This window comes from Leucopleurus acutus, assembly GCF_964270905.1.
Source record: "Leucopleurus acutus genome assembly, chromosome: 18".
Lineage (NCBI taxonomy): Eukaryota > Metazoa > Chordata > Mammalia > Artiodactyla > Delphinidae > Leucopleurus > Leucopleurus acutus.
In genome coordinates this window covers 58,738,934-58,811,022 of record NC_139160.1, presented here as the reverse complement: position 1 = coordinate 58,811,022, position 72,089 = coordinate 58,738,934, and the positions used below count along the sequence as shown (strand labels likewise).

Genomic DNA, 72,089 nt, shown 5'->3' with positions numbered 1-72,089 from the left:
TGTGAGGCATATGCTTTTATTGAAACTGCCAGTTAAGGTGATTTTCCTTTTTGGCTGTCAGGTCTCCTACCTTGGCCTTACCTTTCTGGGTTAAACGATTATCAGTTCTTTGGAAACAACCTGTCACTAATGTCAGGTTATGAAGTGAACTACTAACTCAGGCAGCTTGCTGGTGGAAGTCTCCTACTACTAGACTCATTTAGAGGAGAAATTAACAGCATTCCTTAATGTAAAGGAAGAAGTGTTACAGAAAAAGAAAAAATATACTGAAATACAGTAAAACAACTTATAAATTAGAAAATACGTTAGATATTATAGCCTATCTCCCACTTTTCAGTTTTGGATGAGATGATTGAAACGTTAATTGGTAAATGACTTTCTTTAGGTCACATTGCTAGATAAGTAGAATATCAACTAAATTTTCTTGATTTTTTTTAATGAAGTGATTTTTCAGAAAATTAATATTTTGGTACTGGAGGAAAGAACTCACCTCTACCCAAACATGTGAAGGCTGGGGTTATACTAACAGTAATATTAATTAAGTACTCTGTGCCAGGCTTTGTGCTACACACTCTCTTTGATCTCATTTAGTTCTTGTAAAACAAAATAAATAGATACATTCATATTATTCTATCAGAGATGAGAAAAAAGAGACACTAAGAAATGAAATAACTTTTTAACTATTGTACAACAGTTAATGACTGAGACATATCCTGGAAGTAGGGAGACAGTCTCAAAATGGGCAGGTCACATGAGCACTATGGTCAGTGGGGCTGTCCTGTTGGTTACTGGGATTCCAAGGGGAGATGCAGACACTTTAATACCTTCACCCTATAAAGTGAATCATAAACATCTACAACCCAGACATTTCCTTTAAGGATAATTAAGGGTTGTATCAACCCATACTGTCTGCCCGAGACTATAAGCAATACTTCCAGAAGGGAAATGACAGGTTTAGAAGAAATATGTGTGTGTGTATGTGTGTGTGTCTTGGACCTAGCAGGAAATACTCATCTTTGGTGAGTGAGTTTTTCTTTTTCCATATTAATAGATGTCTGGAAGTACTGCCGTGTTTCCTCTTTACTCTCCTTGACCCAACATGTCAGGCCATGTAGAGCCTATAAAACAGAACCAATCTCCTTCTACTCCAAGGTGAGTCAGGAGAAGCAGTCATTAAAATAACACCTCTGTCTCCTCATTTTAAATCCCCTTAACTGAAGCCTGACCACTGAAAAGTAAAAATCTGAGATTGAAATTTTGAACCAGATCCTAGATAATACCAACTGAGACATGTACTGTAACCAAGTGTAATCAGAAGATTGTAAAATCTGTTCAAGGTGATAGTGAAACATTGTTTATCATATTGTGATTCACAAAATGTTACTGAGTGGTAAAGAGATATGGTGCTGGAGTCAGAATGTAAATAAACATATTGTTTTATTTTTAATATGTTGGTCAAAGGAAGATATTAAAATGATAAAAATTAGTATAAGACATTAATAATAAGATAAAGAGTTATGCTCATACTTCTGCATACACAGAACTCTCCAGAGGCCATTGAGTACACTGGTTTATCCTCTGCAATGCTGGTGGTTACTTTAATGCTTTTACACATAATGTATGTGTGTTTGCATGTACAATATATGTGTATATTTATACATATGTGTGCATCTGTGTGTTTGTTTGTGTAATGTGTCAGCACCTTTAATGAAAAGATATATACATTTTAATGGGAGCCACAGTGTAGGAGACAAGCAACTTTAAAATATTAAAATACTGTTTATGTATGTCTTGATTTATTTTCATTTTGAAACTCCTGGATTGAGTCTCTGTCTCTTAATTTTTACACATATTTTAAGTTATTTTATTATTTTTAAATATTTTAACAAATCTGTTTTCCAACATATCTATTATTTATATTTTAATCTGGGAAATCATGTTTTAATATTTCCAAAGCCATCTCTTCTTACACTATTCCGCCTTCATATAATTATTTTCACTATGAATATAAGATTATTTTGAATTCTTTCTAATATTTGAAGTTTTCTAATTAAAAAAACTATTTGTCTTGTTACTCATCACATATCTACTTTTTATTTTAATTCAATATTTTTGCTTTTATAATACTGGTATTTTGCCTTTAATTTCTGGATTTTTCAAATAGTTGATAAATGTTTTGTCTTTCCATGGCTCTTACTTTAGATAAGTACTAGCACCTAACAAGTAGTAAATAAAGAGTCCTTTAACATAATTTTTTTCTTCTAATAGTAAGAAAAGCTTGGTTACATGAAGACTTTTCTCTACAGTGAGAATGAGAGGGACTAACCCATGTATTAGGGGTTATCCAAATGTCAGAATAAGCAATCCTATTCTTAAGTCAGCTTCATCTATACTAACTGCTCATTCTTCTGCTGGAGAGATTATATAACACCATCAGAAAAGAAGCCTACTGTTTTTTTCCTTGTGGTAGGCAAATTCCTAGCTGCCCTGCAATCTCTAAATAAAGGCAGGGGTGGGAAGTGTGAATGCATAATATACCGTTATGTAAATGACATTAAAGTCTTCAGTTAAAGCTTCTGATCGCTGCTTCCACCTCTCACTCCTTCCCTCTGATATACCTGCTGCCTCCAAGTCCAGGGTCCCTTTGCTTCCAAAAGCAGCTCAGCTTCTTTGTTCTTCTCTGCATCCTCCTCCATATGTATATAGGCTGTGACTCTCTCTGGTTTGCTTCATCAATAAATAGTCTACCATCCATTTTTCAAATTCTAGAAGTTGATTAAAATTTCTCATACATTGAGATGCTCCTTTAACTACAAAATCATGCTTATTAATTACTGTTCAATATGATTGGGAAATAAGAATGATATGAAAGCATGAGCTTAAACTTTCATTTTACTCTGAAAGTCACTCTAAGGATATTCATGCCTCTAAACTTCTATCTTTAAATTTCTATCTATTGCAGTTTCCAACCCCAGACTGTAGAGTCCCGGAAAGGGCATCTCCCTAAATCTCACAAAAAAAGAATAGGAGTAGTAGTAGCAGTAGTAGTAGTAGTAGTTAGATGGGCTAACTTCAAAATTACAACATTTTTGAACCCACTGAAGTAAAAAGGTCACAGAACAACCAACTAGCACGAGATCTTTGAGAGACGATGTATGCATTGAAAGGAGAAAGGTAGGGACTCAGTCATTTGGGGAAGATGCAAAGCTAAGAGTTTAGTTAGAATAGTTGTAAATTGATGAAAGCTGAGCATGCTCATAGAACAGACTGGAAAAAATCCCAAGAGGCATTCATGTGATAGATCCAGACCTGGGCCAGGAGAAAGCGGCTGTGCAGGAAGGGCAAGAAACTCCACTCAGATCCTCTTTCCTATTCACTACTGAACAAAACCTTTACTACTCTCAGGGAATGAAAGGTAACTAAGAACTGCAGTCCCTAGGGCATTGGTGAAGTCATTACAACTGATGGCATATATCAGGATTAAAAAACAAACAAAAACTATTTCTTAGAAAGTAGATGGATTATGCATTGAGCCCACAACTACAGTCAGACAAGGCGCAGCAGGACTAAAGTAGCTATAATCTCAGACCCAGGGACATGATACCAGGTTAATACTGAGACTTAATTAGAACATCAGAGAATGCACCTCTAAGACCACACCCACACCATTAAGTACAGAAGCTTCAAGTAACAAGTAAGCAGAATGCTGTCAGGAGAAGAAAAAGAGCATGCAGAGATTCTGAGGCACGCCACAAGGGGAAGACCTAAAACTCAGCAATGGAGAGACATTGCTCTAGAAAACCAACCTCACTCCTTGCCCCAAATACAAAGTACTTCTATAGGAATTTGAAGCCTGTAGTACAATGATGATAACTAAAGCAACAACACTACAAAAGCAGCACAACTCAACTATATTGACTCACACCTTTGCATTAAAGGCCTAGTGGAGAGGTGTGCCCACTTCCAAGCATACATGTTATTTACTTCAGTCTCTTCTTTCCTACATATGATGTCAGCATTAAAATACAATATAATATATACGTGAAGGCAAGAATAAAGGCACTAAGAACAGACAAAGCAATAATCTGAGCCAGACTCAGACATGACACAGATGTTAGAATGGTCTGACAAGGAATTTTAAATCACTATAATAAATTATGTTAATAAGTATGCCATGTGGAAGGGGAGAACTGGCAGGGAGAGATGACATGGCAAAACCAGGAGTGAGACATTCTTGACCCCTCTCTTCCCTGGTATGTCATGATTCATGGAATGAAAAGAAATATGACCCTGGATTAGCTCCCTCCTTGGATTTTCCTTCCACCAAGTTCTCCCAACCTAGCACCAGCTTCCCATTCTGAGCCCAGGGCAGCCTCTTTAAGCATTATTAGCCTAACCTGGCTTGTCAGGAAACCAACCCCATCCCTTCAGATCAGGCCTGGCTGCTCTATTTTGTACCAAGTACTGAAGTATACTGTCAAGTTCTTGGTAGCCTTAATAGCCCCTACTCTAAGTTCCCATCCTTTCCCTGCAGAGGCCAAACCACCTCTTTGTAGCTACAGTGCACAACTTACAGTGGCGCGGGAAGATGCACTTGAGAGCTTTGAACCTAGCTGGCTCAGGAAAGCGGTAGGGGTGGACAGAGCTGTCTTATGTGCTACCTCTATCTGTCCCTATTCCTTCCATACCTCACCCTACTCCCATCAGAAAGTAAAAATCATCAGAATGTTCTTTACTGTCCATTGCTTTGTGTTTTAATGAGCAATTTGCAGTTAAAAAAAGACTCAAGTTAAAAAGATGAACATGTGAGATCAAATGGGTGATTTCAGCAGAGGGATGGAAACTGTAAGAAAGAATAAAACAGAAATGGTAGAAATAAAACCACAGTAACTGAGATGAAGAATGTCTTTGATAAGCTCATCAAAAATCTGATGCAGCCAAGGAAAGATTCAGTGAATTAAAGAGAGGTAAATAGAAATTATACAGAAAAAAAAAAAAACAGCTATAATCAAGAAAATTCAAGAGCTGTAGAATGGTATTAAATGTTCTAACTTAAGTGTAACTGGGATCCTAGAAAGAGAAAAAAAACTAAACGAGAATAAATATTTATTTTTTAAATCACAGAGAATTTTCCAAGATTAACAACAGACAATATAGCACATATCCAAGAAGCTCGGAGAAACAAAGCAGAAACAAACAAACAAATATCTTAAGCATACCCTATTCAAATGTTGAAATACAAAGACAATGAGAAAAACTTAAAGGTAGGCAGAGAAAAATAAATACAAACAGAGTAAGAAAGATAAAAATGTCAAAAATTATGCAAGCCAGAGATAATAAAGGGACATTTCTAAATGCTTAAAGAAAACAATTCAATGTTCCTACCTAGAAATGTATACTCAGAGAAAGTATCTTTTCAAGATGAAACAGCAATAAGCCTTCCTCAGAGAAACAAAAACTCAGAGAATTCACTGTTAACAGACTTTCTCCACAAAACTGTTAAAAATGTTCCTCTAGCAAAAATAATGTGATGTCAGACTGATATGTGAATCTACAAAAAATGAAGAGCTCTGGAATGGAATAAATGATGGACAGAAAATTACTTGTCTTCCTATTAAATATTATTAAATATAACTGTATGTTTATAGGATAGGTAAAAGGGCCATGACAAAAACATCAAAGGGATGGGAAAAAGGATTAGTAATATACTACAGTAGATTTTTTTCACTAAATATGAAGCAGTAAAATATTAATTAAGGGTAGATTCTGATTATATGAAGATGCATATTATAAGTGCTCATTCCTTTCCGTGACTGGCTTATTTCACTTAGCATACTGTTCTCAAGGTCCATCCATGTTGTCACATATCGCAGAATCTCTTTCTTCATTAAAGTTGAGAGGTATTGCATTGTGTATATATGTCACATTTTCCTTATCCTTTTATCTACTGATGGGCATTGAGGTTGTTTGCAAATCTTGATTTTTCTGAATAATGCTGCAATGAACATGGGAGTACAAATATTTCTGTGAGACCCTAATTCCAATTACGTGAGTTATCTAAAAAAGTCCAGTTCATAGAATCAAACAGTGGAATGGTAGTTGCCAGGGGCTGAGGAGAGGAGGAAATGATGAGTAACTAGTCACCAGGCATAAAGTTTTAGTTAATCAAGAGAAATAAGCTCTAGAGATCTGCTGTGCAACACTGTACCCGGAGTACAACAATAATGTACTGTGCACTTAAAATGGTGTTAAGAGGTTTGACCTTATGTTAACTGTTCTTAACACAATAAAACAAAGTGTAAAAAAGTAAATGAGTCCAACACTTCATATAAAACACTGAGATGACCAGATGTGATCAAAGAAAACCCATCTAAAAAAAACTTACTTTAAATTTGAAATTAAAGATAAAAGATGGAAAAGATATACCATGCAAACAAAATTTAAAAAACTGTAATAGCAATATTAATATCAAAAATTGGAATTCATAACAAGTGATATTATCAGGGATAAAGAGAGATATTACACAATGATAAAGGAAATTACATCTCTAAGAGAACATGTAAATACTAAATATGTATACATCTGAAAACTGAGTATCAAAATTCATGAAGTAAGAGGCTGTTAGAAATGAGAGGAGAAATAGTCAAATCCACAATCACTTGTGGAAATGTTAACATCATCCTTTCAGGAATCAATAGAATAGGCAGAAAATCAGAAACAATAGAGAAAAACTGAATACCATCACCAAGTAAGCAGTCCCAATAGGCTGTTACAAAATATTTCTTCCCCAAGCAGCATAATATACTTTCTTTTAAAGTGAACATAGGGGCTTCCCTGGTGGCGTAGTGGTTGAGAGTCCGCCTGCCAATGCAGGGGACATGGGTTCGTGCCCCGGTCCGGGAAGATCCCACATCCCGCAGAGCGGCTGGGCCCATGAGCCATGGCCACTGAGCCTGCGCGTCCAGAGCCTGTGCTCCGCAATGGGAGAGGCCACAACGGTGAGAGGCCCGCGTACCGCAAAAAAAAAAAAAAAAACCAATAAAGTGAACATAAAACACAGAACATTCACTAAGAAACATCATATTCTAGGCCATTAAAAAAAAACAAACTGAAATTTAAAATAAATCAAGCAAAGTGTATTTTGACACATAACAGAATTAAGCAAGAAATTAATAATAAATACATATCTGGAAATGTATCTAAATATCCAAAAATTACCAACATACTTCCAAACAACCCTTAGTACAAAGAGCAATTTCAAGGGACATTTCAAGACATATTTAAACTGAAGGAAAATGAAAATACAACATATTAAAATTTGTGGGATGCTGCTAAATCCTTGTTTTGTGTGTGTGTATGGCACATGCACGTGCAGGGTTTAATAATACAAAGACAAATACTTACTGTTCACTACTTTAAGAATTATTTGATCTTTTATTTTAATAGTTTAGCATTAATAGATGGTTGATACTCAAGATAAAACACAAATGCACATGTGTGTGTGCTCTGAGGACTAAATTATGACTGATAAAGGCCTCTCAATTTTTTCTATGCATTTATAAGATAAAACCTTGATAGCATTAATTTGGCACTTCTCTGGACCATATATATAATCTCTTACTCTTCAATTACTAGAGTAAATCACGTATATGATATATAATTGTACATAAATTATTTATATGTGATTACAAATAAAATTTTGTATTTGTATATATATTCAAGACGAACATGAAAATTTGCCTTGATACATATTAAGTACAGAGAAATAGGATTCTTGAAGCATTTAGTATTTAATCCATTCATCCAACAAATATTTCTTAACCACACAATTTCCAAGCAATTCTCTAAGCCCCGAAGATACAGCAGTAAACAGAGCAGTAATTTTTTTTTTAATTTCATAAGGGTCTACATTTTAAAGAGAGAGAGTAAAAATAAAAATTAAAAAGGATTTGATATAGTAAATTTAAAAGTGATAAATACTTACAAAAGTATGAAAAGGGTATAAGGATTACAGCAGTGCGCCAGAGATTGTTTTTGTAATTTTATTTAGAGTGGTTAGAAAAAGCCTCACTGAGAAAGGGACTTTTGAACAAAGACAAGGAAAGTCAGGGACCAAGCTGTATGGACATTTGAAGGCAAGCACTGCCTACAACCAGAGGAACTGCCCGTTTAAAGGCCCGGAGCCAGGAGTGTGTGGAGCATTTCCTAGGAAGATCTGGGATGTTCCAGGAGAGTAGAAAGTAGGGAAGTGCTGAGTGAGGACACATGATACTGCAGAGTTAAGGGTTTCAGGGGAGGGAGCTAATCATATAAGGCCTTTAGGCTTCATAGGTTCTCAAAAAATCTGGAACATTCTCTTCAGCCCTAAAAAAGTAAGATCAAGAAGAAATATACAGATGCCAAAAATGCTCTTTCAAAGGCAATGTTATATAACCAGGCTTCATTTACATAGTAATGCTAAGGAGTAGTTGCTGAGTGGTTACTGATAAATTATACTCAAAGGGGTAGAACAAAAGCAGGTAGATTTGAATTAAGTTTGACAGCAAAAGCATAGATATGTCTGTTGACAGTGAGGGCTATTACAATTAAAATGGGAAAAAAAAGGAGATTTTTAAATTTCCCTCTTTAGAAGTACTATGGCAATCTTTAAATAAGACAAAAGGACACATTTGTAAAGTTGTTTTCATGAAACTCAAGGATTCTATAATTAATTTTATTAAAAATATTTGTTTTCATCCTTGAAATTCTCATGATGAATTAATAATGGATAGAGTATTTTTTCTCCAGTATGGAATAAACTGTGATTAGAATTTATCAGGCATGGACTTTGATATGGAAACTCTGGAACAAGTATGAACTAGGAATTAATGAGGTTAGAAAAAACTGGTTTAATTATCCCTCAAATATCATGCAAAGATATTTCATTTTTATGGTAGAATTACAATATATCTTATAAAATGAATAGCAGGTGGAAAGATTACTAGTCCAATAAAAGCTCAGGGAAAAAAGAAGCATTTAGTAGTGAGAGGTGTGAGGATTTTCCCTCTGGCTTGAAACCAGAGTGAGACTTCTAAAATGCAAATCAACCCTGTCTTTGCTTTAAACATTTTCAAAACTTCCCTCTGCCCTTAACATAAAATTAAAATTGCTTAATATGGTTGTATAAAAGTTCTAGAGCCTGTTTATCTTGCCCGTCTTATTTTTTCTCCATCCCTCTCACCTCCTCTCATATTCTAAGCTACAGATATATTGAAAACCTCTCAACAGCAAGCATAAAATGTCTTCTCTACCCTGTGGATTCTCAAACAAGCATCCTTCCCCTGTTTCAAACAATCTTGGCCTTTCTACTTCAGTTATCAGATTAAATATAATCTTTCCTGACCATCTCTTGACTGGTGTCGCTAGAGAATATTTTTAGATATAATCTGGGAAGCTTTTTTTCTTCCTGTCTAACCACATTTTCTTTTTTCTCTTTCTCCATAATTCTTGGAATAGCAGGTCTCATGCCTTTCTGCCTCAGGGGAGTTGTCTGCCAGGGGAAAAAATAAGTAGTACAAGTCAGCAGGACTTGCAAGCTTTTGTCTTCAAAATCTTAAAATCATTGAGGAAGGATGGGTTTTTAGTAAAAAGGTCTATATGAGAAAGTATAGAAGGAGGAGAGTAAGCCCTGTCAATAATTATGTAAAAAATTACACCAGGAAGGGAGAAGCACGAAAGTAGTGTTGGATCCCTAGCCCTCAGCACTGAGACACTGTTCTCTGCCACTGCCCGAGTAAGACCAACACTGGAGGTGGCTTATGCCCTGCAATATCTTTGGGCTTCAGAACATTCAAGAACTGTAATAGTGCTCATTACAGATACTCAAGACATGTTCTTTGGGGGAATGACTCTACCAGAGTATAAACCCAGAGCAGAATACCCATAGAATTAATGAAACAACATTTCCTAAGGGCCTGGAAGTACTGAGGGCTTGTAGGAAAACTTTAATTATAGAAAATAGTGACATTTCTTACACACGTGCATTTGGAGACAGAGCAATACTGCTATAGTAGTATATTGTCTCATAACAACCTATTATTATTATGATAGAATTCACCACATTTTATGTCTATTGCTTAACTGTGTTTGTTTTCTACTAGAAAGGGGACTGTTCCCAAGTCTATGTCGCTTTATATTTTATTCCCAAATGTCCAACATTAAATGGCAATTAAAGATATTACGCTTAGAGAACTGGATAAGAGACTATGAATTATAAGTTTTGCCTCCTGGAATGATTTCCATTCAAATAACATTATTGTTACTAGAGATTGTAAAAACCATCTGATTCAGAGTTTTTTATCTTCCATCTAATAACCTCTTCATCTCTGTAGCCCATTTTCCTCCTTTTCAAAACTGCAGCCACATTGATGGCAATGGCCTTGTAAAACACTTCAAGTAGTACATACATATTATTTACTCTCATCTAAAGGAAAATACTCTCTCTGATCAGATTTTAAACCTATTAGGAAATAAACAGGCATATGAAGATCAATTTACGAAGATGACACAAATCTGTGGGTAAGTGGGCTTAATAAAACACTAACTCCACTGTGGGATTCCCACTTCTACCCTATACAACTTTAAAATGAGAAGTGGAGAGATATCTGTGTTGCCTGCAATCAGATAACTAAGAGAAAGAGAAAGTTATTGAGCCAGGAATTTCTAGTTCATTATTCCCCAATTTACCAGTCAAATATATTGGACAACAGGCTCATCTTATAGGCAGCAGGTGGAATTTGTCCTCACTGTGTGTACATAAGAATGACACTTTTAAGATACGTGTTAGCAACTCTGGAGAAAATCCCAGAGACAACAGTGGTGTGCTATCTTAAATGTGGCAAGCCAATTCTCTTGATATTCCAGAATATGACATTTTATGGAGACAGATGAATACCAATGGCTCTGAGTGAGAAGAAAGTTTGGACATACCTTAATCCATTTACTTCATTTATATTTTACTTCCTTATGTATACAAAAGAATGGTACATAATAAACATCTGGGTCTAAATAAACTTGAATGCGTCCTTCCCATAAGCGTAAAACAAAATGCAATGTGGTCAGATTTTTTTTCCGTAACTGCATCTGTAATGTGTTCTATTAATTAGAGTCTCATAAAATAATGGAATACCTTTAGCTAATAGCATCTTGTGTTAGAGGAAATAGGACAGTTCATTAAAATATACTTGTAATTAACTAGTCAATATCAAGTGGGAATAGTACTTATTTAGTATTTCAGAGATAACCTAACTCCAGACTCTTTTGAACAATTGACTATGGATAGTAATTTAATTCAGATCATTGAAGTTAACAAGACAATAAAAAAATTCTATTTCAACCAAGATTCATAAGAAACATGTTGGACATTTGGCTGTTAACAACGTAATAGTTATTAATTTCCTTCTAAATAAATTCTGGCTTCCAAAACTTAGTTCTGTCTTCCAGAAAGAGAAAGTGTCAGGATCCATTTTATTTTCATTGCCTTTTTGCTGTGAAAAAATAAGCTTTTATTAGAGTAGGCAGGCTTGCAGCAGTAATCTTGGCTATTGCATCCAAATTCTCTTATAGATCCTTTTTTTACCATAAAAGATTTACATGTTCTCTTTCCTGACTAATCTGATTTCAGACCCTGGCTGCATTTTCCTTAATTCTTGATCTTCGATGTACACATCTTGACCTTAAGCTGTCTCCTGTGGCTCCCAGCTCTCTTTCTCTCACATTTCAATTTTACTTTTATGTGCATGTAATAGATTCTCTATTTTCTACCAAAGATCCTCCTTTTTATTACGACTCAGCCCTACACTTGGATAAAAGTCTTTCACTGAGATCCTGGAGCCCACAGCTCTAGGAGAGAGTCCTCTGTCCTGGCAGACAGTACAGTTCACAGGGCATGACCCAGCGGTGCTTTTGCTTTAATAAATCTCCTCCAATTTCCTAGTAGTATGAACACTACCTCAACAAACTTGCCTAGTTTCCAGCTAGCTTAATTTTTACAAGTAGAATAAAGCTTTTAAAATCTGTTAGAGGACATTCCTAGTTGTGCTCACTGTATCTTCTGAAGCTCCAGAATAACAGTATCAATTCATGTCAGCTCTTCAGTATTTTTAGTTTAATATATATTTGTCTTAAAAAAACAAACAAACCTGAATCTCCTTTTGTATAAGTATTTGACTTACTGGAATAGAAATAACTGCTTCACTTTATGGATATAGAATCTCAGTTACATCTGCTATCTCTTTCACTCCTTCTTCTGCAATTTCTCATATTAACTCAGACACCAATAATGCACAGATTAGCAACACACAGTCATGCAGTTTCTACTGTACCTCTTAATTTGTGACAAGTTAATTTTCGGTATCACAGAACATACTTTCAATTTTCTTTACTCCCCACTGCAAATCTGTAGGAATTTCTTTAAAGATAAGTTATTATAAAACATTTTTGTTTTCCTAAACCCATATCTCCAGAAATTTTATGCTAGATTGCCTTATATACTAAAATCCTCCTTTGTGAATCTCCTAAACAGAGCATATGATAACAGCAGATACTGAAATATAATTTTAAGGAGCTTCCTCATATAAAACTAAGTGTATTTTATAAAAGGGAAATGCTTGCTTACAAAAGAACAAATCATTTTTAGGGAGATCAAACATCCATCTTTCTCTCTGATCATAGTTACAGCAGCATTGTTCTTATTTTCTTACTATGTATTTAAATCGTATCAGTCAACCACATAAAAACTAACGCATGCTGTCCCTCTGCTTTACCTCTAACTTCAAAATTGTACACAGTTCCTTTCTAAACCAACCTATAACCTATAGGGAAAGGAGTTATACAAAAAAAAAATATATTCCACAGCTTTAACCTGGAATAGTAGCACCAAAATGACATCAGGCATTTTCCAGAAGCATTTATCTAGTAGTTCAAAACTTACCCACTGCTCTTCAGTGTGACCACTTATGTGTTACAACAAATTCCTATAGATGTATATATGGTTTCTGGGCTTTCACTCCCTTATAATACTGTGTCTTCTCTTGTATAATATCACAGTCTTAATTATCCTATCTTTATAATAAGGCTTGAAATATAGAATGACTTGCTCATTCATAATGTTTAAGGACCTTTTCTGGTTTTCCCCATAAAACTGCAAAACCATTTTGTTAAATCTCGTTAAAAAAAAAAACAAAAAACCTGTTTGTATTTTGAAGATAACTGCATTTTATTTGTACATTAATTTGGGTACAAATTTCTCTGTCAAACAGCTGTCCTGTATTTCCCTTTACCTCCTTAAATCTTAATTCAGAAATACTTCATGTACTAGCAGTCCAAGACTCTTGCCCTATCTGAGGGACTGAGCACCAATATAATGACTAGCCTACATGAAGCCCTGACTGAAGAATGTCAGTTTTCTGGACATACAGGGCCATGTATAACGTCCCAGGGAGCTAGAAGGCTTACATATTTGCAGCCAGTTTTCTCGGCTGGGAAAACTGCCTCGCAGGTTCTGACTTTAAGAAATGAACATAGATCTGATCACATCCTCGTGTAGGATACTTTAAACTCTCTTACTCCACACAAGCCAAATTCAGGTAACTTTTTACTGCTTTCTAACCTGGAACAAGATCAATCATGCTAAACCACTTTAGTCTTGGTTATGCTTCTATTATTTTTAAAAATTCATTTTCTCTCAGTTTTTTCTTATTTTGTATTTAATATTCACTGTTATAGTCATGTAATAAAGGGGATGGCTCACAGTGAGAACTTAATGGGAATTAGCTTCTTCTCAGTCTTCTAAAGCTAAACTTTTAAAATTTTGTTTTAAAATTTTTATTATTTTTAATTGTAGTAAAAATCGTAAAGTTTACCATCTTAACCATTTTTCAGTGTATGGTTCAGTAATGTTAAGTTTATTTTCATTGTGAAACAAAGATCTCCAGAACAAAATGAAACTCTAAACCCATTAAGGAACAACTCCTCTTTTTCCCCTCCTACCAGCTCATGGTGACCACCATTGTACTTTCTATTTCTTTGCTTTGACTTCTTCAGATACCTCATTAAAGAGGAATCACGCAGTATTTATCTTTTGTGACTAGCTTACTTCACTAAGCAAAATGTCCTCAAGGTTCATCCATGTTTTAGCATGTCATAGAATTTCCTTAAGATTGCACAATATTTCATCATTCTCTCTCTCTCTCTCTCTCTCTCTCTCTCTCTCTCTCTCTCTCACACACACACACACACACACACACACACACCACATTTTGTTCATCCATTCATCAATGGACCATTAGCCAAGCCCATGAATAAGTATAGAATCACACATCTGGCCATTTCTACATACAAGTGAAGTGAACAACCAACTGCACTGCTCAACATCCTGACCACTGGGAGGATATCCCTTCACCACTGTCCTTCAGGGGTGTCTCAGAAAGGGGTTGTAATGCTACACCATTACATTTTTGGATGGTGCCTGCATACTGTGCATAATCATCTGTAAACCAGGCCTGAGTCTTCTCTTCCTCAGTTACCTGACCATAGGAAACTCCCCATAGGTTATAGGTTCAGGCTTAGAGAGAGAAGGCAGTGTAGCAAGAATGGTGACCATGGACATTTGGGCCCATTCTACATGTACTTTACTTGTGACTGCAGGGTCTGCTCAAACCCAATCTCATATATATACCACCTCCACTGAATGAGGGAGTGCTGCTGTACACAACCAAATGTATGTCTTGGTGGGTCTGATAATACCCAGAACATAATGGACAACTCAGGTTCCATGGCAACTTGGTAGTCCATGGTTAAACATTCAATCTATACTAAGGCCCAGTAGCGGGCTAAGCAATGTTCCTCAAAAAGGAAATAGTTAAAACAATTAAAAAATGGGCAAAGGATCTGAATAGACATTTTTCCAAAAAAGACATACGGATGGCCAACAGGTACATAAAAAGATGCTCAACATCATTAATCATCAGGGAAATACAAGTTAAAACCACAATGAGATGTCACCTCATACCTGTCAGAATGGCTGTTATCAAAAGGAAATGAAATAATGTGTCAGTGAGAATGTGGAAAAAAGGGTACCCTTGTGCACTGTTGGTAGGAATGTAAATTGGTGCAGCTGCTACTGAAAACAGTATGAAAGTTCCTCAAAAGATTAAAATTAGAACTACCATATGATCCAGCAATTCTACTTTTATCTGAAGAAAACAAAAACAGTAATTCAAAAAGATACATGTACCCCATATGCATTGCAGCATTATTTACAATAGTCAAGACATGGAAACAACCTAAGTGTCCATCAATGGATGAATGGATAAAGAACATGTTATATATACCTAATGTAACACTACTCAGCCATAAAAAAAAGAATGAAATCTTGCCATTTGCAACCACATGGATGAGTCTTGAGAGCATTATGCTAAGCGAAATAAGTCAGACAGAGAAAGACAAATACCATAAGATATCACTTATATGTGGAATCTAAAAAAACAAATAACAATAACAAAAAATAAGTTCATAGATAGAAAAGATTGTTGGTTGCCAGAGGCATGGACTGGAGGGTGGACAAAATGTGTTAAGGAAGTCAAAAGGTACAAACTTCCAGTTATAAAGTAAATAAGTCATGGAGATGTACAGCATGGTGACTACAGTTAATAATGCTATACTTGCTAAGACAGTAAATCTTAAAAGACCTCATCACAAGGAAAAAAAACTGAAACTATGTATGGTGATGGATGTTAACTAGACTTGTGACCATTTCGCGAGGTATACGAATACTGAATCATTAAATTATACACCTGACATTAATATAATGTTATATGTCAATTAAACCTCAATTTAAAAATGGGCTGCAGTAACATTCCCAAATGAGGAATACATTTCCTCCAAAATCCATATAGATACACTAAATGTTGTATCTCTTTCTTCGCTGTAGGTGGGGCCACATGCAACCACATATCCTTCACCTTAGATATATCGATATGTTCCGCATCACTGAATCCCTGGAAATTTCACTGAGATAAAAGGCTGTTGAATTTCTTTCAGATTTATTTTCCTTTGACACACAAATACCTTACCAATAATTCTAGAGTATTTGTCACTTTTCACTATATTGTTGTTTAAGTCCTTCATTTCCTTGCTAATCTTCTGTTTCTTATATCCACTATTGAAAATGGAGTATCAAAGTCTCCTAATATTATTTATTTATTGCTATTTTTCCCTTCAATTCTGTCAAGTTTATTTTATGTATTTAGGAGCTTTGATGTTTGGTGCATAAATATTTATAACTGATACATCTTCGTGGTGAATTGATCCTTTTATCTTTACGTAATGTCCTTCTTTATCTCTTGTAACAACAGCTTTTATACTTAAAAATATGATATTAGTATAGCCACCCCTGCTATCTTTGGGTTACCATTTGTATGGAATATTTTTTTCCATCCTTTCACTTCAGCCTCTATCATTAGTTCTAAGGTGAGTTTCTTGAAGATAACATACACTTCCTGGCTTTTTTCATCCATTCACCTGAACAACGTCTTTTGATTGGAAAGTTTAATCAATCTACATTTAAACTAATTACTGATATTAAAGGATTTACTATTTCCATTTTATTCATTGTTTTTCGTACATCTTGTACCTTACCTTTCTGTCCTTCCTTTTCTCTCAATGCCTTCCTGTTTTTTTAATGTTTTTCCAGTAGTGACGTGATTTGATTGCCTCCTCATTCCCTTCTGTGTAAGCTCTATAGATATTTTCTTTTTGGTTACCCCTGTAGTTATTTAAAAATAAAGCTTCCTATATAGCTACACCTATCACTTTATGGTATTAATGTCACAAATTCCATCTTTATATACTATATACCAATTAACATAGGATATTTTTATGTTTTACTCATTTAAATTCTACACAAGAATTAAAAGTGAATTTATGCAACAAATTTACATTAATGTAGGTTACTATATTTGTCCATGAATTTATTTTTATGAAAGAACTTTATATTTTCATGTGGTTTCACATTGCTCCCTATCATCTTTGCTTTTGCCTTGAAGGACTCCTTTATGTTTCTTACAGAGCAGCTCTAGTGTTAATGAACACCCTCAGCTTTTGTTTATCTTGGAAAGTCTTAATTTCTCCCTCATTTTTGAAGGACATTTTCGCCAGATACAATATTCTTGGTTGATAGTTTTGTTTTGTTTTTTTTCCAGTACTTTGAATACATCATTCCTTTCCACCCTGCAAGATTTTTGCTGAGAAATCCGTTGGGGATCATATGGAAGCTTCCTTCCATGTGATACATCACCTTTCTCTTGCTGCTTTCAATGTTGTCTCTTCATCTTTGTCTTTTAAAGTTTGATTATAATATGTCTCAATGTGAGTCTCTTTGGATGTATATAAGTGGAGTTCCTTGAGCTTCTTGAATTTGTATGACCACTTCTTTCCTCAGATTTGAGAAGTCTTCAGCCATTATTTCTTCAAATAAATTCTGCCCCCTTCTCTCTCTTCTCCTGCTGGGACTCCAGTAAAGCATATAGTGGTCCACTTAACAATGTCCCATGAGTCTCAAGTTCTCTTTACTCTGATTCATTGTTTTCTTTTTACTTCTGTGACTTAATGATTTCAAAAGACCTATTTTTCAAATTAACTGATTGTTTCTTCGTGCTGATCAATCTGCTGTTAAACCCACTGACTGAATTTTCCCATTCATTGTATCTTTCAGCTCCAGAATTTCTGTTTGGTTCTTTTTTATAGCTCCTACCACTTTGTTGACATTCTCATTTTGTTCATGCATCATTTGCCTCATTTTGTTTGGTCGGCTATTTGTGTTCTCTTTCCACTTATTGAGCATCTTTAAGATAGTTATTTTAAATTTTTGTAAGGCAGCTTTTACATTTGCATTTTTTTAGAGTTGGTTTCTGGAGTTTCATTTTGTTTTCCTTGATTGAGTTATGTTTCCCTGTTTATTTTTATGCTTTGTGATGCTTTGTTGAGACGTCAGCATTTGAAAACCACCACCTCTCCTGATATTTATGGGGTGTCTTAGAACAAAGGGGATGACCATCACTGATCAGCCCTGATAGAGACCTAGGTCCTCTCAAACCTTTTCTGATAATGTATCATCTCTGAGTGTGTGCATGTGATTTTAATTATCTCAACTCACCTAAACAATTTATCAATGCTTATTTTCAGAAGTTCATAATCTCTTGCTCCACCTAGCATCTGCCTGCAGAACTGAAGCTCTAATAGGCTACAGTGATAGACTCTGTTTTCAGGGGCTTCCAAAAAATAGCACCACTCCTGTCAGTGTTCTGAGTCAGGCAAGACAGATTCCAGTCCTTCAAGCAGCCCCTCCAGACTAGCCAGAACATTGACTCTTGATCCTCTCTTTTGACTCTGTCCCAAAGGAGGATGGCCAATGTGTGAGGTTTCTTCCTAGTTTCACCACAGTAAGTCAGGCAGGAAGATGGGCATGGAAGGGTGTGCAAAATGCCACAATTTTTTCTACTCCTACTGCTGGAACACTTTGTTGACTTTACATTGGTCTGACTGCTGTAGCTTCTCAACTGTTCTCTACACTTCTCACCAAGGCATTCTGAACAATATATTGTTGCTAATTTGGTTCCTATGAGCAATAAGGAGGGCCTGAAGCTTCCTAGGAGACTATCTTAGTGAAGGCACTATCTTAAGCTGAACTTTTACATGCCTTGAAGTCTGTTGTCATGACTTAATAATTCACATAACACAGACACGCACGATCCCATTTTCACAGATCACTATCCTAATGGGAATACTTTAAGTGGTTCTGCCTCACAAACCACGAATATTACCCTTCTGTTTTAATTTAATCTTTGAGGTATACTTGACATACTTATTAGAAAATACTACCAACAACTTACATTCACCTTAAATATAAATCAAAACCAGACAAAGAATATTTTGTAGCCTGGCCCTGGAAAATCATCCTGTGCTTTTATTTCAATAATTATTATTAGAATGGTTAAAACACTGTGCTATCCCACCTTGACAAATATGAGAAAGGTACAAATTTAAATTAAAATCTTCATGTTAAATAGGCTAAACAATGATTTAATTAAAGTCAAATAGGTAGAATTGCTTTCCTTTCAAGAACATGAACACATTTGGACAAATGAAGGGGAAAATTCAAACACTAGAGATCCTTCAACATTACCTATGTTATATATCTGGGTGAAAATTCATTTGAAACAATGAACTAAATCATTTTGTTCAGCTGTGCATTTTATCTGGAAAACAGAATTATTTTATAATTCATAAAATAAAGATGATTAAATTTTACATAGTACTATGTGCACAACGGTTTATCTATTATTTTTATGATAAAAAGCACATCATTAAATTCACCATTTTAAACATTTTAAAGTGTACAATTCAGTAGCATCTAGTACATTCACAACCATCACTGTTATCTAGTTCCAGAATTTTTCTTCATCCCAAATGAAAATTCATACCAATGAAGTTGTTATAGCCATTCTCCCCTCCTCCCAAACCCTGGCAATAACTAATCTGTTTTTTGTTTCTATGTATTTGCCTATTGTGGATATTACATATAAATGAAATAATATGCAGCCTTTTGTCTGGCTTCTTTTACATAGCATAATGTTTTCAAGGATCGTCCACGCTGTTGCATATATCACTACTTCATTTGTTATTTGTGGATGCATAATATCCCACTGTATAGGTATACCATATTTTGTCCATTCATCAGGCAACAGACGCTTGGGCTGTTTCTAAGTTTTGACTACTGTAAATAGAATAATTCTGCTATGAAAATGTGCAAGTTTTTGTTTGAATACCTGTCTTCAATTGTTATGGCTATTTATGTGGGAGTGCAATAGTGGAGTCATATGGTAATTTTATATTTAACTCATTGAGAAACTGTCAAATTCTGTTCCCTAGCAGCTGTACCATTCTACATTCCCATCAGCAACATACGAGAGTACTAATTAATCCACGTTCTTCCCATACCTTATTTTAACCTTTCTGATTTTTGTTATACTTGGTGTGAAAGTAGTTTTTCACTGAGTTGATTTGCACTTCCATGAATGTGAATGATGCTTAGCATTTTTTAATGTGCTTGTTTGCCATTTGTGTATTATCTTTAAAAATATCAATTTGAGTCCATTGCCTACTAAAAAAAGTAAACAGCTTATTGAAATACAATTAACAAATTACCCAGCTCACCCACTTAAGGTATAGTACATATAATACGTTTCCCAGATCATTAGTCACTAATGATGTTGAGCAACTTTTTACCTGCTTATTGGGCATCTGCATACCTTATTCAGAGAAGTGTCTATTCAGATCCATTGCCCATTTTAAAAACTGGGTTGGCTTTTAATAAAAGAGTTGTAATAAGTTTTTATATACTCCAGATACAAGTTCTTTATCATACATCTGAGTTTGCAAACATTTTAGCTCATCCTATGGGTTGTCTTTTCACTTCACTGATTGTGTTTTTTGAAACAGAAAGGTTTTCCCTTTTCTGGGCCCCCCTGCATTTTCATATACATTTTAGAATCAGCTTACCAATTTCTATAAATAAGTCACTGGGAATCAAATAGAGATTGCACTGAATCTGTAGATTCCTTTTGGGAGGATTCTAATCCATGAACATGAGATGTTTTTCCATTAAAATCGTCTTTGGTTTCTTTTGACAATGTTTTATAGTTTTCAAAGTATAAATTTGGAGCTACTTCTGTTTGTCTTAAATATTTTTTTCGGTGCTTTATTATTCTTTTTTGAATGGAATTTATTTCTGAGGTTTAGTATATTACCAGAATAAATTTTGATTTGATTTGACTCTTAAATTTTCCTGAAACACAGTGATACATATAAATCTATAGACTCATCCCTTCCCTCTTTATACTTTTGAATGGTTTTCTCTCTAATTTGAGGATATCAGCTATCCATGTTTGATTTTATTGACTGTCCTTTTCTATAACCTTTATTATTTTATTGCATTTATTTTTCTTGTTCCTCTAAATTCTATGCAGTCTTTTTTAAGCTCCACATGTTTCCAGTTTTCCTTTGAGTAAATTCCATACATTGTTAGGGGTAATAAGCACTTATAATATTTATACTTGTAATATTGTAATAATAGTTCTGCTTTTATTTCAGATACACAGAAGAGAGGAAAAAGCAGATCCCTCACATCACAGAACACTGTTACCTGATGACCTTGCAACAAATTTCTCTTCATTTAATTTTAACCTTTTTCTTCAGAGCTCCTATTTTCATCCTATTGCACTCATTAAAATATAAAATGTGTCCTTAAATATATAATATTATTTGATGTATCTGTTTTTAATTTTCATCAATGATATTATGCTATAAATTACCATCTATTTTGCACCATTTCACATAACACACTTCTTTTTTGTCCCCTTTAAAACACTTACCAATGGATCCATTTTCCTAGTAATGGACATTTAGATTACATCCAAGTATCTTCTACCACAAACAACACTATTATATAAATCTTGTTCTTTGATCATTATCAAATTTGTGAAAATTTGCTTGGGATATAAGTCAAGGAAAGGAATTTCAGCTTTAGAGTATTAGTTTAGTTTAATTAGTTTAATTAATACCATATTAGTTTAATTAATACCAGATTCTTTTCCATAATATATGTGCCAGTTTAAATGCTTACCAGCAGTGGGTAACAGCACCAGTCTCCCAATATCATCACCAATAAGTGTATTCTACTACAAAGTTTAAAAATTGGTTTTTGAGGCACTATCTTGCTTTAATTTGCATTTATCAACTTAGTAGTAGTGACACAGAGAATCTTCATAAACAGCGTTGAGTCATTTTCCCCCCACCTATTCCTAATTATAATTTCTGCCCATTTCCATAGTGTATTTCATGTACACTCTTGTGACATGCCATCTGAAACATTTTGTCCTATTTCCTATATATTTGTTTGCCTTCTTCCTTATTAATTTAAAGGATTTTAAAATGATGAATTTTTAAAACACTATATTCTGTTATATACATACACATATAAAATAAGTGACTTGCAACGGGTTTAATTATTTGATAAGAATTTGAATCACACTGTAGTCTCTTTTACAACATTTCTGCTTCTCTTTCATAGTTAATTTAACATGGGGGCTTATTTGGTGGTTCAGAAAAAGGATCCTTAGTCATCCTTAGTTTTTTGTGGTTAACTACTGACAAACAACATTATGATGACAATAACAAAGAATGAAACCATTTAAAGTCTAAGAAAATCTTCAAACTGTATTACCCACTCATGGATAATCATGAATTAACTATACATATTATGGTGTTGATATACAAAGTTCCCCACTGAACCATTATTTCACTCAGTACTGCAAAGTTACTTTCAAAGTAGTATGAATTACATTCTACAGAGAGTTTCTAAAATAACAAGATTAACTTAGGAGTAACAAGGTTTTAAATCTTGGTTGGAACCATGAAATCCCTGTAGCACACTAAAAATGTAGTTTCATAGTCAATGGTGTACAACTACATAAATCATGAAGGTTTATGTAAGCAAAATAATATACATGGAATAGATAGATTTTCTATGTCTAAGATAAGTTACTTCTTGTGTCTGGACTGTAACCTTCTTATTAAAACTTGTAACCTAATATATTGGTGCATAAAACCATTCTGAAATGATACACTTTCAGTCATACATTGAATTTATAAATGAAAACTTGTGACTAAAAAAATTCTATTGTACACTCTGTTGATATTCTTCCAGTCATATTCCTCGCCTTGTTCAGGAGGATTAGTATAGCTAACCACCCGTAGTTGAGTGGGGGTATTCTGAGATGAGATCAATCTTTAAAGTTTAATATCTTACAAATCCTAAGGCGGTTAATTCTATATATAATATTTTACCAATATTCGGGTATGTAGCATTTAAACTATTTTTTGTTTAGCAACCCATTCTTTGGACTCCAGAAATACTTACTGATTATTTATATATACGTCTGAAACTTGGGTGTGACTTAACAACCCACTTTCCTTGCTGCTTGTCACTGAATTGACACTTTCAGACATTCTTGCCTTCTTGTTTCTCTCAAACAAGTCTGAAATCATTTGTAATATACTTGATACTCTGTCTTTTTTGTAGTGCTTCACATATGCTATAAACATTTTGATACAGTTATAATTTAGCTTTGTTTGATGCTGAGATCATTCAACAAATTTAATTAAAAATAACTTGCATCTATTGACCATCTATTACACGATAAGAACTGGGCTTATCTGCTGAAGTTACAAAGTTGAATAAGGAAGTCACTACTGATAAACATATAACCTTTTAACCAAATTAGATAACTAAATTGTAACTGTGGGGACTTCCCTGGTAACGCAGTGGTTAAGAATCCACCTGCCAATGCAGGGGACACGGGTTCGAGCCCTGGTCCAGGAAGATCTCAGATGCCGCAGAGCAACTAAGCCCATGCGCCACTACTACTGAGCCTGCGCTCTAGAGCCCATGAGCCACAACCACTGAGTCTCTGTGCTGCAACTACTGAAGCCCACGCACCTAGAGCGTGTGCCCTACAACAAGAGAAGCCACTGCAACGAGAAGCCTGCGCACCACAATGAAGAGGAGCTCCTGCTCATTGCAACCAGAGAAAGCCCACGCGCAGCAACGAAGACCCAACGCAGCCAAAAATAAATAAATAAATAAATTTATATTAAAAAATAGTAACTGGATAATGCACATATTACAAGTGCCAAGCCTAGGCAAAAATATCACATTTAGTTGAGTATGGATGGCTTAGACATATTTATATGTTGTCATAACAAAAATATCTGAGGCCTTCTACTTATAGCCAGAAACATGGAAGAGACAATCCAAAATTAGACTGACCCCAATAAAAATTGATCAACAGGATTATTTGACTATAATATAATTTATCAATTGCCCACATGATGTCAAGTTGAAACACGGCAATAAATAAATAAATAAGTTTCTATCTCAAGCTTTCTAGGAAATGCACTCCATTACATCCAATCTAAAACAACACATCTGTGTCACTGAAAAAAAGTTAATATATTCATATTTTAAGAGATTTTGGTGACATTATGATAATATGAACAGCAAACTGTTAATTGAATTTCCTAGAGAATGTAAAATGATCCGAAGTGAAAGAAATCACATTGTGCTGTAAAATGCAGAAGTAAAATCTGTTTTTCAAAAACAGAATTGCATAAGTAACAGGGTATCATGAAAATAAAAGCAGTACCTAAGGCAAAGACAATGTAATATATCAGTATAAAACAGCGTTGTAGGTAATGAAATCTAGACACAGGACTCATGGTATACCACATCAGTGAAGATAGGATTAGTGATGGCAACTCCATAAAGATGAAACCTACACTATTGAATTTACATTCAATATGATTCCGTTTTCAGTTTTTTGCTTGTTTATTTTGTTATAAATAACTAAGAAGGGAACACATTCAGCTGTAATCTGACATCTCAGACTCCAGCAGTACAGATGTATTAAGTGGTTCTTTGTTTTGTTTTGCTTTTAGCTGTAAAATATTTTACAAATTAAGGGAATGATTGCTCAATTACATCATTTTATGTATATGAAAATCTATATAAATACACATATATGAAAATATTTGTAAGGAACAAACCCAATTTAGTTGTTACTGATGTTATTACTTTCTTACAAAAATTTTGTTTTGACCTATATCAAATTTGTGTGAACTCACCCATGTACTATAGCATATAACTTAATATTTCTTGGAGAACATACACCTTTCTCACACACACACATGAAATCTCTAAATTAATTTTTACATTAATTTAATAATTAGAAGACCTAAGTAAAGCAATGAGAACTAGAGAGAACTTGAGTCTGAAGTGACAAAGGGTACCATTTTATATATGGACTAAAGCAGAGAATAACAATGAATGTAGTTTAAAAAGTGAAGATTGTCTACCTCTTGGCATATAACGACAATTTTGAACTATAATATATAGTAATTCCATTAGTTACAGCATCAAAGTTATACTGATTTATGTTTGATGAGAGAAAGAAGGAAAACCTTTCATTTTTTTTTCATCTGCTCATTTAACAAATGATATGCTCCCTAGAGAATAATAATGGGATAAAGGATGAGTTTACTTAGTGAAGTATGTTTGAGGAATTACAGTCCTCTCACAGCAGAAAGAATAACTGGAGCAAAGGAACAGAAGCAGAAAACCAAAAGGTATATTTGACTCTCATAATCAGACGTTTAGAAGCTGCGTTCCCTGATGTAGACTTATTGACATTCACATGGTAGCAAAACCTATGACCAGCTCAATTATAAAAATTACACAACAACAATAACAGATTCCTGTCCTCAGCAAGCCATTTCAAGAGATTGTTATCTGGTTCAATTACATACCGTTGTAAACAACTTACAGATGATAAAGCAAGAGCTGTGATTAAGGTCACACTACAAAATATTGTGAAAGCAAAATGCTCCATAAAAATAGTCACAACATTCTTGCTAGTATGAGAGGAACAACATGCCTAGCTTATATACTAACTTTCCAATTTAATCCAGTTACGAAAATTTCCCACAGCCATTCTAATTCAAGAAAGTTGTAGTCCGTTCACGTTATGAGGAATCGAAATGCCCAGTGAGAGGTATGAGACACTAGGTATAGTTAAAGCACCCATTCTCCTGAGATGTTGTCTCAAGAAGTGATGTCTGGGAATAAATGCAGCGGCGGCCAGATAATTCATGTGTGGCACACTGGTGAAGTTTTCAAAACCATGCAATTTTCTTGTTGAAAAACATTCTTGGACTAATCATTCCTACAGAACTTACTAATTAGATCTTAGAATGTTTACATTATGTTAAAACTCTACAGTATAAAATAAGAAAATTTATCATGAAATCAAGTCACAATATGGATTCACCAACATGATTGTTGTGATGAAATGTTTTATAATTATGAGTATGTTAATTAGCAGATGATTTTCTCTCCTTTTCCCTCTGGTCCTATTACTACATTAGCAACCAAATTAATAAACATATATTTAGTGAACCATGTAAACCAAAAGAAACTAGAGATGAAAACTATGCCAAGTTAAATCAAAGGAACAATCCGTAAGTCTTTCAATATACTTGAATTTGACACACAGTCTGCTCATACACCCATAACTTGCCACTCCAAGTTTAATGATTTATTCAGATCTGTTGAATAAATCCATCCTCCTTGTAACAGAGAAGAACAAACCTAAGTCCATATCAAGTCTATTTCTTTAGCTCTAACCTTTGTGTTCTGTTTCCTGTGCTTAGTCATGCTGACTTTGCACGTCTGTAAAAGAACATTACCTATAGCCTCCAATATACATGACAGCCCTCTGCAGCTTGGTATCCGGGATGCCAAGGAAAACACAAAGCAGTTAAGCACTGGATTGAACAATGCTTTAGTTACATAGAGAAGAGACAGCTTCAAAGGTCCCCCCCATGACCAGGGGGTCTGTTTTGGTGATTCACCTATGAGTACCCCTTTCATGCCCCAGTGGAAGGAACCCTATCCTTCCCCATGGAACACAGATTTAACAGTGGGGTTGGTCAGGTGCCATAAAACATACATGCTTTAAGCAAAGACAAAATAGTACTCATTGAGCATGAAACAATAACAGATATTCCCATATGAAGCAATAAGGCTGGCATGGGCTATGTGGGTGTTTTATCTCTTGGTAAGGAAGTGTTCCAGGCCCAAGCCCCATTCTTTTTTTTTTTTTTTTCTGTACGCGGGCCTCTCGCTGCCGTGGCCTCTCCCGCTGCGGAGCACAGGCTCCGGACGCGCAGGCTCAGCGGCCATGGCTCACGGGCCCAGCCGCTCTGCGGCACGTGGGATCCTCCCGGATCGGGGCACGAACCCGCGTCCCCTGCATCGGCAGGCGGACCCCCAACCACTGCACCACTAGGGAAGCCTCCAAGCCCCATTCTTAAGAGGCTGAGTGGGAGTCAAGACTATGCACGTGAGACAGGCATTTGGATACGAAGATTATGAGGGATAGTTTTTTTTCCCCCTTCAAGGATGTTATGTTCCAGGTTAATTACAATAATGCAACTTTAAAAATAAGGTACAACCTGGTAACAAACCTGAAAGTTATATAAATTGTTACAGTAATTTATAAAATGAAGGGGTCACAGCTGGTAGAATTGCAGAAGAGTTTTCTTTTCTTTTTTTTTTTTCGGTACTCAGGCCTCTCACTGTTGTGGCCTCTCCCGTTGCGGAGCACAGGCTCCGGACGCGTAGGCTCAGCGGCCATGGCTCACGGACCCAGCCGCTCCGTGGCATGTGGGATCTTTCCCAGACCGGGGCACAAACCCGCGTCCCCTGCATTGGCAGGCGGACTCTCAGCCACTGTGCCACCAGGGAAGTCCCCGAAGAGTCTTCTTGAAGATGACGTTCAACTTGAGCAAGAAAGGAGGAAAGGAGCAAACGGAGATGTGAGGTTAAGACTGGAAACCCTATGAAGGACACTCTCTTCATCAGCTTTTAGTAATGCTGTGAAAAGATACATTCCCTGAGAAAAAAAGTTTTCACTACTGTGTATGACAATTTCAGAGGCAGAATCAAGTTGTCATTTTTATTCTGTATTTTTATACTAATTGTAATAACAAATATTCCAAGCTGAAAATGTTATGTCGTCTGTCAGACTTGCATTCATTTTCTCCTTAATGTCTGATTCCAGAATGGCACTATCAGGTGTCTCTTTTTAAATGCAAATAATGTCACCATCTGAAGGTGAATATGAGGTCAAAAAATTTAAAAACACAACTAAAGTTAATTAAAGGTTAAAAACAAAGCATAGTGCAAAGCAATTATACCTTAATCATCTTTCACATCAACATAAAAATTAGACTGCTTTTCAAGTTCTTCTATTGTGCCTAGATATATATTTTAAGTTTACACGTGCAGAATGATTTCAATAGTCACTGCTTCAATCATTTTGGGGTTTTGGCAAGCTACTACATCATATTTCATCAAGGAAATATTTTACTGGAGATTGTTTCCAATCTCATACCCTCCTTCTATGACTCTTCATTATTTTTTTCTAGTTTTACTGAGATATGCTTGACATAGCACTTTATAACTTTAAGTTGTACAGCATAATGACCTGACTTACATATATCTTAAGATGATTACTACAATAAGTTAACATCCATCATCTCACATAGATACAAAAAAAATAAAAGATAATATTTTTCCTTGTCATGAGAACGTTTAGGATTTACTCTTTTTTTTTAAAGGACTTTTTTAAAATAAATTTATTTATTTATTTATATTTGGCTGTGTTGGGTCTTCGTTGCTGTGCGTGGGCTTTCTTTAGTTGTGGCAAGCAGGGTCTACTCTTTATTGCGGTGTGCAGGCTTATTGTGGTGGCTTCTCTTGTTGCGGAGCACAGGCTCTAGGCACGTGGGCTTCAGTAGTTGTGGCATGTAGGCTCAGTAGTTGCGGCTCACGGGCTCTAGAGCGCAGGCTCAGTAGTTGTGGTGCACGGGCTTAGCTGCTCTACGCCATGTAGGATCTTCCTGGACTAGGGCTCGAACCCATGTCCCCTGCATTGGCAGGCGGATTCTTAACCACTGGGCCACCAGGGAAATAACTGGATTTACTCTTAACAACTCTCATATATATCATACAGTGTAACTATACTCATTATGTTGTACTTTACATCACTGCTACTTATTTTATCTTATCATTGGCAGTTTCTACTTTTTGACCACCTTCATCCAATTCCCTCTTTCTCTACCCCTCTCCTCCACTTTTGGTAATCATAAATCTGACCTCTTCTTTTCTATGACTTAGTTTGTTTTAGATTCCGCATATAAATGAGATTATATAGTATTTGTCTTTCTCTATTTTACTTCATTTAGCATAATGCCCTCAAGGTACATCCGTATTGTCTTGAATGGCAGGATTTTCTCATTTTTTGACGGCCGAATAATACTGTATGTGTGTGTGTATATGTGTGTGTATATATATATATATATATATACCACAATTTCTTTATCCATTTATCTGTCAGTGGACACTTAGGTTGTTTCCATGTCTTCGCTATTATAAATAATGCTGTTGTGAACATAGGGGTGCAAATATCTCTTCAACATAGAGTTTTCATTTCTTTAGGATATATTCACAGAAGTGGGACTGTTGGATCATATGGTCGCTCTAGTTTTAATTTTAGAGGGAACCTCCATACAGTTTTCCATAATTGCACCAATTTACCATCCTGCCAACAGTGCACCAGGGTTCCCTTTTCTCCACATCCTCTCCAGCATGCTCTGTCTTTTTGATGCTCGTCATTCTAACAGGCTTGAGGTAATATCTCATTGAGATTTTGATTTGCATTTCCCTAATGATAACTGATGTTAAGCATCTTGTCACATACATGTTGGCCATTCATATATCTTCTTTGGAAACTGTCTATTCAGGTCCTTTGCCAATTTTTAAATTCAATTGTTTTCTTGATATTGAGTTGTATGAGTTTTGTTTTTGTTTTTTTTTTTTGCGGTATGCGGGCCTCTCACTGTTGTGGCCTCTCCCGTTGCGGAGCACAGGCTCCGGACGCTTAGGCTCAGCGGCCATGGCTCACGGGCCCAGCCGCTCCGCGGCATGTGGGATCTTCCCGGACCGGGGCACGAACCCGTGTCCCCTGCATCGGCAGGTGGACTCTCAACCACTGCGCCACCAGGGAAGCCCTGTATGAGTTTTTTTTAATAGTTTGGATATTAACCCCTTATCAGATATATTGTTGGCAAATATTTTGTTCCCAAACCATAGTTTGGCTTTTCATTTGGCTGACTCTTTTGCTGTGCAGAAGCTTTTAAGTTTGTATAGTCTCACTTGTTTATTTTTTATTTTCTTGCCTGTGCTTTAGGTATCATATCCAAAAACCACTGCCAAGACCCATGTCAAAGGGCTTTTTTCTATGTTCTCTTCTAGTAGTTTTATTTTGCCTGGTCTTACATTTAAGTCTTTGAGTTAATTTTTGTGAGTGATGTAAGATAGAGGTCTAGTTTCATTTTCTCACCTGTGAATATACAGTTTTCCCAGTAGCATTTATTGAAGAGACTGTCTTTTCTCCATTGATTGCTCTTTGCTCCACTGTCAAATATTAGTTGATCACATATGTATGGGTTTATTTCCTGGGCTCTTGACTCTGTTCCATTGTTCTACTTCTGTTTTTATGCCAATATGATATTGTTTTAATTACCATAGCTTTATAATACAGCTTGAAATTAGAAAGCGCGATGGTCTTCATTATTACTTTACATTGTTTCAACATACAAGTAAAATTACCATGATTTTTGTAAATGATCTCCCAACCTCTAGGTTATTCTTTATTCTCTTTTAAAGTTTAAAATATTCATTTAAAATAATTCTTGGAATTACGAGTCAATGTTCAAAATGTGAGCAGGCATATAGTTTTGTACTCTTTGTGAAAAGTATACAACTAAAGAGAAATGATAAAAAAAAATAAAAACACTGGAGAGAAGGGGAACTTCATAAAACTCACATATTAAAATGACTATATTTTTCATCAAAGTTTCACAGGCCTTTTAACACCTTCTTCTTATGAAGAGTAAGACTTATGTAAGACTCTGATGAAGAGTCTTACTCTGTAAAATATACACGTATCATGCATATACATTTCTTCTATGTTTGAAAAGTCTGTATCTGACTGTAGAGTTAATTCAATATCTAAATATACATTTCCTGTTTCTTATCTCTCTATATAAAACTGTAAGACTATATATAGATTCCCCCCTTTCTTTTTCAAACATGGACCATCACACGATTCAACAATAAGATGAAATCATCATTATTAGAAATCAGTAAGAGCTTGACTCTACAATATGAACTTAATACACATGTATTTAAGCACAACTGTTCCAATCTCAAACTATTCCCCTGAGATTTAGTCATATAATCTGCATTTGGAATCTAATACTCTCTGAAACCACCAAACATTAAAATGTCCTACTGAAAATACTCTTGGTTTCCCAAAAGTATCACGCATTTAAGATATCATAGCACAGTCGCCTCAAAAGAACATCACCCGCTTCAACATCTAAAAACTGCCATCTAATCCTCATTTATACAAAGATTAAATGATCACAAATGAATATTTTAGGAAATATTTATCAGGTTCTGCTGATCCTCAGGTCGTCAAGCAGGACTTGCCCCATATTCATATTTAACTATGAAGTAGTTCCATCTGCTGTTGTTGTCGCACAGTAGTTCAGATTCAGATGTTTCATGTTATTCATTAACTAATACTTGCCTGAGCTTTTTTATCCCCCAATATTTGCTTAGCTAAGCAACTTCCATACATATCCAGACCAGACCATTTCAAAGTGAAGCAAAACCTTCATCAGCAAAACCCATGATGAATGACTGAACAATGATTCTACTGTTTTCTAAACTAATTTTATGAAATTCAGAAAGATCAAGATACTTTAGAGAAAAAGCCCAGGATCTAATGTGGTATAAACAATCCATGTAGCTCTTTAAAGAGTAGTATACTACAAGCATTGTCAAATAGTCTCAATCAGGCCAGTGCTCTGGAAGTCTAATTTGTTTATACATATTAAGAAAACCACCTTGCTAAATAAAAAAAATATACAGGCTAAGGAGTCCATGTTAGGCCAGGACCAGATACCAGTTTTTTGGATTTTATTTTCCCTTTTTTTTTTTTTTTTCTGATGTGGACCATTTTTGAAGTCTTTATTGAATTTGTTACAATATTGCTTGCTTTACATTTTGGTTTTTGGCCGCGAGGCATGTAGGATCTTAGCTCCCCAACCAGGGATGGAACCCTCACCCCCTGCATTGGAAGGCGAAGTTTTAACCACTGGACCACCAGGGAAGTCCCTATTTTCCCTATGTTTTGTTTTTAGCAAAGGACTTCAGTAACAGACCTTGAAATAAACACTTTAAACTTCAACACAAGAGTGAACACTTTAAACTACAATATAAGAATAAACAAAATCCACTGGCCTTCTTGTACTCAACATTTCCTCTTTCCAGAAGGCTCTTTCATTCACTTTCTACTCATGGCTTTTAGTGATCCAGTATTAAACTCCTGTCCCTTTCAATACCAACTGCTTTTCAGCTAAGACTCTTAAGTCTCATTTCAGTCATTTTAAATTAAATTATTTAAAGGAAACTTGATTTAGGTATAACCGTATTAACCTAGGCAAAAAACAGTTACCACATCACTGCCGCTTCCTATTTTAAAGACTATCCAATTACTCCTATATCACAAATTGCTTCCAAAAGTGGTATTTTACTTTCCTTTTTCCTTTCTAAGAAACTTGAGAAAACTATTCTTTTTTATCAAAAACTTCCTTTCTTCCCACTCAGTTCGCCCCTCTATAAAACAGTTTTCATCTACTGTGTTGTGCTGAAACATCTTTAACTGCTGTTCTGTTCCCCGCTTCCTCTTCCAAGTTTGCTTCTGCTGTTGACATAATCAGTCACACCCTCCTGCTCTACCTCCCGCAGCTCCATCACCGCCTTGTTCTTTTCTCATCTCCTACTGAACTTGAGTACCCCTTAGACACAGAGAAGAAAAATAAAACAGGCTTAAGCAACAGCTTTTCATTGTAGTTAAGTATGATAGAACGACTCACACTTTACTTTTATAAAAACCTGTGTGAACTCAAAATAACAAGCACAATAATACTTACAAAGAGATACAAAGTATTTCACTGAAATAACATAGGCATCGCCTTTCTGATCAATATTATTTGAATTAAACTAAGAAGGCTATATAGCTGGGAAAATTAACCATGTTTTTTTCTTTCTTGATTTTACTTTTAATTGGAAAAGTACCTCATATGCATTAATTGGGATTTAACTGCATAAGCCAAAATCCTGTAAAAATCAAGTCAGAGTTTTAAAGCACCTAATAATAAAATATTCATATACAAATATTAAATATATGGCAGGGGAAAACTACTCTCCATTTTCAGACATAACCACGAAAATTTTACTAAGTGGTTAATACTGAACATTTATTGGTAGGCAGTCTCTCTAAAATTAAGAGTTTATTAATCAGAGACTATACATGTATAATGTTATATATTATATATGTATAATATTATAACTAATATAAACATCAGTTATAATAAACACTACATTTCATTATAACTGAACCCAGATGACTCATAGTCATACATTGCAGCAGGAATCTATTTAGGTGTTAATTCTCAATATGTCTGGAACCATTTGGGTTATTAAATGTGTCCTTTAACTCATACATACTCAGAGTTAAGGGTTGAACTGTGTTTATAATTTGATGTCCTAACCCCCAGTGCCTCAGAATGTGACATTATTTGAAAATAGGACTGTGGCAGATATCATTAGTCAAGATGAGGTCACGCTGGAGGAGGGTGGACACCAAATCCAATTAAGTCCAGTGTCCTTGTTAAAAGGGGATATTTGGACATAGGCACAGGGGAAGAACACCACGTGAAGATGAAGGCAGAGATCAGGATAATGCAGCAGAAGCCAAAAAACACCAAAGATTGCCAGCGAACCACCTAAGAGAAAGGCCTGGAATAGATTCTCCTTCACAGCCCTAAGAAGGAACCAATGCTACTAACACCTTGATCTCACACTTCTAGCCTCCAGAACTGTGAGATGAGAAACGTCTGTTGTTTAAGCTGAACGACAGGTCCTTAAGGTTCTCCTCCGCTTGACTAAATTTTAAACAGGTTTCTTCCTGACTACAGGCCCCTGAGCTTCCTTATCTTAGCACATTTATTTTAGAAAACTGGCAATTAGGAATTCCTTCCCTACCCCTTTGAGACGTAAATCTTCTCCCTTCTTCTTGCCACTTTCACAAGCCAGGAGTATCTTTCTCAGGGACCTGGGAGCCACCCTTCTGAAGTGTAAGCGCCAAGAATAAAGATAGGTTCTAACATCCCCAGCCTCTTTTGGGGAGCAGGGGCCAGACTTTAGAAAGCACCAACTGGCAAACACTGATGATCAAATCACATTCACCAACCTACCCTCTACTGTCTTCTAGTACTTTTCCACTAGCTACTCTGGTGTGGAAAACTCTCCTGCTTTTTGTTTCAACAGAGTTGAGTTCAATCCCTCATCCTTATTGTAACAGTCCTGAATAAAGTCCCACTTGCCTATTTAACTCTGTCTCTGAACGTTTCATTGAAGCAACCACCCAGTTTGTGGTACATCAGCTCTCGCAAACTAATACACTAAGTACTGCTATTGAATGTCTGGTAAATTAAGAAGCCATAGCAAATCTAAATCTAGCAAATGCTAGATTTAGAGTGAACTCAGCATGAGCAGGAATCCTATCTCTAGAATTTTGTAGCTAATCCCCTTTAACTATAGTTTACACATATTTAAGAAACAGCTTTGGCAGCTATGAATAGTGTAAAAAGATCATCAACTACAATGTTATATGGAGACATAAAAAAGTTATGTAAAGAATTCGGGGCAGAGTTCAGCATCTATTTCTAATCTCAAAAAATGTATGTATATGCATATGCATGTTTATAAATTTTTATACACGTGTGTATATAACTATATATGCATACGCATATATACATTTCAGTCATTATTATTAAATATACATGTTCCAAGCTTTTGTGTAGATTTGGCCATGATTAATATAGTGTAAATTATATGTAAAAGCACTGCTTAACGATAATATGATTTTTAATTTTCTCTATGGGGGGATATTAATATATCCTTGAAACTTCACCTGCATGTAACTCTTCAGAGAATCCCTATCACAGACAGAATGAAGTCAATGAATACAAATTCCTCCTCAGATACTTTTACAGCATCAAATCTCACTGCTCCTAAGCATTCTCTGATACTACGTAATTATCTGTCATTTTATTTTCCACAACGTACTTTTCAGGTCACCCTTCTTTTACTTATGCTGCCCCCTGTCAGGGAAGCCCTTACCACTTTTTCTCACCTGCTACTCTTACTCGTTTCTTTAGTCAACTCAGGCACCATCTCTTCTACCAAGTCCTCCCTGAAAGTAGAGGTTGGAACAATTGTTTTCATCGCTGTGCCCTGGGGTACTCTTTTGTCTTCCTTTATTTTTTTAATCCCTTTCCACATTATATTCAAATGATCAGGTTACATACCTATAGCCCCTCAAAGAACTGTAAAATCCTTGATGGCCCTGTCTAGCACTGATATTTAATAAATGCTCAATAAATATCTGTGGAAACAAACAGAACATTCACCTCCTGTTTTTCCTAGGAAATGTATAGGTGAATGAATATTTTTATTCACTTACAATACTATCAATCATCGTTATTAAAGTTATATCCAAATCAATATTACCTACAAGATTTTAATACCCATCACTTGGAAACTTGTAATTTAATGATCAGTAACCAAACGACTGTTCTTATAAGAAGTGACTATTTTCTTCCCCTACAACCTTATAACGTTGTGAGAATACTCAAAACATTTCAGTTTATTTTCCAAAGTTCTGCTTTTCCATTCCTCCCAGGATTGCTGAAACTTTCAAACTGGTTGCAACTGCCACTATGTGTTTCAGGGTGAAAATAAACCATTCTGTTTGTGGAAGAAAACAGAATGAGGAAAAAAATATAAAATCCTGTATATTATGCCATTCAAATCTTAGATATGTGACATGATGTCATATAGCCACAGTCTGATATACTAATACCAGTTGTCAAAGGCTGTGTTGAACCCTGCTCACCCTTCTAACCTCTCACCCTGTGCAGCAGGACCACGGTGTAATGCATTAATTAGCATCATACACTAATTAAATTACTAAGTCTGAGATTTTCTCCGGGAGAAATGTTCCCAAGTAAATTGATGTTGCCAAATATATCCTCCGACTTTCTAACCAAGACACCACTCCCTCACATCAGGATAGCTGGAACTGCTTCTTAATGCTCGTCTTTGCCTTCTCATTTCCACTCCTATAATCCATTCTCCACACAGCAGTCAGTGTGAGATTTTACCACACACATCAGATTGCTCCTTCCTCTCTTGAAAACCCTCCGGCTGCATTCCATTGCCTTGAAATAAATCCACACTTCTTCCCACAGCTAGAAGAGAGAACAGAGAAGACCCATGCTTCATTCACCCACCTCACCTCCTAGCCCTCTGCCCCTCACACACCAAACTGCAGTCTATGAACCTCTTTCTGATACTCATATACACCTAGGTTATTTCCTTTCCGTGGCCTTTGCATGTGTTGTGGTTTCCTCCTTCTAGAAAAACCTGATACTAAATCTCCTCATGACTGTCTCCTCCTCATTATTCAAAATTCTAATCAGAGTGGGTGACTCCCAGTCTATAGCACATTTATGGTCACTTTTTATCCCGTTGACCGTGTGACCGTGTTCCCAGTGAATGCAGGCAGTTGGACTTCAGAGATGGATCAAGAGTTCAACTGCAACACTACCCCGCTGTGAAAAAAAAGAAAAAGAAAACGGGAATGTTTGTGTTTTAGAGCTTCTACTTCATCCCTTTGTTAGGTACGGTGGGCATTCATAGTAAGGGTAAAATTAGGCAATGAATTTCACCGGGTCAATAATAAAAGATAAGAAAATAAAAGGGGAATATGAGTGTACGTCTTCCACTAAAGGTGAATGGTATCTTAAGTTGGCAGTCTTCAGCTACACACAATTACATGTATAAGTATGAATTAGAAACACAGTACAAACAGGCAGCACTAATGACAGTTTTAATGCCATTAGACATTAGGTAATAAAAACTCCTTCATCTGTTGATTATCATTTACATATACTCTTACTACAGCTACATCCTTAAAACTAAATAAAAATAAACAAAGAATAAATATTAAGGGAGAAGGGTTGATTCATATAATATATAGTACATATTATATATATTATATAATACATACTAGTATGTATACACATATATACACAGAGAGACATATATGCGTGCATATATATCTATTGCAATCCAACAAGCTGGAGAGGTACATGTTCATTACACTTTTCAATTATAGCTACTAAAGTGGCATATGGGTGACAATTCAGCAGAGAACAGACAATTGCCTTGCTTTCTAGATCTGTAACTCAGAATATATATTAACTATCTTTAGATTAATGTCTATAATAAGGAGGATGGACATTCAACAGCAGCTCTGACCAGATGATAATCTAATTGACATGAAGAATGTAGAGGAGGAGGCATGCATCAAGGGAAAAATGCCCAACACTCTGAGATGTACAACGATAGACCAAGTGGCCTTGGGATGCACTGGACCAGGAAAAGCAGGTTGACCTCTGATGTAAATATGATAGAGACAACTGAAGCCCTAGTATGTAATGGGATTAAATACATTTACTTTAAAAGGCATTAAAGACATTTACTTTTCCAACTCTGAAATACTGAGATCCAGAGTTGAAAACCAAAATTGTTTCTAAAGGATGTATCTTCTGGTATAAAAATAAAAGAATCTCTGTAAGGCAAATACTACTCTTTACTAATTAAAACTCTCCAAGATTATCCTTAAGATGTGTGTTTCTCACATATATACATATATGTTTATGTATGTGTATGTATCTGTTTATGTGTGCATGAGTATTTGGTATATTTAAAATTATTCTAAATATTTTACCTTGATAGGACTATTGACTATTTTAAACTATAATGATTTGCAGGTGGCAGCCTTATTTATCTTCTGTGTTATAATACGTATTGTTGGAAATATGAAAGCTTAGTTTAGGTTGAAATAAAATATCAGGCCATCATTTAATTATCACATCAATAGATTTTACTGAAGTGGAAACAAAGCATATACTTATATTTGTTTTGTTAAATTGGTAAATAGATAGCCTGCGAAATTTAATCCATTTTTTAATTTACAGTTATTCGTATTCCTAAGTGGGTATCTATTTTTCCAGAGGAAATCATTTTTAATATAGCTTGTGGAAAATTTAAGACTTTGTTCATATCCTCTGTTTAATGTGTGTACTTCCATCTCTCCATAAAGAGAATAAAACTCTAATGGTTTTATTATCATATGAATTTAAAAATCCTGAAAACATTTGACATAAAGGTAAAAGAGAAAAATATTGGAAATATGACAGCTGTATAGCTGTAATAAGTTCTCCTTTCTCAGAAAACAACCTGGGATTTATTATACAAGGTCATGTCTAGAAGAAAAGATTAAATATTGCAGCACCATTAAAGTCTACAATAACTGCTCTCTTCCACTTTTATTTAAAGCCTCCATGACGGACACATTTTATTAGCTAGCTCCATGCCCTTAGATTTGTCATAGCAATTGCTAAATTAATTTACAAATTTCAGTCGACTTGTGTTTTTATAGGTGTCTCCCTGAATATCTTTCATAAGCAATACTAGAATTCCCCCCAGACAGAGCACTGCTGTTCAAACTTTAATTCTTCCCTTGTTAAACAGTTGTGTTCTTTTGATTGTACCAAAGGGCTAAAGGGTAAGTAAGCTTCCTTTCATACGTGCTATTTTGTCAACAACTGCTTCAGGAAGTTGTCAAATTGCAACGTGAATGGGATGGAACACTTACCTTCTATTGTGACACAAGCCATTATAATACTGTACTCTATAATACTTACGTTATAATGTATTCATTGGCAAATTACTTAGACTCTAGGTAGGACAACAGTGATTCAGAGCAAACTGAAGATAGTTTGGTGTTTTACAAAGAAATGTTTATAAAAGAAATGTGATTTCTGAGTAAATCTAATAATTTTAGAAGAATATTTATCAGGGGAAGTCTGAAAAATTGGGTAGGTACAATAAGATACTTTTACTTTCTTACTAATATTATTTACTATGCCAAACCAATTTTCTCTTAAAATAATCCAGTTTCTTAAATCATTTATTCTGCTTCAGATGAAACCTGATTTCTTTGAGATCTACGACAGGAGTATTTTTTCTGAACAGAGGGAGGTGAATGAAGGAGAGTGGTTCAGCTCTAATGAGAGAACTTTAATGTCAAAACAGGTTCTTCTGACGGGGAAGGAAAACTCTCCCCAATATGACCATGTGATTTTCCTTGTTGATTTTCCTTGTTGATTCCAAGGAGGCAAAAATGGACTTCAGTCCTTCATTTAGACACAAAACCACCACAACAAGTGAAACAAACCTGGTCTCATAAAACTATTTACACGATACCTTTTCCCCCCTTATAAGTTAGATCACATATTTCTTAGGCTCATGTTTCTCGGGCTCTGGTGGAAGATTTTCTATATAGTCCTCAAAATCAGATTTGCGGTTTGATATATTCATTTCTTGCTTTTAAGATTTCTTAAAACATAAATTCAGTGAACACTGAAAAAGCTATTTCACATATACTATTTTCTCAACAAACCTATGTGTAACTCAGTCCTCAAAAATCCTACGTGTAAATAATAGATAAATTGGGCGGCGGCTCGGGGGACCGGGGCCTTCTGTTTGGAGCGGCGGCGGTGGCGGCGGGGGCCCCCTCCCCGCTTCCCCTGCTCGCTCGGTCTGGGCCGCCCCTCGTGGGCGTAGGGGGGCCGCCCCCTGGGCCGGGCCTCATCTCAGGTGCCCCCGCCCCGCCCGGCCCCAGGGGAGGGCCCGAGGCTGCCTCTGGCCGCTCAGGCCGACTCCATGAAGATCAAGGATGCCAAGAAACCCTCTTTCCCATGGTTTGGCATGGACATCGGAGGAATTCTAGTAAAGCTCTCATATTTTGAACCTATCGATATCACAGCAAAGGAAGAACAAGAAGAAGTTGAGAGCTTAAAAAGTATCTGAAAATATCTGACTTCTAATGTAGCCTGTGGATCCACTGGTATTCGGGCTGCACGCCTTGAACTAAAAGATTTAACACTTTTTGGCCGGAGAGGGAACCTGCACTTTATCAGATTTCCAACCCAGGACCTGCCTGCTTTTATCCAAAGGGGAAGAGCGAAAAACTTCTCAACACTACACACAGTGCTACGTGCTACAGGAGGTGGTGCTGACAAGTTTGAAAACGGTTTTCGCACAGTTGGAAACCTCCACCTGCACAAACTGGATGAACCTGACTGCCTTGTAAAGGGCTTGCTGTACATAGATTCTGTCAGTTTCAATGGACAAGCAGAGTGCTATTATTTTGCTAAGGCCTCAGAACCTGAGAGATGCCAAAAGATGCCTTTCAATCTGGCTGATCCCTAACCACTGCTGGTAGTGATCATTGGTTCCGGGGTCAGTATTTTAGCAGTGCATTCCAAAGACAACTATAAACGAACTGGAACAAGCCTTGGAGGGGGTACCTTTCTGGGTTTATGTAGTTTATTGACTGGCTGTGAAAGTTTTGAAGAGGCTCTTGAAATGGCATCCAAAGGTGAGAGCACCCAAGCTGACAAGCTGGTCCGTGATATTTACAGAGGAGATTTTGAGAGATTTGGTCTGTCTGGCTGGGCTGTAGCATCTAGTTTTGGGAATATGATTTATAAGAAGCAGCGAGAATCTGTTGGTAAAGAAGATCTAGCAAGAGCTACGTTAGTTACTATCACCAACAACATTGGTTCTGTGGCACGAATGTGTGCTGTTAATGAGAAAATAAAGAGTTGTCTTCGTTGGAACTTTACGTATCAATTCTCTCTCGATGAAACTTTTGGCATATGTCCTGGATTACTGGTCAAAAGGTCAACTGAAAGCACTGTTTCTAGACCATGAGGGATGTTCTGGAGCAGTTAGTGCACTTCTTGGGCTGCCAAATTTCAGCTAAAGCATCGGGTTTCTCTCTGTTAATAAATGTCATTCGAGAGGAACTGAAAACCAGAGGTGTAATTACTGCATTATTTGTCACTGGGAACCGAAGGATAAAAGAGTAGCACTATTCCTCTTGATTTTTAAGTGTGAGAATGGTAAGCTGCTATATGTTGCCATATTAAAATGAGAGCTCCAGTAATGTAAAGAATTTCAAAGTGAAATGCTTTCCCTTCTGTATATAGCCAGTGTTAAATCCTTAAATGCAATACAGCCTCTGATGATTGAACTTCCTCTGAAAAAGATCTTCTATTTATTGTATTTTATGTAGCCAACATTGCAGTACTGTATGTTCAAACATGAATCTTAAAGTCTCAGAAATGTTTAGCTCATGAAAATAATAGATTCTGAATATTTGTTACAAGTCTTCTATGTGTGTTTTGGTTACTAGTAAGTGGACAGTAACATACCCTGTATCGAAACTTACTGAAATGGCAATCAAAGATGATCATTTTTATGTGATTTTAGAAATGTTAAAGCAATATTAATTATTCATTACTGTTGTTTTCCAAACATATCTTCTCCCAAAAAGCATGTTTATGTGATCCCTCCTCAGAAGTATAACCTTTTCCAATGCCATAATTTAACTGAAATGCTATTGTTAAACATTAGCCTGAATTTTAAAACGAATCCTAGAAAATGCACATAATTGGTGATACTGCATTTTTTGTATTTTGAGTTTATCAGACAGTACATTTTAAAATGTTTTTTAATGGGAGGCTTACTTATTTGAAAGTCCGTTCAGTAAGGTCCCAGGACTATTTGAATGGAGTATGGTTTATGTGTATTGGTAGGGATCTGTGCTCTTCTTTCTATACCACATTTATCTTAGGCCCAAAGTTAGCCATTTCTGTTTAATTAGGTCTGAACCATCAAAGCTAAAGACTGTCTTCTACTGTGAACAGCAACAAAATCATTTATGCTAAACGGATGTTATGGAAATTTAAAAGACAAGTTGTTTGAAACTGTGGGAATCTGAGGCAGTATTGCAGAATTATAAAGGGACCAATGTTTTGTACATTCTGGTAATAAAAGCACTATAGTTCCAAAAATAATAATAATAATAAATAAATAAATTGAAGCTCATAGATATTAAGCCACATAGCAAGGTAGTATACTGTATAAGCAGCAAAACCAGAATCAACACCGAACCTGGCTAATTCAAGACTTCACATTTTACTCAAAATACCATAAACTTTCTGTTAAGCTTCTGTATAAGAATCACCATACAGAAGCATGATATGAGTTTCACCTTTATTTAGGTCTTATTAGTTTTTGTATGACTTCTTATGCTATCAGCTAGGCCAGCTAACCATGATTCAATCGATGAACTTTAGGCAATGAATTAGGGAAAAAAACTCCTAGTTTAATGCTTATATTGGAAATTCATTATATAAGAAAATCCAACACAACAGAACATTGTATTCACCAAGATATGCAGCTACATTCTCAGAGTGCCTACTTTAGTACTTTTAAATAGTCAAGTACCTTGGGAAAAAAGAAAACTATGTAAGAACTGCATATATATCCTCTATGTTCTATAGTAAGAGATATATAAAACTTAACTATACAAAGATTCTGTAATTTGAAATCTAGGTATAGATATAAAAATAGAAATAACTACATTATGAATTGCAATAAAAACCACAAATGATGCCTAAATCCTACAGAAATTTAGAAGGTAGAGGATTCCCTTCTATCTGAATTTATCTGAGAAGGTACTGAAAATGTACCTTAGAAACAATACGTTATTTTTTTTTTTTTTTTTTTTTGCGGTACGCGGGCCTCTCACTGTTGTGGCCTCTCCCGTTGCGGAGCACAGGCTCCAGACGCGCAGGCTCAGCGGCTATGGCTCATGGGCCCAGCCGCTCCACGGCATGTGGGATCTTCCCCGACCGGGGCACAAACCTGTGTCCCCTGCATCGGCAGGCGGACTCTCAACCACTGCGCCACCAGGGAAGCCCACAATACGTTATTTTTAGCAAAAATAAGCAGGATTGTGGAGATAGGAAGGCCTTATACTCATTCGATAAAATCCAAATTTCTGGATAATAGAATTCTATATTAAAAATATTTTTTAAAGTAAATGTAGTGTTGGAGTAGTTGCCTACAATGAGTTGGCTTAGTATATCAATCCAAGGATGCTGGATTTTAGGTTTATTTTTAGTGTTTGCTAAAAATAGCTTTACTTTGGGAATATTATTCTTAGAGATATATGTAGTATGACTTGGGGAAAAAAAACCAAAACTGATGATTGGAGGATATAACACTAAGAATAAAATGAGCTTAAACCATATTGGTAATGGTGGGAACAGGTATAAAGAAAGCACTGTTATTAGTTGGTGTCTCTCTCCTACTTACACAGAATAATATTGGAAAAGGAACCTAAAAAACAGTAGGGAAATTGGTCTCCTAGTATTATTGAGGTTCCCATCAAGAAATAAATCACACTCAAAATTAGAGAATTTGAGAACTGATTTACAAAGGAACTTGAGATAGGCAGAAAAATGCACCCCCCCCCCAAGATCTCCATGTCCCAATCCTTAGAACCAGTGAATACGTTACCTTAAATGGCCAAAAGTACTTTGCAGATGTGATTAAATCAAGGATTATGAAACGGGGAAATTATTTTGGAGTGTCCAGATGGCGTAAATGTAATCACACAAGCCTTTATAAGTGACAGAGGGAGACAGGAGGGTCAGAGATGAGATGTGATGAGAGAAGCCCATGTCAAAGTAACAGGGAGCCAAGGGCCAAGGAGTGCAGGTAGCCTCTAGAAGCTGGAAAAGAAAACAAAAGAGACTTTCCCCTAAAACATCTGGTAGGAAAGCAACCTTCCGACTCCCAGATTTTAGGACTTCTGACCTCGACCTCTAGAACTTTAAAATAAAAACTTGTATTGTTTAAATCACTAAGTTTGTGGTGTTTTGTAAAGCAGCAATAGGAAATGATTAAAGGATTCTATATAAGGTGTGTGTAGGGGAACTCCAAAGGCTAAGGAGGTAACAACCCAGAGTCGGAAAGACAAGAGAAGAGTGAAATTACCAGAACCCAAAGGTACTGAGTGGCACAGTGTCAGCCAGCTTGTAAAAGAGTAGTGAACCTCTCTTGAAGGGTCAAACTACCTAAAGGTGAATTTGCAAGTTGGGAGCTAGGGGTATAAATGTACTACCAATGTCACTCTCCTTCTGTATTTGATCTCCTACAAGGGCTCCCTGTGGGATGACACAAACTGGAACCAAGAAGGCAGGGGAACCTGCTGAATGTTATGAACTGCTGGGACTGAACACATGGTAGAGAAGAACGAAAAGATGCCTGGCACATCTCCCTCTGGCACTTCTGCACGCACCCCCCCCCCCACCATGTGTAGTTACTAGTGATAGGTCCGCAAGTAAAGAATTCATCACTTCTAACTGCTCAAGCATGTATCGTCCAAAAACACATTTTCTGACCTTGCTCTTGAATCCTTTTCATTATTATTAGAAAAGGAAAGAAGCTATTGAGAACCTAAGAAAATATATTCTTGGAAATTTTCTAAATAGAGTGAAGGAACTGAAATAATAGCAATAAGACAGTATTACAAATAAAATAAATAAGTAACATTTGGGGACTTCCCTGGTGGTCCAGTGGGTAAGACTGCGCTCCCAATGCACGGAGCCTGGGTTCAATCCCCAGTCAGGGAACTAGATCCCACATGCATGCCTCAACTAAGAGTTCACATGCTGCAACTAAGATGCCCATGCACTGCAACTAAACATGCTGCAACAAAGATCCCGAGTGCCACAACTAAGATTCAGCGCAGCCAAAATAAATAATAAAATAAATAAATATTAAAAAGATAAGTAACATTCGTTGTGAGCTAAGATCTCCTAGGAATTGTGCTAGGCACTGTATACAACCTGTATTTATGCCTCTAAATTAACCTGTGATTTAGATAATGTCCCATTTTACAGTGTTTTCAAAAGAGATTCAAATATTTATGTACCTTGTCCCAAATCACAGAGAGCACATGGAACAGGGGGAACACAAAGCCCATTTGCCTATTCCTCTCCTTGAAGTACGAGTTTATTTTCTACTTCATGAACTTGAGTTTTATATATACTCAATGGGTCTATTATACAAAGTTGCTTTAAATATTTGGTACTTAAGTTTCCATTTAATCATCTGATATGTTAACAATGTGTCAAGTGAGCTGAACTACAGTGAAGGATGTAGGATTTCAAGGACACTTATTTTGCTTGCCAATGAACATAATTCACCTATTTGAATGCTTATAGACAGAGTTTGGAAGAAGGATAAGGCATTTGATATGTTCCTCTGCCATAATTAACACTCTTTTGCATCATTCCAGAATGTAACTGATTCTAATATGTTAATTAATTGTAATCAAGTAAAACAACTTTCACTGTTAGAAAATTTATTTTTAATATACAACTAATACTATATGTACCACTTAACTCTCTTTGCTTTAATTTTCCAAGTATTTTGTAAAAGTATCTAAGTTGGAATAAAAATTTGGACACTAACAAAAAAGTTAATAGGAGATGTGCAGAATACTGGCATTTATTTGAAATAAATATTGTATGAAATGAATCACATGAATTGCTTTAGTAATGAAACAGTGTGAAGAAATAAATAATATTCATATAGCAAGTAAAATTATGATAATAGTCAAACGATGACTGAACATCCTCTTCAAAATACCTATAATCTTTTACTGATATTTGCCTGTTGAGGGTGTAAGAGTGGTAAATGCATGGACATGGATAAGTGTTTAAGACAAATTAATTTAAATATATTAAAAACCAAAAAAGTTCATTTGTAAATGAATTTATCCCATTCAAGTGCAAAAGCATATCATGTTGATTATTATTTCCACACTCTGGAGGAAGAGGCAGTTTTAGGTATACATATATGGACTGAAATACAAGAGAGGCATTTTTAGCTATTATTTTTCTTCCATGACTTATGAATAATCAATAGGAAACCAACAATCTGAGTTCGGTCAATATGAACTTTTATTTTGAAGTATACTGGAGTATTCCAGATACTAATGCTTATAGCAGTAACTAATTTTAATCAGACATTTTATGGAAGTGGTGATAAAAAAAGGAGTAGATAATTTAAAAAATCTCAGTGTGAAGTACTACTTTAAATAGAACACTGCATAAACAGTAAAGTCAGGAGCATTTCTGAGTCTAAGGGCAAAAGCAGCAAAATAGAACACCGTACACAGTGTAGTGTTTGTAACTGTAACCGATATGAAATACATACAAGGGCCATATACATGGAGTTATATTTTAAAATTTTCTGCAAAGACTCTTTTGCCTCAAGCCATTAAGTGGAGACCTGTATCAATATATTCTTGCAAGGCGGAAGTAATTCTACCGTAAGCACAAAGGAACAAATATACTTAAATAAATCCTCAATATTGGAGTGGAAGGCTGTGTAAAGTATTGCCCTGGTTCAGTTGCAAAAGGAAAACATTTATCATAATATGTCATTGTGAAGCCTAGGTAAAATTGTGGCATGGTGTGAAAAGCTGTGTCGGCCAAACTACACCCATTTTTATAATTTATATCTATGATCAAGATACCAATGTCTAGTAGTCCTCAAAAGTTCTGATTAGTTCCTTTCCTCCAATACACCTTGGTGAAAGGCTGCAGGTTCTTTGAGGAAGGCAAGGAGAAAGATTAACAGTACAAATTTATGGCAGAGTAGCAGGGTCCTTCCTCAAAAGGACCTCTAGGTCAGTAAAGTGGCTCAAATCTGAGAGTTGATTAAGGAATCTTGACTGTTTGACTGTTCTTGTGATTCAGGGTGAGACTTTTATTTGACCTAGAAATTTTCCTTACACAGATCAAGTAAGAGTTTAATAGGCTTCTTATCTATTTCACCTCTAGGAACACCATGATTGACTAGGTAATAGGTCTATGTGAGTCAGACTATTCTGCTCTTTGCTTTGACTCTGCTGTCATTAGTTAACTATGCCCACCTTGTCTTTAGCAGTTGAGTGCTGCCACTTGGCTCCTGTCACCCTGAGATGCAATTACTCCCATTGCATTTCATCTTCCCAATTTGGTGACTCCAGTTCCCACTGTAAAGCCTGGACTACAGAAGAGAGAGAGCTGAGCTCTTGAAGGATGATGGGGCTCCCCTCACAAATTTATTTCTCATAGTATTGGAGGAAGTTTTATTTGTGTGTCTCTCCCAGTGTGGGTGAGTAAATCTTAAATGACAAATCCACTCTACCATTCCAGTCTCCCTAAGCTTTGGAATCCCTCCCTCTACATTAAAGCAAGGCAGGTCTGGCATTTCCAACTCGCTAACTCTGAGCCACCTTTTGGTCCTGTTTCAGCCAACCAACCAAAAAACTGAGCCCTTTCACCTCCCTGAGCTCCATCAATAACACAGAATCTTTGCTTAGTGAGCCCATCAATAAATTTGGCCTAACCCAGTTTTATATTCCTTCCATCATTATCCCACATCCTTAAAGCCATCTTCACACAAGCTCCCTGGATTTTTTTCTGTATAAATTAGGAAACTCAAGAAGTTCTTTAGGAGTGCAGAACACCTTCTGGGTCACACTTTGTACCTCACCAACTTGAGTCTAGTTATAGGCCTAGAAGGAAAAAAGGGTGGTAGGGTGGGTGCTGAGGACATCAGCATTGTCTTACATGGCAATGGCCTCAAAGCTAGGGGCCATTCTAGTTTCCTTAGTTAATGTAGGGTTAACCCCCTCAGAAGGGGTGGAGAGGCCACTTCCAGTAGAAGTCAAAGCTACTTCCAGTGTCAGAAAAGACTTAGCAAAATCAGGGGAGCTCAATGTCACCAGCTTGATCAAGGTCTTCCCACGTGTGCACATTCCACCTTTCAAGAACCCATTCCTTATAACAGACACCCTGAGAAGCTGCAAGTTCAACATGCATTGTGTATCAACCAGTTGTAGGATGAGTGTGATTTTCAGCCACCTTGGTCCTACAGCTACAAGAATTAAGGTTCTCCTTCAGGGAATACACAGAAGCCTTCAGGACTTTTAATATAGCACTTAAATTGAGAATTTGAATCCCTGAGCTCATCCTTTTCTTGTTCAGTGACATTAGGAGCAACCTGACAATCACATTACTTGTATGTTTACCAAAATATTCCAAAGTATCACACACAATCACCCATTGCTTCTTATAAATGTTTGATTAAGAGTATCCAATAGTGATAGTTGGCCTATCTCTATTGCCACACCATAGGCTATCATCAGTTCTTTCTTTTCTACTGGAAAAAGAGTCATTAGCATCTTTAAATCTATTCAGATTACAGAGCTAATTGCAGAAACCTTCTTACTCAAGGGAAGGTCAGCCTTTTTACTGTATTCAGGTCTTTAATTGATGGGAGTAAACGTTTATCTCATCCCAAAACACTCTCAGAGAATTACTCAGAATAATGTTTGATCAAATATCTGGGCATTCCATGGACCAGTCAAGTTGGCATATAAAATTAACTATCACAGATAATATGTATTAGCAATTTCTACTAAATAATGAGAAAACTATTCATATATATATATATATATATATATATATATATATATATGTTAGATTTCTACTGCTATGTAACAAACAAATCTAGCGGCTTAGATCAACCCACACTAATTATCTCATAATTTCCTTGATCAGGAATCTATGCATCTCTAAGCTGGATGCCCTGCTCAGGGTATTTCAAGGTTGCAATCAAGGTGCTGACTGGGCTGGATTTTTGAGAGGCTCTGGGTAAGGTCAACTTCAAAGCTCATTCCAGTTGTTGGCAATCTACAGATTTAACACAATCCCTATCAAAATATCCATGACATTTTTCACAGAACTAAAATAATCCCCACTTATTTGGAACTACAAAAGACCCAGAATTGCAAAAGCAATACTGAGAAAAAAGAACACAGTTGGAGGTATAACCTTCCAGACTTCAGACTATACTACAAAGCCACAGTAACCAAAACAAGGTGGTATTGACACAAAGACAGACACATAGATCAATGGAACAGGATACTGAGCCCAGAAATAAACCCACACACCTATGGTCAATTAATCTACAGCAAAGGAGGCAAGAATACACAATAGAGAAAAGACAGTCTCTTTAACAAGTGGTGCTGGGAAAGCTGGACAGCCACATGTAAAACAATGAAAGACATAAATGTAAGATATGAAACCATAAAACTCCTAGAAGAGAACATAGGCGAAACACTCCTGACATAAATTGCAGCAGTATTTTCTTGGATCAGTCTCCCAAGGCAAAATAAATAAAATCAAAAATAAACAAATGGGACCCAATCAAACTTAAAAGCTTTTGCACAGCAAAGGAAACCATCAACAAAATGAAAAGACAACTTACAGAATGGGAGAAAAAAATTGCAAAGAATTCAATGGACAGGGGTAATATCCAAAATATAAAAACAGCTCATACAATTCAATATCCAAAAAAAAACCCAATCAAAAAATGGGCAGAAAATTTAAATAGACATTTTTCCAAAGAAGATATATAGATAGCTAATAAACACATGAAAAGATGCTCAACATCACTAATTATTAGAGAACAGCATCCATCCACTTCTACAAATATATATTTCATGTTTACCATTCTTTGTTTTCGTATTTTCTCCTATTTAACATAATGTTGAATTTTATTCACTTGCTTGACTTACTATTATCTGTCTCCTCCAGTAGAACAAAAGCATTAAGAATGCAGATTTTGTTTGTTTTGGTCACTGGTCTTTCCTAAAGATTGGGAACAGCTCAGAAGAGGTACTGATAAATACTTGCTATATTCAGTCTTTTGTCCTTTACTCTGTTAATATGGTAAATTACTTGATTAGCAAATTTAGCATTAAACCATGCTAGCACTCTTAGAACAAGTCCTACACATGATTTAGTTTTTAATATACATTTAGATTTTTATGCTAATATATTACTTTAAAAATATGGATATATAGACCTAAATAGGGATTTTTCCAAATAAGACATACAGATGGCCAACAGGTACATGAAAAGATGTTCAACATCACTAATTATTAGAGAAATGCAAATCAAAATCACAATGAGGTATTATCTCACACCAGTCAGAATGGCTATCATTAAAAAATCTACAATTAATAAATGATGGAGAGGATGTGGAGAAAAGGGAACCCTGGTAAACTACTGGTGGGGATATTAATTGGTGCAGCCACTATGGAAAGCAGTATGGAGGTTCCTTAAAAAAACTAAAAACAGAGCTACCATATGATCCAGCAATCCCATTCCTGGATATATATCCATAAAAAAATGGGGAGTCTAATTCAAAAAGATACATGCACGGCAATGTTCACAGCAGCACTATTTTCAACAGCCAAGACACAGAAACAACCCAAGTGCCCATGAACAGACGACTGGCTTAAGAAGATGCGATACATATATACAACGGAATATTGCTCAGCATAAAAACAGAATGAAATACTGCCATTTGCAGCAACATGGATGGAACTTGATAAATGTTGTGCCTAGTGAAATAAATCAGAAAAAGGCAAATACTATATGATATCACTTATATATGAAATCTAAAAAATAATACAAGTGGATGTACACACAAAACAGAAACAGACTCACAGGCATAGAAAATAAACTCGTGGTTATCAGAGAGGAGAGGGAGTGGGGAAGGAACAAATTAGGATAATGGGATTAACAGATACAAACTACTATACATAAAATAGATAAGCAACAAGATTTACTGTACAGCACAAGGAATTATACCCAATATCTTATTATAACCTATAATGGAATATAATCCACAAAAAACTCAATCACTATACTGTACACTTTAAACAAACACAATATTGTAAATCAACTATTCTTCAACAAGAAAAATAAGAATTTGACCTTTTATTCTGGATATGACTGGTTGACCATTAGAGATCTAACTTGGATTATGGATTTTTAAAATTTTTTTTTAAATTCTAACTTATTATTAAAGTATAATCTACCTCATAAAGGACTCATACATCATAGGGCACTGCTCAGTGAATTATTACAAAGTGAACACATTTCTGAAACCAGCCTTGGATTTAAAAACAAAAGTCTCATAACCAACATCCCAGAAAGCCAACTCATTCCATTCCACCACCCAATCATTCTCTCCTCCCTCAAAGTAAACACAATCCTGATTTCTGTAAATATGTTGCAAATTACACTGTAAATATATAAATATGTTTTGCCTATTTGAAATTGTGAAAATGAAGTCATACCACATCTATTCTTTTATTTCTGGCTTCTTCCTCTCAACATTTGTTTTGCAATTACACCATGTTATAACTGTAATTAATGTATCATCCACGCTTAAGAATATCCATTTGATGAATCATTTATTTATGTATTTCACTCTACACTTGAAACCATTTACCATTTGGGTATATTAAAGACAATTTAACTACAAACATACTTATACATATCTCTTGTTGCACACATGAACTTGTTTTTGAGGGGTGAAAACACTTCCAAGACAAGGGTGGTAGCTTTTTTAGTATTATTACCTTCCAGAATTAAATAGTCATATACTCAACTTTCAAGATTCACATCCATGAGAATAAGGTAGGTTGTACTGGCTGTGTGGGTCTGGATAGCAAGTTTCAGGCAATGAGGCAACCCATTTTGCCCAAGATCTTAAAAGGCAACATTTATTAGTAGATATTTTTATTTTTCTTTCAAACCGCTGTGACAGACACGGCAATCATGTGAATCAGGGAAGTCAGACACAGAAAGTAACAGATGGAAAGCAACAATGATTCTACCTTTTATAAAACTTAATAAAAGGCATGTATGGTGAGCATTTTTAAATATTTCTTTAAAAATATACCATGTAGATATAGAAACAGGTAAACATTCAGGAAAACTTTTAGGATTAGGATAAATTAAGGAAAATATTTCATTTTAAATCAAAAAATGGAGGGAGTTTGCTTAATTTTGGGGTACATCACAATCCCACCTCCCAAATATGCAACTAAATTACGTAAATTTTCACTTCCTATTGCTAAAAATGAACATAATGCATGGAATCTTGAAAATTTTAAGATACATTTTCCTTTTCCCATGAAATAAAATAGTATTTGATATAGTTCACTGATTTGTGTTTCAGAAACGAGTGCTATTTTAATTAAGTAATTATACGTAATTGTAATTATACATAATTTGAATTATACTGTAATTATGTAATTATACATAATTTTAATTATACATTTGTCATAAAATCTAAGAAGTTGGAGATAAAATATCTACTAGGTCAAATTCAATGTAATGAATCTCATTTACAGATGGGTAAGGTTTATGAATTGAAGCTACCTAAGAGATTCCTTTCCCTAAGCTCATTGGTATCATTCAATCGGGATGGAAACCTATAGAATGTTGCTGCGGAATTGTGACTTCCAACACCCTTGACTTATACTAGAACTGACCCTGACTAGGGTGGAAGCTTGCTTTTCTTCAGTCCTGAACCAACGATACAGCTATTAGAATACTACAGTGCAGATAAAGAGGTCAAAATTGATGCTGCCCTCAGAACCATTAAAATGGTATGTAGTCTACATGGTGGGTTTTGACATCTAGATCATTTGGGCAGGCACTTTTAACTTGAAAATAAACTGAATATAAAGTTAAAGCTTTCCACAAGCAGTATTAACTTACACAATCAGCACTTTCTTAGAAATTCACCTCAGCATTGACTGACCTTAGCAATATGTTTGCAGTATTTGCACATGACTGAATCGTTCCTTTGCACTATTGCTAAATTAGGAATAACCGCAAATTTCCTTTCAGTGGTAGGCAAGGTAAGCAAGCTTCTGCCTCTGCCTCTCTCTCCCTTCATCATGATGAGCACACGCACTGGCTTATATAATGTATATACCTGCACACGCACTGGCTTATATAATGTATATAGTATATGTGTGCATATACATGCATTATGGAGGAGAAGCCATTTCTCTTTTCTATGGATCTTTTTAAGATATCTACTAATCCATCCATCCATCCATCCATCCAAAATTACAATCACCATCCACCGGTGATTGAAGTAGACTGCTGACACATAATCTTTCAATTAGAAAGAACAGAGAGGTATCCTGCTGATAGTGTGTGCAGTGATATTAAGACAACTCCTTCTTAATCAGGAAAGTCAAATTACATATCTTCTGTTATCAACAGACTAACTCCTAATGGAAATATGCTGCCAGTAGAATGTGTTCTATTTGGGAGTGTGGCAAGGTGCAGCAGAAAAAGAATGAGCTTTGAATCCATAAGGACATCTCTAACATTGAATAAGTTATATAATCAATTTGATGCATCTTTTCTTCATCCATTCATTAGGGCTGGTTGTACTTTCCCTTGTAAAGCTTAGGTGAGAGTTTTAAGTCTCCTACTAGAATGTTTAGCACAAGGCAATTGCTCTGTGTTTTCTTCCAGGTGTCTAGTCACCATATTCTGTTCAAACTGGGCCTACATGTTCTGTCACTGACTGAGCCACGCCTCTGGTTACCTTGCTGCACTCTGAATACCTGGGCGCTGCTCAGGACATCTACATGTATATGTATCCTTAGCAGCCATTAGCATCTGGTTGCATCTACTGTGTGTCAGGCAACTATGTACTAAAGATTCACATAGGAAAAGTCATGCCTTGGATATGCTTCTATTTTAATGGAAAATTTAGTTCTAAGCCTAAACTGAGAGATCCCTGCGACCATGATTATGTCTCATGCAGGGAAATAAAGTAATACAAATGCAAGTCCCACATCACTGGAGATTTTACTTCCTTTTCCAAGATGATGGCTCCTGTTCCACAGGATCTCTGGGAAGCTGGAATGAAGCCCACAGAGTAATGCCTCACAAAGAGTACACTCTAAATGGTTTGAACAAGGAAAGGATTTTTATTTTAAATCCCAGATTAAGGCTCTGTCAAAAAACTTAAGTAAAATTAATAAAATAGCATCTTTGAAACAGGCACTAAACCAGATAATCTGATCTAACTTGCCTCTTTTCTGAGCCTCTAATCTAAAGCCCTTTTGACTTTTGCCCACCAGCACTGTTATGTGCATAATTTATAAAACAGGAGGTTATGAGATCTCAGAGTTGCCTCTTCTTGTGTAATTTTATATACTGGCTAGCATGCTTTCAATGTCACAACGCAATAATGTTATGTCACAGAGTGTATACAGTGCCTGTTCTATATTACCTGCCTAATAAATATCAACTGTGGATAATACTCAAGTAGTAGGATGAGATATTGGAAATTAATTATGGTTGTAGTGTATTGTTCTACACTGACTGCAATCTGAATCGAAGAAGCAGCTTTATCCTCTGCCTTTTATCTGAGTTTCTTAAAATTCAGTCCACAATCTCTGCTTTCTGTATACACTTGGATGACTGTCTTAATCACATTCTTGGCTTCAAGGATGCAAATTCAAAGCCTGTCTCATTCATACTGTATTGCTAGCGGTCTATATAAAAATCACTAATGTGTTAATTAATCCATATATTTTCGACCCATTTCCTAGGTTCCACTCCCAAAATTCCACTGCCTGCTAGGATATTTTCCCTTGGATATCCCATAGGTATCCTGAACTCATTTTGTCCAAAATATAAATCATCAGTTTCTTCACTTGAACATAATATGTTTCCCATCTTATTGAATAACACTGTCACTCATCCTGTTGCTCAAGGCACTTTCTTGGGAATCATTCTATATATTTCTCTCTCCTTCTCTAACGTAAGTCTCCTGTCTCTGATTCTCTCCAATTCAGCTGAGACTGTCTTGTGACCATACTATCTCTAGTGCAAATTATGATAATGACATGCTGCTGGTCTTCAGCCCTCCAGTCTGTTCACCGTCCTGTCAATGCCCTACAATTTTGTCAAGGCCTTTTTATGAAACACAAATCTGATTCTGTCACTGCCCTACTTATTTGCTTCTTTCCCCATTCCCTACAGGCTAAAAATTAATTTCCAGCAAAGTCTGTAAGTGCTCCATGATTCAGTGCTAGTCTACATGTTTTGTCTTATACCAGTAACAACAACAGCAAAAGAAAAGTGCTTCAGGCAGTTCTTCTAAACTGGCTAAGTTATACCGAATGAGACATATCACATCACACCTTCTACTCTTTACTCAGGTTTTACTTTCAGCCTGTAATGATCTCTTCATTTTTTCGGTGTCTGTTCCTCTTTTAAAAATCTGATTCAGGGCCTCTTATCCTGTGAATCTTTCCTAAATGGCTGAGGCAGTGCTTGTAATTCTGTTATATGGTCTCTCATAAACACAGAACATAATTCTAAAGTGGAAAATAACATATATTGTAACTGCATATGAGGCTTTCGTCGCATCTTTTCTGGAAATACTTGGAAAGTAGAGATACGGTCTTTACTTGACATAGTATTTGATGTTTGGCATACAGCAGATTTGATAAATGTTGTCTCCATGTATTAATGTTTATCTAACGTGAAAATTAAGACTACAGAATAGCCTTTCAAAGTCAAACTGGGCATTATCTAACAAGGCCACCCATGGATGATGTAATTCATTAGAGAATTCACCATATTTGGCTTTGCTAATTTACTACTTGATTAGTGCCCCGACACAGTGAAGTTTTGTGCTAACCTGAAAATTTCTGCTCCATAGAAAAGATAACTCTGATAGTTATATGTCTTGTAGGACATTAACCAGTTTTGTTTTGAATGCAGAAACTTTGAGAAGTGAACCTCAGGCAGTAACAGAATGATTCAGGTCACAGACTGGATGCATACCTTGGGACAAAGTAACAATTCTGGTGCTATTACAAATTCTCATGGTCAAGTAGCAAAATCATATTTATTTCCTGTTTTTTCAAGATAATTGTTGGTTATCTGAACTATAAAATACATCAATATCAAAGTATAAAACAGTCCCCCAGGGAACAAATGCCTCTCAGTTCTGGAAGGTAAGTCCATTCAATTCTACCCTTGGATAATGTCACAAATTAGTGAGATTTCTGCCAGTATGATGATAAATAAGAATATTTTCATTATAAAATTATAGTATTTCTATCTATACTCCTGCCTCCCTCCCTAGAATGTTTTATTCCCTATATAATATGAATCCCAATGCTTCTTATAATTAAAATGGAGTTCTTCAACATTTGTTTTCTGCAAATGGCCCTATCAACATAAATAATAAAGTTTTGGGGAAAATCTATTCACGAGAAAATTTATAACGGTTAAAATTTATTTCATAATTTGTTGTATAATATCCAGATTTGAATACCGTTTTAAATCTAGGTAGCAAAAACAGAATTCATCTGATGACGAAGTTTGGGCTGCAAGGAGTAATTAACAAACAACGATGCATAACAATCAGACTTAATAATAAATGTTCTTGTTTAGAGTCTCCACAGTGTTATTTCTACCTGTCTCTATCAATCTGACTATTCATATTATCATGCTTATTCTGGCTAATATTTAATAAATGTTTTCAAGCAACACATCCTAAGAATAATACTGATGTTGCTATTCCTGTTTTGCAAAGATACAACTGAGACATGGAATAATCATTTAAAAATTTAATGCTATGTATAAACAAGCAATAAACTGTATTTCAAGCAAAATGTTAAATTTTCTTTAAACTTTTAATAACCTCTATTAACTTTATGTTTGCAAAATACACAAATAAATAAACAACAGAAATTGTTTATCTAAATTTTTTTAACTGACAGATCTCTTATGTAGTTTACAATATTCTCAAAATTAACACTGAGATTTCACACCCAAAACTTTTTCAGAAAATCTCTAGACTTCTTGTTAGAAGTTATGAGAAGGAAACCAATTCATAGCTGTTACAGAACAACCAGACATAGACGGTAAATGGATCAATGAGGTGTCACAGCCACCCAGATCACATCTTGTCAAAAGGTCCTCACAAACTAGTCATGAAAGACAACCTCTGTCAGCAGTAGTCACGGAGTTGTTATACACTTTTAATAGAGCAATTCTGAGATCATGATGTGCACAGAATCCTACTTGAAATGGCTCAAATGAGTTCACCTAAGACAAGGCTGCAACTGAATTATGAAAAGTTTTCCACATACGATGAGTTTTAGGCTCCAGGTATCTTTAAATGTCGCTGTTCCAATTTTGTTTTTAATTCTAATGAAGCTCTTCTCCTCCGAAAATTATAGGTAAGAATGACAAAGAACATTTTGGAAGGAACAACAATATATTCAACTATTCTGTACTTAATTCTCCCATTCCTACATTCCTCTTCTAACATTAAGATTTCAATTTATTTGTCCAAAATATAAATTGATTTAATTAATTTAAATCTTTAGTGTAGGGCTTCCCTGGTGGCACAGTGGTTGACAGTCCGCCTGCCGATGCAGGGGATGCAGGTTCGTGCCCCAGTCCGGGAGGATCCCACATGCCGCGGAGCGGCTGGGCCCGTGAGCCATGGCCACTGAGCCTGCGCATCCGGAGCCTGTGCTCCGCAACGGGAGAGGCCACAACAGTGAGAGGACCGCGTACCGCAAAAAAAAAAAAAATCTTTAATGTAATAAAAGTTGCTCCTTCCTGGCTGGCTAAAAACTCTTAGATTTAAAGATGATAACCTATTAGCATATTTTAAAAATAAATTTTATAATATCTCAATGTTAAGACATCTGATAGGTAGTAGTAGTTTTCATTAGTAAAATAAGAGTTGCTGAAATTAATTCAGAATACATTTGTTCAGAAGGGAAATCCAATAGGAGGAACATAATTTGGAAATCATTTAAATTAGAAAATATTGAAGAAAATATAGTAAAACTTGGATTAGTAATTAATAAAATTTAAAGAAACTAGAGCTAAACAGAATACATTTATTTGGGAATAGAAGTAGATGATAAAAACACTAAAGGTAAAGTACAAATTTGAATTATCCAAATGGCAGATATTCATGTTATACCTCCATGTGCTACCCAAGATACAGTTCTGCCTGTAAGCACTTCTTCGAGGTATGGACATGCAATGTCACCACAAAATTCATATTGTTCTCTTTGTTGATAGAACTGAGAGAATTTTCAAATGCTTTATAATTGTATCTCTAAGGACATTAAAAAAATCACTTGTAAAGGTACCAGTGATACTTAATATTGACAGTTAATAACTGATAGAAATAAAGGCCTGTATTTAAATGAGAGAGGGAGAAAACTAGTGATAGGATTTGTGTATTTCCTTCCATGACTTTCAGGTGTTCAACTCATATTTGCTTTAAGGACTTCTATTCCAGCTAGTAGTTATATATGCGTGTATATATATACTTTTTTTCTTTTAATCTAAATAAACAGTCCCCTATTCAATTCACAAATAACTGTGTGGCTAAAAATGGGACAGATGAAGAGCACTTGCAACTATTTTATCCTAGAGAACACGTGACTGAAACGTCAAACACATTTTCTTCCTGGTTTCTTCACATGATAATGTAAAGGACTGAAACAACAAATAAAAAAAAAAAAGAGGCTGCTGTTAAGACGCTCAGGACATTTTTCCTCTGAAGGTCACATTAATAATACAAATTTAAGATAACGTGTATGCTTAATGAGAAAGATTAACCAGTCAATTTGCTATACTCTCACATCTGACCTTCTATGGATGAAGTTATCACCTACTAACACTTTTACTAGCTTTTGATTTTTTTAATAATGCAGATTTTAATGTGATAGTAAGTCACACACCATGGCCTAATGATAGTATTAAAAGTCAAACCACTGCTCATAAAACACTTTTAAGTCTCTTTGCCCTTCATAAGCCACATTTCTGTAACTATATCATTTGGAGGTAGGGAAGTATAAAGGTGTCCCCAAAGCCTTTCTCGGCAGGTAAGCATGTTTCTTGAAAACTCACCAGCACCAATTCCTTCTGTGCCACTGGTTAACTGGAGGCACACAGGTTCAGAGGCAGATGGGGTCAGTCTTCACTGACTACACTGGCTGAATGTTTTGTTTTTTCATCAAGGTGAGATCCCTCGTTTTGAGCTTCACCTTTTGCAGCCTCACCAGAAAACACATTTGGTTCAGATATTTGCCAAAAAGAAACCATATTAAATTCCTAATGTCAAGTCACTTAAAAATATCCCAACACTTCTTCAAGATAGTGAGCATTATGTACCCACAAGTCTTCATGAAAAGAGTTAAGGGATATGTTGGATGTATAACAGCAGATACATTTCAAATGTTTTCATGAATCAAGAGACGGCAAAATACTTTGAAAAATTTTTTTAATTTACATGTCACTAAAAATCTGTGTAGCTTCCAGAGAGTATGTTTTATTATAGGTGGTATTTTAGCTTCAATTCAAACCTGATACTTCTAGCCTGAGAGACCTACACTTTGGTTTTCAGTTTTCATTCAGAGCTTAAATTGTCACCCACATTTAAGATGATGTTTCTCTTGTCAAGGTCCAAGATCAAAGATAATCCTCTAAAAAGGTATAACACCATCTTTTCCACAGTCACATTGCTCTAAACATCTCACATACTTAAGAAGAAATCAGATTATACTAATAAAAGTCTTGTCTCTATGAAGCATATTTTTTGACTATTTTCTCCCTCTAAAATGTCACTATATTACATGTAAAGACTGTGTGCATATTTATAACATTTTTTTTCCTTTTAACATCTTTACTGGGGTATAATTTCTTTACAATGGTGTGTTAGCTTCTGCTTTATAACAAAGTGAATCAGTTATACATATACATATGTTCCCATATCTCTTCCCTCTTGCGTCTCCCTCCCTCCCACCCTCCCTATCCCACCCCTCCAGGCGGTCACAAAGCACCGAGCCAATATCCCTGTGCCATGCGGCTGCTTCCCACTAGCTATCTACCTTATGTTTCTTAGTGTGTATATGTCTATAACATTTTTATGCATGTGAATCTTCTCAACGAATAAACACTTGATCACTTTCATAAATTATTTTCCCCCAATCTCTCATTCTATATTTCTTCTTCAATTTATTTATTCAAAAGGGCCCTATAATACATATTAATAGAAAAATATAAACATAATTGGCAAGATGTGTATCTGTTTATTAGAAAGCATATTCAGCATCATCAGCATAAATCCTACATGAACTACTTGACTCCTCTATACCATGTGACTTGTCTAGAGTAATTCTGCCAAATGCCAATTACTCAAGCATCCCCCAAGAAGCTGTACAGTTTTCTATTCTGTTAACTATGCAGTACTTCCTCAGTCATTTATTTCACAGCAATATTTCAAATTAGGTACAGTGGATAAGTCTACCCGCAATTAACAGGTATAAAAGTTAAAACTTTGGAATGTTCATATGTACTTTTTAAAAAGTCTATCTGTCAGGTTGTCCAGCTTCACAATATAGAAAAAAAATCCAAATAGCTGGGATTTAAATAAAAACAATTTGTGCTTCTGATATATACAATTCAGATACTGACAGTGAGGTTTGATGTGGAGACTATACGTTGTTTTCAGTTCCAGGACTGTTTTACTTGCTACCACTCTTCAGACACAACTCTTTCCTTTATGGTTCAGTGTGGCAGCTGGAGTTCCAATGGAGGAAGGAAATAACATATCTACATTTATACTTTTAGCTCTGTCCAAAGTTTAATAACAGGGCCATATCCAACTGCAAATGATGCTGGAAAATGCTGTATTTTCACTGAATGAATATAATCAATGCAGGTGAAGTAGATGAAGGAGATCAGATTATGGAGTGGGCAACTAAAACGATTTCCACACAGATGGATTAGAACATACATCTCTAAGTTTAGAATTTTCTTCTCTTTCTGCTGTTAACTTTCCCTATGTATTTCACAATTATTTGTTTTTCTCTGTAAATTCAAACTCTGTAATTCATTTATATATATTTTTAATATCCTAATAGTTTAGGTAAATATCAAAGAAATCTAATAAAAGCAGGCAGCTAAAAATAGGAATATTATCTCTATCATTTATTACTTATATAGTAATATACTAACATATGTATCTAATCATATGTGGCATTATATATAAAAGAAATATGAAAATGGGTAAGTAAAGCAGTATTTCTTATAATAGAAGTAAAAACTTTTAATGAACATTCTTGAATAAAATTTCAATTTATTTATTTACAACAAGCATAACTTAACTTGTCTTGTCACTTAATGTTTAAAAATAAGAGGCCAAAGAAGCAGTAAGAATACAAAAGTATAGAATCAATCATATCTAATAGCATATATTTCACATACTTTAATATCTGTGTACTATCTTTAAGTCTGGATTACTTATAAATGATCCAAAATCTATTATCATGGTCAACTCAGTACCTGATGTGGTTACAATCTGCTATGTATCAGACGTTACTAAGCAACGATCCAATTTAAGTGCTTGTGGTGAAGATGGATTTCATATACTGTATAAGGTTCCCTACTTTACATTCAATTTTAAGTACAAAAATATATTTTTTCCCTAAGGAAAAATTTAACGTGTATGACTTTTTTTCTTAAATGGGTATCTTTAGACTTCAATATCTTTTAAGAGCCAGCAATACTCCTGTGTGTGGGCAAATTTTACTTTTCACAGTTTAATGCTCCCCCAGGAATTTTTTTTTCCCAAATAAACTATCTTCTTCTAATTCAGTTATAAAAATAATATCCTGCTATTTTCCTTAGAGGCTTGATCCAAAATATATTCTTAGTTTTAGCACAGAGAAAAAAAAATCTAGTGTTGTACAACTTTAACTTTTCGTACTAAAAACCATATAGGGCACAAAATTTGAACTTTAGAGTTATGAAAATCTCACCTCTGACATGCATTCCCTTTAAAGAGGTTTCATCTTCAATTAAGTCAGAAAATAACTGTCTTGTTAATTAAGAAAACTTAAAATATTACTGTAATTTAATACAAATTTAACAATGAGGTTAACAAATTAAGAAAAGCTTATTATTTGCAGGGTTCGTCTTAAAAGAAAATTAGCAAACTGTCTTGGAAGATCCTAAAGTTAATCTAACTGAGGATACATAACTTGAAAGGTTATTTTATTGCATAATTATCTGGTACAATGAGAACCAGAATGGATGTTTTAGAAATACTGGGGAACCTAAAAGCAGTTCAAAAATAGCAAGAATACTCTTAAACTATTATAGACAGACTTCTACTTCTGGCTATAATAAACACCTTACAATAGAGTAATTCTCCCTGAAAGAAAAACAAAAAAAGCAGGATCTAATTTTTAAGAATCAGTTTTTTGTCATTAGGGAATTGCAAATTAGAACAACTTTGAGATAACTCTATGTACCTATTACAATGACTAAAAACCGAAACATCAAATGCTGACAATGGTGTGGAGCAAAAGAAACTCTCATTTGCTGCTGGTGGAAATGCAAAATGGTACAGCCACTTTGGAAGACAGTTGACTCTACCTTACATAACTCACCACACTCTTACCATATGGTCCAGTAATCACACTCCTTGGTATTTATCAGAAGGAGTAGGAAACTCACATCCACACAAAACCTGCACACAAATGTTTACATAAGCTTAATTCACAATTGCCAAAACTTGAAAGTAACCAATATGGCTTTCAGTAAATACATGGATAAAAATTCTATGGTATATCCATATGATGAATACTATTCAATGATAAAACGAAATGAGCTATCAAGCCACGAAACAAAAACAAAACCAAGCACACACACAAAGAAACCTTAAATGCACATTGCTAGGTGAAAGAAGCCAGTTTGAAGAGGTTACACATGAATGATTCCAACTACATGGCATTCTGAAAAAAATGAACCTATAAACATAGTAAAATGGTCGGTGGTTGACGGATGTTGAGAGAAGGGAGGGTATGATGAATAAGTGGAGCAAAGGGGAATTTTAAGACAGTGAAACTATTATGTATGATGTTATAACGGTGGACAACTGTAATTATACATTTGTCAAAACCCACAGACTGTACAACGCAAGGTGAACCCTAATGTAAACTATGCACTTTAATAAAAAATGTATCTATGTTGGTTCATTAATTGTAAAAACAATTAAAAGTACGCAAATGCAAAATGCTAATTATAGGGAATATTGCTGGAGATTGGGGAGCAAGGGGTTTATGACAACTCTTTGTACTTTCTGCTCAATTCTTCTGTAAGCCTAAAACTGCTTAAAATTGTCTTTTAATTAAAAAACACAAAACAAAACTATCCTCAAAGTAGTCAATATTACATTCACTTCATAGAACTGCTAGGCACAACTGTCATTTGAAAGAATAAAGCAAAACTTAAAACACAAAATGTGGTTTATAAATCAGTGCCTGACAAATGTTGCAAACAAATTGGCTTTATCTGTCATCATGCTTTAAAAACTTGAAATCTGTGTTGTTTTAAGCAGTGAATGTTATTTATTTCTTCAGTTTCCTAAGCTTTGTGTATTAGGGTTCTCTGGAGAAACAGAACCAAGAGAATTCAGATATAGTTATAATACAAATATGAAGAGATTTATTACAGGAATTGGCTCACTGGATTTTGGAAGCCAAGATTCCCACAATCTGCTGTCTGCAAGGTGCAGAACCAGGAAAGTCAGCAGTAGAATTCAGTCCAAGACCAAAAGGCCTGAAACCCAGGGAAGCCCATGTGGTAAGTCTAAGTCCAAACCCAATTATTGGTGGACCAATGGTGAAGCCCTGCTCTAAGTCCAAAGGCCTGAGAGCCAGGCACACCAATGTCTGAAGGTAGGTGAAGACGGATGTCCAAGTTCAAACAAAAAGACCAAATTTGCCCTTCTTCTGCCTTTTTGCTTTACTCAGGCACTCAATGGATTGGATGATACCCACTTGCATTAGTGGCAGTGGATCTTCTTTGCCCAGTCTCCCAATTCAGATGTTAATCTATGCCAGGAACAGTCTCACAGACACTCTGAAATACTGTTTTTATCAGCTATCTGGGCATCCCTTAGCCTAGTCAAACTGAGACATAAAATTAACCATTGCATCTTGCAATCCTCAAAATCAACATACTTAAGTTTTCTGCCTGGCTCTTGTACATTTCGTTTGTGGTTCCTAAGACAAAAACAAAAGGAATATCTTTGAAAATTGGATATTTTAGAGGAAGTCGAAAGAATGAGCTTACGTATCTCTGAGGAAGTTTCTATATCAGCCTTATATTTAAATTACTTTAAATCATCCCAGTTCTCTATTTTCTTATCTGAATAACACATAGACACATAACTATTTCTGTGATCAGTTATTCTTTAAAAATCTATTCAACAAATATGCATTGCCTCTGTAAACAGAAGTTAACAAGAAAGTTCTCTGAAGCTTAACATCAATTGGTGAAGACAAAGTTAATAAGCAAAGAAATAAAATTATAATTTCAGATAGTAATAAGTGCAATGAATAAAATAAACGTGTGAGAATGAGTGGGAACATCTTGATCACAGGTTCATAGAAGGCCTACTTGTTTTTCTTTAGTTCTCTTACTTATTTCATTGTTAGTTGGGATATTTGCTTCTTCATTACTATCATGTAGACTTTCAAAATTACAAAAAGTTGATACAGTGTTTGTACTATAAGTTTGTACCATACATATATTTACAACAGCAAATATACTGAGTAATGCTGGACTGAGACGCATGTATTGCACACAGGCACACAAAATATATGCACAGAGCTTACAATGAAAAGCCATTAAAGGAAAGAAAAGTTGCTGAAATCTGAATCACTCATATTCAGAGATTATACTCACTTAAAATAACATATATTGAAAGATTTTCTTTTATGCTATTAACATGGCAGTCCCTGTTCACTCATCATTCCACCTTTGCCCACCCCTTGTCCACACAAGAGAAATTTTACTCCCTATCAAAGTTTAGCTAGACAACCACAGCCTATTAAAGATCTGGTTCATTTGTAGCTCAGGAAGAGGGGACAGGTGTCCTGAGGGACGCTATACTACCCAAAACTGAATTTGTTGAACTTAACAGTTTCTCATTGCTTTCATTTTCACAGGTCTCTAATGGTATGATTCAAATGCTAATATTGGTCACTTTTTCTTATTAGGGAATATATTAATAAATATATTTATATATACATATATACACACATATAGTATGTAAATATATAATTTTGTATATGGAATTGTATATATCATTTTGTTTATGGGAAATACCAATGATCTCAGTACTTAGTGATAGTATTACTGAGTGGGAAAACTCAAAAAATGTACCTTTCATTGATAAACACACTATATGTATATATATAAGAAACTAAATTATTTAGTAATTCAAGAATAGATTTAAGTGCTGACAAATATAAGAACATAGTTTTTTCTTTTTTTTGAGAGATGGGATGTCCAGAGGAACAAGGTAAATTAAAAATACAGATACATAAATACTAAAATGTGTACATATATGCACACATATACATATTCCAGATACTCTACAACCACCTAATAGAAACTTATAATGCAAAAAGTTTTAGTATAAATAACAAAATAAAATTACTTTTAAGAATTTATAATTCAAACACAACCATAAGAGAAATTATAGATTTCTGAAAAATATTTCGAAATTTTAATATTACTACTGATATCTGTTTTGGAAGAGAAATTAAGATCATTCTTAGGTTTCAACTAGAAAAAGAAACAAACTATCTTTTAAGGTTTTGGAAACCCTTTACCATCTGTTTATACATTAAAAAGTATATAAAGCATAAAAGTTGTATAAAAAATAAAAATGTTGAAAAATGACATTTTTTATGATTGATACCTAAATGCAAAGCAATGATGACTATGAAATTTTGATTATGAAATTTTGATAAAGATATTTTAAAAGTCAAAAACATGTAAACACTGGCTTAATTGCAGTATTAATACTAAATCAGCTACACAAGTCAGCAAACTATATATAGCTCATGTGGTAAATCTGGTTCCCAGCAGTTTTTCCAAATTAAATTTTATTGGAATAGTCATACTCATTTCTTATCACATTGTCTATGGCTGCTTTTGCACTACAGTGGCAGATTTGAGGAGCTGTGACAGATACCACAGGGCCTAAAATCTTAAAATATTTATAGTCTGGTCATCTACAATAATAGACTGCCAACTCTTAGATTATACCTTAAACTGGGACATATCAAGGTAAATATAAAGCATTTATATGGGAAAAACTATGTGCATGTGTAGGTGTGTAGTTACACTCCATTTTTATTAGATGATTGCGCTAAAAGAGTTCACAACTATTTGCATTTTCTGCAATCCTATAAATAGTCCTGCATAACTATGAAGTCATTTCTTTATGTTGTCTGATTTAAAAAAGAAATTACTTTTCTTTCTTCATAGTACAAACATCATTTAATTTGTTGATAATTTTTCAAATAAATTAATTTGCTCTAATAAGGAGAAATAACTTACCATATAGCTCTTTAATGTAGTGCATTCAGCTACCAATTACCCTTGATCTACTGACTAGCTGTTTGCAACATTGATTAGGGAGACAGAATCACCTGAGTTCTTCTCTCAACTCTCCAATTAGCTGGGAACCTTGGGTTAAATCAGTTATACCTCCAAAGCTCAAGGAAAATGTTTTTTCCATTCCCTATGCAATAGTTTTGATTGTATGTGTGATTCACAGAACATAACAGATATAAAGCATTAATACACTATAGTGATAAAATGGTTTCTATTTATAAATATACAAAAATTGTATAAGGTGATATATATTAAAATAGTTTTTATTTCAATGATTGGCAAAAGTGGCCTCCTTACACTTACACCAATGGACAGATCATCCAAACAGAAAATCAACAAAGTAACCATGGTCTTAAATAACACAACAGACTATTTGGACTTAACAGATATCTACAGGACATTCCATCCAAAACAGCAGAATATATATTGTTTTCAAGGGCACATGGAACGTTCTCAAGGATAAATAAAATGCTAGGCCACAAAACAAGTTCCAACAAATTTAAGAGGACAGAAATTATATCAAGCATTTTTTCCAACTATAACAGTATGAAATTAGAAATCAACTACAGGAAGAAAAATGGGAAAAGCACAAAGACATGCTAAATAACAAGCTACTTAAAAACCAATGGGTCGATGAAGAAAATCAAAGAGGAAATCAGAAAATATTTTGAGGCAAATGAAAATGGAAACACAACTTTGCAAAATCTGAGATGTAGCAAAAGCAGTTCTAAGAGGGAAGTTTACAGTGATACAGGCCTACCTCAAGACACCAGAAAAATCTGAAAACAACACAACTTACCATCTAAAGGAACTAGGAAAAAAAGAGCAAAGAAAGCCCGAAGTCAGCTAAAGTAAGGAAATACTAATGGTGAGAGAGGAAATAAATAAGGGACCAAAAAAAAAAAAAAATACAACAAGCAACAACAGAAAGGATCAACAAAACTAAGAGCTGGTTTTTTGGAAAGATAAACAAAACTGCCAAACCTTGTGCCAGGCTCACAAAGAAGAAAACAGAACAAAACAAGAAATGAAAGAGGAGAAATAACAACTGATATCACAGAGGTACAAAAAAATCATAAGAGAATACTACCAACAGTTATATGCCAACAAATTAGACAACCTAGATGAAACTGACAAAGATCTAGAAACATACAACCTGCCAAGACTGAATCAGGAAGAAACAATCTGAACAGACTAAACAAAAGTAGTCTGATTGAGTTTATAATTAAAAAAATCTTCCAGCAAACAAAAGTCCAGGACCAGATAGGTTCACAGGGGAATTCTACCAAACATACGAAAAAGAGCTAGTACCTCTCCTTCTAAAACTATTCCAAAAATCTGTAGAACAGGAAACAGTCCCAAATTTATCTATGAGGCCATTACCCTGATACTAAAACCAAAGACATCCCAAAAAATAAAAAAAAGAAAATTACAGGACAATATCGCTGATGAATACAGATGTAAAAATCCTCAAAAAATATTAGCAAACCAAATTCATCAATATACAGAAAGGATCATATGCCATGATCAAGTGGGATTTATTCCAGGGGTGCAAGGATGGTTCAATATTTGCAAATCAATCAATGTGATACACATTAACAAAAGGATAAAAATCACATGATCAACTCAAAGTAGGCAAAAAGAGTATTTGACAAAATTGAACATCCATACATGATAAAAACTCTCAAAGTTGGTACAGAGGAATATATTTCAACATAATAAAGGCCATTTATGATAAACCCACAGCCAACATAGTAATGATGAAAAGCTGAAAGCCTTTAAACTAAATGAAGCAACATTTTGTTAACTGAATATCTGGAAAATCTATATTATTGACTAATGATATACAGATTTCAAAAGTTTAGCTATTATTGAATTCTAGTTTTACTTTTGTATACCAGGGGATACCAAGTCATCAGAGAACAAAGCAGGGAAATATATGGAGACCATACTGCTCACGAATGTACTTCCTGATTTAAGGTTGTGGCTTACAAACTGTTCAGCCTGTAGGAGTTTACATCTTTGTCTTCATGTCAATAAGCAACTTTTAATTTTCTTCAGTGCTTGGATGGGGCCTTCTTAATCATAAAGACTGTGCTTTAGGTGAACAATCCCCTGAACCTAATTAAAACACATTTTAATTAAACTTCAATACTGCACACTGAAAGAAAAAGCAGGTAAAAAGCATGCTCATGTATGTAACAAGAGCCGCCTTCTTTTGTAATGTCACATGCAAAAGAGAGTTGATACTGCATAGGTAAATCTTAAAGGAACTCTAGAAAATGAATACCTTTTATCCACTGAACTAAAAGTATTCAGGCCCATTTGTGTGGTCCTGCGCTCATTCCAACTACCCAGCTCTCCACTTGCTCATCCAGACAGAACCTCGAGTTAATTTTTATGTTACTCATCCTCCTTACTTTTCTTTAGTTTCACATAGGCAGGCAGCCCCCCCCACACCACACACACACTTGTATTTTCCTGTTTTTACATGTTATATAAAGGAAATCTTAGCATATATGTTCTATTTCTTGTTCTTTATGTTCAACATGACATATTTTGAAATTCCTTCATGTCATAAATGAGCTCTAGTTGTTTTAATTTATATTTTATAAACATTTTACCAGCATTTTTATGGACATACCTGGAATTATTTTATTCAGTCTGCTACTGGTAGGTATTTAGATTGTTTCCAGTTTTAACTATTAAATGTCTAGTGTTGAACTATGTAAGTATCTTGATTGTGGTTAGGCCATGGCTCTTGGGATATCACCAAAAGTCATGACAACACATTATATCCCTATTTGGCTTTACCACAAGACATTCATTCTTCTCATATGTGTGTTGGCTACATTGATCCTCTGTGAAATGTTTCTTCTTGACCTTTTTACTATTTAGAGTTATTATTCTTATATTTTGCTTTTTGGATTCACAAATACTTCATATATTCTGGTTATCATTCTCTTATTGTGGATGCCTCTTCCCAGTGTTTGGTCTTCTCTTTCATTTTATGTATTTTTTAAATACAAACGTTATAATTTAAATACACTCAAATATATTTGAGTGTATTTAAATTACACTCAAAAATTACACTAAAAAATCACAACCTTTGGGCTTCCCTGGTGGTGCAGTGGTTGAGTCCGCCTTCCAATGCAGGGGACGCCGGTGCGTGCCCCGGTCCGGGAAGATCCCACATGCAGCGGAGCAGCTAGGCCCGTGAGCCATGGCCGCTGAGCCTGCGCATCCGGAGCCTGTGCTCCGCAACGGGAGAGGCCACAACAGTGAGGGGCTCGCGTACCGCAATAAAAAAAAAAAAAAAAAATTAAAACCTTTGTATATATTTCTTATATACAAAGGTTGTAATTTAAATACACTCAAATATATTAAAACTTTCCTATATTGGCAAGTTTTATGTCATATTTAATAGATTATTAAAATTCCTAAATTTTGTACCACGTTCTAAAATATATAATTTTGATTTTTTTCCCACACAGAGTTGCTTTTTGTGAATTCTGTATAGTAAAAATCAAATCTGAAGTTTCTTTTCCCCCCATGTGGATTAGCAATTGTCCTAAAACATTTAGTGAACATGCCATGATTTCTTCAGTCATTTCCAAGGCCAGCTCTGTAATAAACAAAATGTGTATTTATATCTCTATTTCGAGGTTATCTCGCTTTTTTCATCAGTTTTCTCCTAACCTTGTACCAGTGCAATACAATATTATTTAATATGGTAATAAGTCTCAATATGTTTTAAGGCATATCTCATTGTGTTCATATTTTTCTTCTTGGCTTTCCTGACCCGTTGTTCCTCCTTACAATATTAGTGTGAGCTTGTCAAGTCTCAAATCACATTTTTGGGCTTTTGATTGCATCCTTTTGAAAATATGTAAGTTTTTTTCTTTGAAATGCTCTTAGCGCTCTGATGACACTCATTTTTTTTATCCAAGAGTAGAAGGTAAAAAAGTAAGATTAAAAAAAGGAAAAAAAAAAAAAAGACATAGGTAGCTACCACGGAGTTTCATGATCATTTGTTTCACCAGAATATACAGGAGTTTTGCAACCTCATTAACTTACTCTCAAATTCTTCTCTTTTCCTCTGACATTTGCATTTTGTTTTGCTTTTCAATTCACATACTCCATTATAAAAAATAAAACTGCTGTATATGCTGAAAAAACTAGGTTTTTAAACTAGTGTTTAATTCATCACTAACATTAATTTAATGTAAAAATATAATCCAATTCAATAGCTGTTGAATTATTAACCCATAACAATGTAATAATCTGTGAAAACTAGTCCCCATATACTTAATGTGTTTACTCATTAAATTGGACTCCTATGTTTTTTTTAATTTAAAATTTCAGATTATTGCTATAATTAAAATATACTTATGGTCATAAATTCAGTTATTTATCTTAGAGACAATATTAAGTTAATATTTCATAATTCTATAAAATCCATATTCCTTAGGCCAACATTAATATGTTGGGCATGAAGGGATATGAGAAAGTTAGTTAACTGCACTAACTAGCTATTCTAGTCACTCTATCTGAATATATAATGTATATTCATATACATCTGTTAGTATATGTGTCTAATTCAGCATGTACATATAATGGTAGCAATATAGCAATATAAATATTAATTTTATGACACTGATGAAAATTTAGGGAATTAACAGATAACCTAAACTGTTTTTCAGAAAATAATTTTAATATTAATATTTAAACCATTCAAAAATCCTTTACAGTTGTCTCTCTCTTTTCATATTTGTACATAGTTTCAACCTTTTTTAAATGTACAAGGACAGCTCTATGATTTAAAAAACTATGAATGCCATGTTTTAGGATTTTGAAAATCTAAGCAGCAATATCATTTCCTTTTAAAGCTGGAGTTATAGAAGAGCTAGAAGTACAATGAATACTCTCAACCTGTGGATAGTTAAAATTCAGGTTTATCTCATGGAACAGGAAAAAGTGGAATTTTCACCATGTGGTTAAAAATAATGAGTTAACAGGAATATTTTTATTTGCAACATTTTAGCAGTTATTTGTTTTCCCCTTCAAAACAGATAAGCTCAAATTTCTTTCCATCTTATTCTTTGTGCCTAATAATTATTCACTTCTATCAGATTTTCCTGGTAAAGACTGTGTATCTTTTTTGTCATAATGAAATCAAGAACAAAACAATGACACTTTTACAAATGCACATTTCTGGTTTCTTTTTTACTTAACAGATGCTATTTTAGTGCTTTACTGTCATTAGAATTTTACTACATACAAATTTAACTATTTTTCCATTTTTTTCTAGATTTTTAAAAGGGCATTTCTGATATTAGCATCAGACATATTCTGATATATGATGATTTGACCAGAAAGTGACTTACATGGAAATATATAGTTATTATGAGATCATTGCTGGAAATTTTATTGGCTCTCCCATTAACATGAACATGAGATACATAACATCAAGATTAGTAGGCTTATTAGCATTAATGGAAATTATGCATGAGAATCAAATGGTGACTAGATTTTCTTAATTCTAAACATTATAACAGTGTGAGTATTTAAATTGACAACAATTATTTCCAACAAATGTTTAAAATCCAAGGATGGACTATTAGGGCTTCAGGTAATTTCCCTTAATATATGTAGCATCATACATCTTTCCTATTCTCAATGCCTGACCTCTACCATATAAATCATTTTTCCTGATGGCAACAGAAGGTGCCAAGCGCTTCCTATTTAGCACACCAATGCTA

General features: G+C 35.1%; 1 pseudogene across 1 annotated transcript; it reads left to right on the top strand.

Moving 5' to 3' along the window:
- Positions 1-39,709: 39,709 nt before the first annotated feature.
- On the top strand, positions 39,710-40,814 carry LOC309974585 (pantothenate kinase 3-like; annotated as a pseudogene). Its single transcript has one exon. The product of its transcript is annotated as a pantothenate kinase 3-like (transcript).
- Positions 40,815-72,089: the final 31,275 nt, after the last annotated feature.